The sequence below is a fragment of the Nycticebus coucang genome, chromosome X (assembly GCF_027406575.1).
Source record: "Nycticebus coucang isolate mNycCou1 chromosome X, mNycCou1.pri, whole genome shotgun sequence".
Lineage (NCBI taxonomy): Eukaryota > Metazoa > Chordata > Mammalia > Primates > Lorisidae > Nycticebus > Nycticebus coucang.
The window spans coordinates 79,177,840-79,249,478 of NC_069804.1; the positions used below are offsets into that span (position 1 = coordinate 79,177,840).

The 71,639-nt window shown below is 44.3% G+C and overlaps 1 protein-coding gene and 1 pseudogene across 4 annotated transcripts; one reads left to right on the plus strand and one right to left on the minus strand.

The window, feature by feature from the left end:
- Nucleotides 1–29,183: 29,183 nt before the first annotated feature.
- SLC7A3 (solute carrier family 7 member 3) lies at nt 29,184–35,270 on the minus strand. 4 transcript variants are annotated; one of them, XM_053579639.1, is made up of 12 exons: nt 35,079–35,270; nt 33,769–34,160; nt 32,424–32,582; nt 32,060–32,237; nt 31,744–31,856; nt 31,405–31,627; nt 31,105–31,244; nt 30,904–31,006; nt 30,500–30,660; nt 30,118–30,284; nt 29,659–29,767; nt 29,184–29,522 (listed from the first exon to the last, which is right to left on the minus strand). In XM_053579639.1, the coding sequence occupies exons 2-12, from the start codon at nt 34,136–34,138 to the stop codon at nt 29,392–29,394; spliced, it is 1,854 nt and encodes a 617-aa protein (XP_053435614.1). In that variant the 5' UTR covers nt 34,139–34,160; nt 35,079–35,270; the 3' UTR covers nt 29,184–29,391. The 4 variants fall into 4 exon arrangements, with proteins under 4 accessions (XP_053435614.1, XP_053435615.1, XP_053435613.1 ...); XM_053579640.1 differs by having other exon boundaries at nt 31,405–31,534; nt 32,412–32,582; XM_053579638.1 differs by having other exon boundaries at nt 32,412–32,582.
- Nucleotides 34,860–49,412, plus strand: LOC128576862 (splicing factor YJU2-like; annotated as a pseudogene).
- Nucleotides 49,413–71,639: the final 22,227 nt, after the last annotated feature.

Here is a 71,639-nt window from a genome sequence, read left to right on the forward strand (position 1 = left end):
CTTGAGATTCTGTCTCAAAAAAAAAAAAAAAGTTCAAAATGAGTCACCAATGTGGTATGAAAAAAAGAATTCATTCTTAACTATGTCATTATCTAAAGAGAAATGTGATAACTCCTAAATCTAAAGTTAAAAGTTATAGACCTACATCACTTAATGATGGGGTACCTTCTGAGAAATGTGTTATTAGATGATTTCGTCATTGAATGAACATCACAGAATGTACTTACACAAACCTAGATGGTATAGTCTACTACACACCTAGGCTATATGTCTATTGCTCCTAGGCTACAAACCTGTATAACATGCTACATTACAGAACCACTGGCAATTGTATCACAATGGTAATTATTTGGGTATCTAAACGTAGAAATGGTACAATAAAAATATGGTGTGGGGCGGCGCCTGTGGCTCAGCAGGTAGGGCGCCGGCCCCATATGCCGAGGGTGGCGGGTTCAAACCCAGCCCCAGCCAAACTGCAACAAAAAAATAGCCGGGCGTTGTGGCAGGCACCTGTAGTCCCAGCTACTTGGGAGGCTGAGTCAAGAGAATCGCCTAAGCCCAAGGATTTGGAGGTTGCTGTGAGCTGTGTGACACCACGGCACTCTACCGAGGGCGATAAGGTGAGACTCTGTCTCTACCAAAAAAATATATATATATGGTGTGAAAGATTTAAAATGATATACCTGCATAGGGCACTGCCATGAATAAAGCTTGCAGGATCAGAAGTTGTTCTAAGTGAGTCATTGAGTGGAGAGTGAATGTAGAACCTGAGGACATTACTACTGTAGACTACAAACAATGTACACTTAGGTATACTCAATTTACTTTTTTTTTTTTTTTTTGAGACAGAGCCTCAAGCTGTTGCCCTGGGTAAAGTGCCATAGCATCACAGCTCACAGCAACTTCCAACTCCTGGGCTCAAGCGATTCTCCTGCCTCTGCCTCCCAAGTAGCTGGGACTACAGGCGCCTGCCATAATGCCCAGCTATTTTTTGGTTGCAGCCGTCATTGTTGTTTGGCAGGCCAGGGCTGAATTCGAACCGGCCAGCTCAGGTGTATGTGGCTGGGGCCTTAGCTGCTTGAGCCACAGGCACCGAGCCAGGTATACTCAATTTATAACATAAAAAAATTCTTTCTTCATTAATAAATTAACCAGGAGGGGCGCAGTGGCTCATGCCCGTAATCCTAGCACTCTGGGAGGCCAAGGTGGGTGAACGGCTTGAGCTTACAGATCGGAGACCAGCGTGAGCAAAAACTAGACCCTAGGGCGGCGCCTGTGGCTCAGTCGGTAAGGCACAGGCCCCATATACCAAGGGTGGCGGGTTCAAACCCGGCCCCGGCCAAACTGCAACCAAAAAATAGCCGGGCGTTGTGGCGGGCGCCTGAAGTCCCAGCTACTCGGGAGGCTGAGGCAAGAGAATCGCTTAAGCCCAGGCGTTGGAGGTTGCTGTGAGCTGTGTGATGCCACGGCACTCTACCGAGGGCCATAAAGTGAGACTCTGTCTCTACAAAAAAAAAAAAAAAAAGAAAAACTAGACCCTGTCCCTACTAAAAATGAAAAAGTGAGGCAAGAGAATCATTTAAGCCCAAGAGTTTGAAGTTGCTGTGAGCTCTTCAGCACTCTACCAAGGAGGAAAAACTGAGACTCTGTCTCCAAAAAAAAGAAGAATGGGAGTGGGACACAAATATAAGAGTGTCCTTATCTAACAAAAGCAATTACTGTAACCTGCTTCTGTGTACCCTCTATGAATCCCCAACAATAAAAAAAAGAAGAAGAAATTAACCTTGCTGGGCACAGTGGCTCATGCCTATAATTCTAACACTTTGGGAGGTGGAGACAGGTGGACTGCTTCAGCTCAGGAGTTTGAGACCAACTTTAGCAAGAGTGAAACTCCATCTCTACTAAAAATAGAAAAACTAGCTGGGCATTGTGGTGGGTGCCTATAGTCCCAACTATTCAGGAGGCTGAGACAAGAGGATCACTTAAGCCCAAGAGTTTCAGGTTACTGTAAGCTATGATGCCACAGCACACTACCAAGGGTGATAAAGTGAGACTCTGTCTCAATAATAATAATAATTAATATTTTTATATATCTTAATTTTTTTTTTTTTTTTTTTAGTAGAGACAGAGTCTCACTGTACCGCCCTCGAGCAGAGTGCCGTGGCGTCACACCGCTCACAGCAACCTCTAACTCTCGGGCTTACGCGATTCTCTTGCCTCAGCCTCCCGAGCAGCTGGGACTACAAGCACCCACCACAAGGCCTGGCTATTTTTTGGTTGCAGTTTGGCCGGGGCTGGGTTTGAACCCACCACCCTCGGCATATGGGGCCGGCGCCCTACTCACTGAGCCATAGATGCCGCCCAACTTTTTCTTAAAAACTAAGACACAAACGCACACTTATTAGTATAGGCCTACACAGGCTCAAGATCACCAATATCACTGTCTTCCACCTTCACATCTTGTCCCACTGGAAGGTCTTCAAGGCAGTAACGCACATATAATAGACATCTTCCAGGATAACAGTGCCTTCTGGAATATCTCCTCAAAGACCTGCCTGACGTCATTTACAGTTAACTTTTCTTACGTAAGTAGGAGTATGCCCTAAAATAACAATATAATGTGCTGTAGTAAATATAATACATAAACCAACATAATGCATAGTTGTTTATTATGAAGTATTATGTACTATATATAAATGAATGTACTATACTTGTATACAGCTGGCAGCACAGTAGCTTTGTTTACACCAACAGCACCACAAACACATAATTAATTGTGCTACAATTTTATGATAACTATGACATCACTAAGCAATAGGAATTTTTTCAGCTCCATTAAAATCTCATAGTACCACTATTGCCTATGCCATTCTTCATTTACCATTATGTGGCACATGACTGTATTTTATGCTAATCATACCACGCCTAGATAATTATGTTCTGTTCTGGGTACCACATATTAAGAAATATCATGAAAAGAACAGAGCATGTTTACACAAAATGATAAGGAGTCTAGAAACCATATAAATATGAAGAACGACTAAACAAACCAAGAATACTCAATCCGAAAGAGAGATATGCCAGGGGACACGATAACATATCTTCAAATAGTTGAAGAACTGGCATACAGATGGGGGGCACACTTATTTGTATTCCTTCTTGGCTTTGAAATTGATTGAGATTGCTAGTACAAAAAGACTGTCAATTCTCCCCTAATAAGGAAGTGAACTAGAGCCACTGTGCTTCATTTTTACAAAACTGGACTAAAACAGTTATATGTACAGAAGAGAAAACTTAAATGGCCAATAAATCTATGAAAATACACCCAATTTTTGGCTCAGCGCCCGTAGCTCAGTGGTTAGGGCGCTGGCCACATGCACCGAGGCTGGTGGGTTCGAACCCAGCCCAGGCCTGCTAAACAACAACGACAAAAAATAAATAAATAAATAACTAGGTGTTATGGCGGGTGCCTATAGTCTCAGCTACTAGGGAGGCTGCGGCAAGAGAATTGCTTGAGCCCAAGAGTTTGAGGTTGCTGTGAGCTGTGACACCACGCACTCTACCAAGGGCGACATAGTGAGACTGTCGTGAAAAGAAAAAAAGAAAATACACCCAATTTTACCGGTTGACTACTTTATTGATTAGGGAAATGTATATCAAAACAACACCCATGTAAGATTATAACTAGCAGAGGGGTATATGGTAACTTTCTGCACTGTCTTTGCAACTTTACTATAAATTTAAAATTATTCCAGAATAAAATGTTAATTTAAAAAAAATACCCTCCAGACTTGCAAAATTTTACAAGTCTCATAATATCAAATATTAGCAAGGATATGGGGGAGGAGAAAGAGAAAAGAGTATAAATTGTTAAACTACTTTGGATAGCAATTTGGCAATATATATAAAGATAAAAATGCTCATAGCTTTTGACCTAGAAGTTCCATTTAGGGTATACTCCTAAATGTATACCCTAGAACTGCACTATCCAGTACAGTAGCCACTAGTCACATGTGACTATTTAACACCAGAAATGTGGGTGGTCCAAAATAAGACGTGCTTTAAATATAAGATATGCACCAGACTGGGAAAACTTTATATCTAAAATAGAATGTGAAATATTTCATTAATAATTTTTTTTCTTGGCTCGACACCTGTAGCTCAGGCGGCTAGGGTGCCAGCCACATACACCAGAGATGGCAGGTTCGCATCCAGCCCAGGCCAAAAAATGGCTGGGCATTGTGGCAAGCACCTGTAGTCCCAGCTACTTGGGAGGCTGAGGCAAGAGAATCACTTGGGCCCAGGAGTTTGAGGTTGCTGTGAGCTGTGACACCACAGCACTCTACCCAGGGCGACAGCTTGAGGCTCTACTCTGTCTCAAAAAAAATTATATATATTATATACATAATTTTATATATCTTTTCTTTTTTTCATTAATTTTTTTTTTGAGGCAGAGTCTCACTCTGTCCTCCTGAATAGAGTGCTGTGGTATCATCACAGTTCACAGAAATGGCTCAGCCTCCCAAGTATTGATTGCATGTTGAAATGATAACATTGTAGATATACTAAGGTAAATATATCATATCATTAAAATTAATTTAATCGGCTCGGAGACTGTAGCTCACTGGTTAGGGTGCTGACCACATACACCAGGTCTGGCAGGTTTGAACCTGGCCCAGGCCTGCTAAACAACAATGACAACTACAACAATAACAACAACAACAAAAATAGTCAGGCATTGTGATGGGTGCCTGTAGTCCCAGCTACGTGGGAGGCTGAGGCAAGAGAATCGCTTGAGTCGAAGAGTTTGAGGATGCTGTAAGCTGCGATGCAACAGCACTCTACCTAGGGTCACAAAGTGAAACTCTGTCTCAAAAAAAAATAATAAAAATAAATAAAATTAATTTAATCCATTTAAACTTTTTATAATGTGGCTACTAGAATATATAAAATTATTTATGTTGTTTGCACTATATTTCTTTTTTTCCTTTTTTTTTTTCCTGAGACAGTCTCACTTTCTTGTCCCCAGTACAGTGCTGTGCTATCACAGCTCACAGCAAACTCTTGGGCTCAAGTGATCCTCTTGCCTCAGCCTCCCAAATAGCTGGGACTACAGGCACCTGCCACAACACCCAACTATTTTTTAGAGATAGGGTCTCACTCTTGCTTAGGCTGGTCTCCAACTCCTGAGCTCAAGAGATCCACCCACCTTGACCACCTCCTTTTCTAATGAATAGCACTAACATATAGAGCCTTACTCACCAGTAGCTTAAGAAATAAATCAGGCCAAGCACAGTAGCTCATACCAGTAAGCCTAGCACTCTGAGAGGCAGAGGTGGGTGGATTGCTTGAGTTCAGTATTTAAGACCAGCCCGAGCAAGAGCAAGACCGTGTTTCTACTAAAAATAGAAAAACTAGCTGGAAGTAGTGGGATAAGCCTGTAGTTGCAGCTACTTGGGCGGCTCAGGCAAGAAGATTACTGAAACCCAAGATTTTGAAGTTGCTGTGAGCTATAACGCCAAAGTACTCTACCCAGGGTGACAAAGTGAGACTCTGTCCCAAATTAATTAATTAATTAATTAATTAAAGAAATCAATTGACCAGGTGCAGTGGCTCACATCTGTAATCCTAGCACTCTGGGAAGCCAAGATGGGAGAATCCCTTGAACTCAGGAGTTCCAGACAAGCCTGAGCAAGAGTGAGACTGCTATCTCTACTAAAAATAGAAAAATTAGCCAGGTGTTGCGGTGGGTGTCTATAGCCCCAGCTACTCTGGAGGCTTATTCAAGAGGATCACTTGAACCCAGGAGTTTGAGGTTGCAATGAGCTGGGCTGACACCATGGCATTCCAGCCTGAGCAACAGAGGGAGACTAGGTGTCAAGAAAATAAAAACAAAGGCTTGGCGCCTGTAGCTCAGTGGCTAGGGTGCTGGCCACATACATAAAGGTTGGTGGGTTGGAACCCGGCCCGGGCCTGCCAAGCAACAATGACAACTAGAACAACAACAGCAACAAAAATAATAATCAGGCATTGTGGCAGGTGCCTGTAGTCCCAGCTACTTGGGAGGCTGAGGCAAGAGAATCACTGCCCAAGAGTTTGAGATTGCTGTGAGCTGTGACAACACTTCACTCTACAGAGAGCCACATAGTGAGACTCTGTCTCAAAAATAAATAAAGAAAAGAAAAGAAAAAGAAATAAAGAAAAATCAATTTACTGGATCACACTCAGCATTTTCTTTTTTTGAGACGGAGTCTATGTCGCCCTCGGTAGAGTGCCATGGCATCACAGCTCACAGCAACCTCAAACTCTTGTGCTCAAGAGATTCTCTTGCTTCGGCCTCCCAAGCAGCTGGGACTACAGGAGCCCACCACAATGCCCAGCAATTTTTTTGCCACAGTTGTCACTGTTGTTTAGCTGACCACTGTTATTCGAACCCACCAGCCTGGGTGTATGTGACCAGCACCCTACCCACTGAGCTACAGACACCGCCAGAACTCAGCATTTTTTTAACGAAAAGAAATAGAATAGAAAGTATCATGTAGTGCACTGCAAGTAATAAGGGTAAAAACTGTTTCATTAAACTTTTGATATAGTGTGTACGTACTAGGATGAGAATATAAACATGTTTTCTTTACAGGTACCTGCCACAATGCCCAGCTATTTTTGTTTGTTTTTATCAGGCCAGAGCTGGGTTCGAACCCACCAGCCCCGAAGCATGTGGCCAGCGCCCTAACCACTGAGCTACGGGCACCCCCAAATATTTTAAATTCTAGATCATTCATTTCTGCTTCTGTATATTTAGCACTTTGTACTGAGGGTGACAAAGTGAGACTCTGCCTCAATAAAAAATAAAAATAAAAAGAGGCTCGGTCTCACTATTGCTCAGATTGCTATTGAACAAGCTGGTATACAACTTCCAGCCCTAAGATATCTTCCCACTTCCACCTCCCAAAGTGCTAAAATTACAGGAATAAGCCACCACAGCCAATCTTTGGTTCTTTAAAACAATGAAATATCTAAAGGTATAGGACAAACTGTTAAGATTTAACAAAACTCAGTGGTAGGTACACAAGTGTTCATTATATTATTCTGTGTACTTTTCTGTGAGATTCAAATGTTTACATACAAGGTTTCAAATACTATATACTTAAAAGTCATAATCACTATTCCATGTTTATACCTTTAAGATATACTCTAAATTAAAACTTAAGGTAAGTAGTAGTGGACTTCATTGTAGTTTTAAAATGACAAGCGTTAACAAAATATTGACCAAATTTTTTAAAAACATAGATTTGTTGCCACCTTGATTACAACATATTTCATTATTATATGAATGTGATTGTAACATCGGTCTAACCATTTCCCTCAGAAACAAAGCAAGTACCCTAAACTCTCCTATATCTGGCAAAGTTGAGGAATCTCGTGTTCTGGTGGATCAAATTGCTTTTGTTTATTAAGAGTTGCCATTGGGAGGCGCCTGTGGCTCAGTGGATGAGGTGCTGGCCCCATATACCCAGGGTGGCAGGTTCAAACCTGGCCCCGGCCAAACTGCAACAAAAAATAACCAGGTGTTGTGGCGGGCGCCTGTAGTCCCAGCTACTCGGGAGGCTGAGACAGGAGAATCGCCTAAGCCCAGGAGTTGGAGGTTGCTGTGAGCTGTGACGCCACTGCACTCTACCAAGGGTGACAAAGTGAAACTGTCTCTAAAAAAAAAGAAAGAAAGAAAGAAACCTGGAGCTATGGACACTCCATGGATAAAATTCAGAAACAAAATTTGGTAAATACTTGTTTGCCTCTTAAACAAGGCAGCAACAATTTGACTTTTTTTTTTTCTTTTACTGCTATGTACCTTTAAAGTCCATGGAACGAAAATCAACATCATCCATTTTTAAATCTCTGGCTTAGACCTATGAAACAAGAAAATATTTTAATACTGTATTCGTCCTCTGTCTTCCAGCTTCTCAACAAATTTCTTTCCAGGAAAAGAAATTTCGTTTCCTACTACTTGTTACCCAAAAGGAGATAAAACGGCTGAGCAAATCTAAAATCCCATTTTAAAAAGTAATTAATGAAGGGAGGGTCAAGATATCATGCTACTTAAAAGGAAACTGTAGGGTGGCGCCTGTGGCTCAAAGGGGTAGGGCGCCAGCCCTGGCCAAAGACTGCAAAAAAAAAAAAAAAAAAAAGGAGAATGGAGGAGATTCTCACTCCCAAATTTACCCAACAACGTGGGAAACAGAGCTGAGAGGTACCCTGTGATTGGTCAGGCTAGTACTCACTGCTTCCTCCTAATTGGTTCAAAATCTCCTCTCCCCTAGCACCATGCATTCGAAGCATCCAATCACTCACCGTCCTTTTTCCCATTCTCACAGAAAGCTAGTGCCTTCCACCTCCCACCCCCAACGGTCACCAACGGTCCCGCTTCAACCGAATTTTAATTATTCACATCTAAACTGCAATAACTACTATCGCCCACTTTCAGTGGCCCGGCATCGCTCCCTGTACTCCTCCATCTTCGTCAAAAAAAATGCTCTCTGCCCCTCTTCACCTTCAGTCAGCCTTAAGCAGCTCAATTCCAATAGTACTAAGTCACTCTAAAAAGTGTGGCCTAATGGCCATACTATTTATAAACCACCCAACTAACCTGTGCCTGAGGCCTCCTCTATCTAGCCCTTCCTACCTACTAAAACATTCACCTTAGCCAGACCGCCAATGCCACTATGTTCTCCACAAGGTCTTTCCACGGCGCCGGTCGAAGAAGCTCACTATGCTCAGAAGGCTCCTCCCCTATAGCTATGTAAACTCAGAAGGCTCCTCCCCCATGTTGACGCAATCAAATTGACCTTTTCCCAACGTGGGAGCCGAAGTCTATTTTTTTTTGAGACAAGGTCTCAAGCTGTAGCCCTGGGTAGAGTGCCGTAGGGTCATAGCTCACAGGCACCTCCAACCCTTGGGCTCAAGCGATCCTCTTGCCTCAGTTTTTCTATTTTAATACAGACGGGCCTCGCTTTTGCTCTGGCTGGTCTCAAACTCCTGCGCTTAAGGTATGCACCTGCCTGGGCCTCTCCGAGTGCTAGGATTACAGGCGTGAGCCACCACACCTGGCCTTGGAGCCAAAGTCTTGGGGCCCTGTCGGGACTTTATCCTGAGTGTGCAGTTTCCAAGAATTGCTGGGTGAGTTCAGGGTGAGAATTACATGATGGACTACTGCAAGCATACTACAGTTAATAGAGGAAAGAGTACAGATGGTCAGAACTATAGGAGAGAGGGCGGCGCCTGTGGCTCAGTCGGTAAGGCGCCAGCCCCATATACCGAGGGTGGCGGGTTCAAACCCGGCCCCGGCCGAACTGCAACCAAAAAAATAGCCGGGCGTTGTGGCGGGCGCCTGTAGTCCCAGCTACTCGGGAGGCTGAGGCAAGAGAATCACCTAAGCCCAGGAGTTGGAGGTTGCTGTGAGCTGTGTGAGGCCACGGCACTCTACCAAGGGCCATAAAGTGAGACTCTGTCTCTACAAAAAAAAAAAGAATTATAGGAGAGAGAAGAGCCAGACTTCACAAAATAAAGGAAAGGTGGGGGAAGGAATGTAAACAGTAATGACCACTGGCTATCCAAGAATGGCAAACATCAGAAGTATTAGAAGTTGAACAGACTGAAAAAGAAAAAAAAAAAAAACAGTTCTGAGACATGTTTCTGCTGCCCTGCCTTTGTCTAATCATTAGGAAACTACTTAATGACTCACATGCAGGCTCACAGCAAACTCTCTTATCCCACCAATCTCCAGCTAAATCTATATATGATGTTTTCAAGTAAGGGATTGCCCTCAATGGAAATCTCTACTCAGAGACAACAATGTTAAGAAATGATCCTCCTTAACACAAAATCAGAACGTTAATAAGCCTCCCATTTCTTCCTTCATACACTCCTCTTTTAAGCCTTGTGCACTTCAGTCAGGCCAGGTATAGAGCTGGCTAGCGGGGTGAAGAAGAGAGACCATAGTTCCTATTCCTGGGACCATTAACAGAGGTCCCTCCTGACCCTGAAAGTCTCAGAATCATTCATTATATTTCATGAAAAAGGTGAGGTTTCTAAAAATAATTTTTCTCTCTTCAGAATTTTCTGCATCTAGAGTACATAGTACAATGAAGAAAAGAAAAAATGAAAATACCGAAAGCATTGCTATTAATTCCTCTTCTTTTGCATCCTACAATTTGATATGTCTTCATTTCATAACCCTAGATTGCCAAATTGTAGAAAGAAGTCTGGTGAAAAGGGCAGTCTAGTATCCCAGTATCCCACAGTTGCCTGAATCTCAGAGCACCACACACTGTGTGTCTGCTTTTAGAATCCTACCACCTTAGTTTTCTCATCTGTTAAATGGTAATAAAAGCAGTTCAAGGCCTCTGGTTGAATGAAATAATGCTTATAAATCATCCAGAACAGCAAGTGACTGGCATGTAGTAGCACTTAACAAATGTTAATTTCCATTATCATCTCCCATTTCCTGATTGGCAAACTAAGGACTTCCTATTTCTTTTTTTTTTTTTTTTTTTGTAGAGACAGAGTCTCACTGTACCGCCCTCGGGTAGAGTGCCGTGGCATCATACGGCTCACAGCAACCTCTAACTCTTGGGCTTACGCGATTCTCTTGCCTCAGCCTCCCGAGCAGCTGGGACTACAGGCGCCCGCCACAACACCCGGCTATTTTTTTATCGCAGTTTGGCAGGGACTGGGTTTGAACCCACCACCCTCGGCATATGGGGCCAGCGCCCTACTCACTGAGCCACAGGCGCCACCCAGGACTTTCTATTTCTATCATCCCATGGAACCCCTGATTCTACCATAGCTGCTGCTGCTTCTTTTTTTTTTTTTTTTTTTTTTTTACTGTAACTCTGGGGAGAGTGCTGTGGTGTCATCATAGCTCACAGCAACCTCAAGCCTCTTGCTACAGCCTCCCAAGTAGTTGGGACTATAGGCACCTGCCACAATGCCTAGATACTTTTTCTATTTTTAATAGAGACAGGGTCTTGCTCTTGCTCAGGCTGGTCTGGAACTCCTGAGCTCAAGCAATCCACCTGCCTCAGCCTCCCAGAGTGCTGGGGTTACAGGCATGAGCCACTATGCCTGGTCTACCATAGCTTCTTTGTTCATGGATGAACAAGGAAATAATTAGACTTCAACTCTCAAGACTATAGGAGCTCTTCCATATACATCTTGGAATATCTTCCATATCATCTCCTAATGATAAATAATATCTGTAGTAAAATAGATATTATATTATCCAAGATTATATAAGGCATACAGGAATCACAAGACTCAGTTAATACTGACAGTAAATACAAGTCTAAAGTTTGGGTGTCAGTTCTACTGCACCCAATACCACTGCATTAAAATGGTCTGCAAATAAAGGTAAATACAGAAAAAGGGTGAAAACTCCAATGTTGCATGGGTAGTTTTGTTGTTGTTGTTGTTGTTGTTTTTCATTCATATGGCCTCCCTAGGCTCGGTGCAGGTAGTTCAAGCGGCTAGGGCACCAGCCACATACACCAAAGCTTGGGGGATTCCATTCCAGCCCAGGCCTGCCAAACAACAATGATAACTACAACCAAAAAAAAAAAGTCAGGCGTTGTGGCAGACGCCTATAGTCCCAGCTACTTGGGAGGCTGAGGCAAGAGAATCGCTTAGCCCAAGAATTTGAGGTTGCTGTGAGCTGTGATGCCACAGCACTCTACTGAGGGCAGGGGAAAAAAATGGCCTCCCTAGATGTTGCAGGTAAATGAGGACTAAAAGAAACAGTGGGGGAGGGTGGCGCCGGCCCCATATACCGAGGGTGGCGGGTTCAAACCCGGCATCGGCTGAACTGCAACCAAAAAATAGCTGGGCGTTGTGGCGGGCGCCTGTAGTCCCAGCTACTCGGGAGGCTGAGGCAAAAGAATCACTTAAGCCCAGGAATTGGAGGTTGCTGTGAGCTGTGTGATGCCATGGCACTCTACAGAGGGCCATAAAGTGAGACTCTGTCTCTACAAAAAAAAAAAAAAAAGAAGAAGAAAAAAGAAACAGGGGGGGAAGTAAAGGAGTGAGAAGAGCAGAAAATATTTTTAAAAAGTGGTTAGGCAAAAAAAAAAAAAAAGTGGTTATGCATTGAGGGGGGCAGAGGAAAAAAATGGCCTCCCTAGATGTTACAGGTAAATGAGGACTAAAAGAAACAGGGGGGGAAAGTAAAGGAGTTAGAAGAGCAGAAAAGATTTTTAAAAAGTGGTTACGCATTGAGGAGAATGTGCAAGAGTGACATTAAGACCAGGCACAGTAGCTCAAGCCTATAATCCTAGCACTCTGGGAGCCAAGGCAGGTGGATTGCTTGAACTCAAAGACCAGCCTGAGCAAGAGCAAGACCCTGTCTCTACTAAAAATAGAAAAAAAAAAAACAGTCAGATGTTATAGCAGGCACCTGTAGTCCCAGCTACTCGGCAAGCTGGAGCAAGAGAATCTCTTAAACCCAAGAGTTTGAGGTTGCTATGAGGTCTGACGACACAGCACTCTACCCAGGGCAACAGAGTAAGACTCTGTCTCAAAAAAACAAGAGTGGGACACCTGAAAAAAGATGGCAGCCTAGTAACAGCTTCTGTGCAACTAGGCGCAGTGAGAGTGGGAGAGAAGACGCCAGGCATCTCTGGCCAGTGGGTTTTGCCCAGAGGCTTCCCTTTGGTGACACAGGAAGCTGGTGAGAGACTCCTGGACCCCACAAGGAGGACAGAAGCGGTGGAAAACTGGCAAGTGGTAGGTAGGTGTGTTTGTTCATTCGGAGGCTGCCCGCAGCTGTGCCCATAGCAACAGCGAGTTTGCAAGCAGGAAAAGCTTTACCTATGAGCTGTTTTGGTTTTCTTGGACTTGGGCACTCGATTGAACTGCCTTAGGAAATCTTGGGCCGGTGTGTGCAGACAACTTTGGGCGTTGTCTGGGGCCATGGTCTGAGCTGCTGAGCTGGAAAGGAGCTAATATTGTTCAGCTGTGGGCTGCCTGCACAATTGCTGTGGGAGAGCTGCCCCTGTGTGTTGCAGCGCGGAGAAAAAAAAAAAAGAGTGAATAGTAAAATACTATTAACTGGCACTCAACATGTTGTGGATTATCTCCCCTTACTCTAAACAGTGGTTCTCAACCTTCCTAATGCCTCCTAATGTCGCGACCCTTTAATACAGTTCCTCATGTTGTGGTGACTCCCAATTATAAAATTATTTTTGTTGCTACTTCATAACTGTAATTTTGCTACTCTTATGAATTGTGATGTAAATATCTGATATGCAGGATGTATTTTCATTGTTACAAAGGGGTCTCGACCCACAGGTTGAGAACGACTGTTAGAATCTAACATAACCTGTAAGTTTTCTGTCTGACTCTTTTTTTTTTTTTTTTTGCAGTTTTTGGCCAGGGCTGGGCTTGAACCTGCCACCTCCAGCATATGGGGCCGGCGCCCTACTCCTTTGAGCCACAGGCGCCACCCTCTGTCTAACTCTTTACCAACGTATTACAGAAATGGTAAAATACTTAGTATTAATACACAAGTTAGTGCTCTAGTGAGCGCCTATTAAGATGCTCATTAATAGAGTGGATTAAAAGAGAGTAAGAAACCAAAAATGCAAAATGAGTTAATAAGATAACATTACACCCTGCTAAAAGAAGGAAAAGGCTTTCAGAATAAAAATGAAATTATAGTCAGGAAAATTTTAAATACAAAAGTATTAATGGAGTAAGGAAGAGGAGCTTGTTCTGCCATATATTAAAATTATTTGAAATAAAACTGTGGGGTAATAGTGCATGCAGATAAATGAACAGAATAGAGTCCAGAAACAGACCCAGATATATATAGGAAGTATTCAAATCAGTGAGGAAAAGAATTATTCTAGAAAAAGTGTTGAAACAACTGGCTAGCTATTCATAACAAAACAAAAAACTAGATCTGTACCCCACTTCATATACTAAAATAAATTCTAGATTAATCAAAGATTAAATCCAATCATAACATTTCTATAAGAAAATAAGGATGAATATTTTACAAACACGATGGCAAGATCCAAACATGACCTGGAGGCTCTGCGCCTGCAGCTCAGCAGCTACAGCGCCAGCCACATACATCAGAGCTGGCAGGTTTGAATCCATCCCGGGCCTGCCTAACAACAATGAGAACTAGAATCAAAAAATAGTCATGTGTTGTAGCAGGCATCTGTAGTCCCAGCTACTTGGGAGCCTGAGGCAGGAGAATCACTTAAGCCCAAGAGTTTGAGGTCGCTGTGAACTGTGATGCCATGGCACTCTATGGAGGGTGACATAGTGAGACACTGTCTCAAAAATACAAGAAAATAAAAATAAACATGACCTGGAAACCAGAATCCAAAAGAAAAAATAGTAAGTTTTACTACATAAAAAATAAAATCTGCCGTATGACACCATAAGGAAGGTTGAAAGAGGCTCAGCGCCTGTAGCTCAAGCATCTAAGGTGCCAGCCACATACACCAGAGCTGGCAGGTTTGAATCCAGCCTGGGCCTGCCAAACAACAATGACAACTATAACCAAAAAAATAGCTGGGTGTTGGGCGGCGCCTGTGGCTCAGTCGGTAGGGCGCCGGCCCCATATACTGAGGGTGGCAGGTTCAAACCCGGCCCCGGCTGAATTGCAACCAAAAAAATAGCCGGGCGTTGTGGCAAGCGCCTGTAGTCCCAGCTACTCGGGAGACTGAGGTAAGAGAATCACTTCAGCCCAGGAGTTGGAGGTTGCTGTGAGCTGTGTGATGCCACGGCACTCTACCCAGGGCCATAAAGTGGGACTCTGTCTCTACAAAAAAAAAAAAAAAATAGCAGGGTGTTGTGGTGGGCACCTGTAGTCCCAGATACTTGGGAGGCAGAGGCAGGAGAATGGCTTGAGCCCAGGAGTTGGAGGTTGCTGTGAACTGTGGTGCCACGGCACTCTACCCAGGGTGACAGCTTGAGGCTCTGTCTCAAAAAAAAAAAAAAAGAGAGAAAGAAAGAAAGAAAAGAAAAGAAAGAAAGAAAAATAGCTGGGCGTTGTGGCAGGTGCCTGTAGTTTCAGCTACTTGGGAGGCTGAGGCAAGAGAATCACTTAAGCCCAAGAGTTTGAGGTTGCTGTAAGCTATAACACCAGGGCACTCAACCCCAGGATGACTAGGTAAGACTCTGTCTCAAAGAAAGGGGGGGGGGGGCAGTGCGTGACTCAACGGAGTAGGGCACCAGCCCCATATGTCAGAGGTGGCAAGTTCAAACCCAGCCCCGGCCAAAAACTGCAAAAAAAAAAAAGCACTCTTGTACACTGTTGGTAGCAGCATAAATTATTGCAACTTTTCTGGAAGAAAAACAGTTTAGCAATATGTACTGAAATCTGAAGTGTCTGTACCCTGTCACCCAACAATTCCCCTTTTAGAAAATTTCCAAGCCAGGCAGGGTGGCTCACGCCTGTAATCCTTGCACTCTAGGAGGCTGAGCCATGGCGCTGTACCCAGGGTAACCAAGTGAGACTCTGTCTCCAAAAAAAAGGAAAAGAAAAGAAATTTTCCAAAAGAAAAGACAGATCAACAGGAACATTCACTGAAGTATTGTAAACCACTTAAATGTTCACCAGTAGCAGTGGACTAGTTGGTCATACAACTTATAGTACGTTAGTACCATATAGTGAAAAACATAGTCTCTAAAAATTTCATTGTGAAAGAAATCTATAGTTATAATACAGAAATGCCTATATTCTACTATTGAGGTTGTTTTGTTTTGTTTTGTTTTGAAACAGAGTCTCACTATGTCTCCCGGTAGAGGGCCCTGGCATCACAGCTCATAGCAACCTCAAACCCTTGGACTCAAGCCATTCTCTTGCCTCAGCCTCCCAAGTAAATGAGACTATAAGTGCCCACTACAATGCCCGGCTATTTTTAGTTTTTTTTATTTTTTTGAGATGCAGTCTCACTTTATCACCCTCAGTAGAGGGCCATGGCGTCACAGCTCACAGCAATCTCAAACTCCTGGGCACAAGATATTTGCTTGCCTCAGCTTCCCAAGTAGCTGGGACTACAGGTGCCACAGTGCCGGGCTATTTTTAGAGACAAGGTCTCGCTCTTGCTCAGGCTGGTCTGGAACCTGTGAGCTCAGGCAATCTACCCACCTCGGCTAGGATTACAGGCATAAGCCACCACACCCAACCCTCTACTGTTGAACTTTTGGGTTGTTTTTTTGTTTTTTTTTTTTTTTTTGAGACAGAGTCTTACTTTGTCACCCTCGGTAGAGTGCTTTGGCATTACAGCTCACAGCAACCTCCAACTCTTGGGCTTAGGCAATCCTCTTGCCTCAGCCTCCCCAGTAGCTGGGACTACAGGCGCCTGCCACAACACCTGGCTATTTTTTGTTGCAGTTTGGCCAGGGCTGGGTTCGAATCCACCACCCTTGGTATATGGGGCCAGCACCCTACCCACTGAGCCACAGGGGCCGCCCTACTGTTGAGTTTTAAAAAGAAAAAGTTTACAGAGAAGGTATACACTGAGGTAAAATTGCATGCATATTTGAACAAATTTGTCTGAAAGAATGTTTACCAAAATGTGCTGGCACAGTGGCTCATGCCTTACCTAAAAATAGAAAAACTAGGCTGGGAACCTGTAGCTCAGCAGCTAGGGCGCCAGCCACAAATACCAGGGCTGGTGGATGTGAACCTGGCCCAGGCCTACCAAACAACAGTGACAACTACAACAAAAAAATAGCCGGGCGTTTTGGTGGGCACCTGTAGTCCCAGCTACGCAGAAGGCTGAGGCAAGAGAATCACTTGAGCCCAGGAGTTTGAGGTTTCTGTGAGCTGTGACGCCATAGCACTCTACCGAGGGCAACATAGTGAGACTCTGTCTCAAAAAAAAAAAAAAAAAGAAATAAAGAAAGATAAAAACTAGCTGGATGTTGTGGTGGTCACCTGTAGTCCCAGCTACTTAGGAGGCTGAGGCAAGAGGATTGCCTGAGCCCAAGAAATTTAGGTTGCTGTGAGCTAGGCTGACGCCACAGTACTCTACCCAGGGTGACAGAGTGACAGTCTCAAAAAAATCCACAGGAAGGCCAGACACAGTGGCTGTCGCCTGTAATTCTAGCACTTTGGTAGGCCAAGGCAGGAGGATCCCTTGAGTTCAGGAGTTCCAGACCAACCTGAACAAAGGGAGACCCCATCTCTACTAAAAAACAAAAAATTAGCCAGGTGTGTTGGCACATGCTTGTAGTCCTAGGCTACTGGGGAGGCTGAGGCAGGGAAATAGTTTGAACCCAGGAGTCTGAGGCTGCTATGAGCTAGGCTGACACCATGACACTCTAGCCTGCACAATAGAGTGAGACTGTCTGAAAATAATAAAAATGATAATAACTATAAAAAAATAAAAATCCACAGAAAATGAAGGAATTTTTACTTAATGGGCATGTATTTTCTCAACAAGGTATGAGGCAGAGTCAGCAGCAGACAGTAGGAGGGAAAGATTTGAAGAATGTGAATAAGGTAAGAATGAGTTGTTTCAGAAAGCAGGAGAACTGAGACAATAGAAAGATTTTCAGCCATATTGAGAGCCTAGATGAGGTTGATTATCTTTTTTATTTTTTTGAAACACTCTTACTTGTTATGTTCTGGGTAGAGTGCCTTGGAATCATCATAGCTCACAGCAACCTCAAACTCTTGGGTTCAAGTGATTCTCTTACCTCAGCCTCCCAAGGAGGTAGGACTATTGGCTTGAGCCACCACACCTGACTAGTTCTTCTTCTTCTTTTTTTTTTTTTTTTTTTAAGACAGAGCCTCAAGCTGTTGCCCTGGGTAGAGTGCCATGGCATCACAGCCCACGGCAACCTCCAACTCCTGGGCTTAAGTGATTCTCTTGCCTCAACCTCCCAAGTAGCTGGGACTACAGACACCCGCCACAACAACTGGCTATTTTTTTGGTTGTAGTTGTCATTGTTGTTTGGCAGGCCCGGGCTGGATTCGAACCCACCAGCTCAGGTGTATGTAGCTGGCACCTTAGCCACTTGAGCTACAGGCAGCGAGCCTCTTCTATTTTTTTTTTTTTTTTGAGACAGAGTCTCACTATGTTGCCCTCGTTAGAGTGCCTAGGAATTACAGCTCACAGCAACCTCAAACTCTTGGGCTTAAGTGAGTCTCTTGCTTCAGCCTCCCCAGTAGCTGGGACTAAAGGCGCCTGCCACAATGCCTGGCTATTTTTTTTTTTTGCAGTTGTTTAGCTGGCCTGGGCCAGGTTCAAACCCGCCACCCTCGGTGTATGTGGCTGGCGCTGTAACTACTGTGCTACGGCGCCAAGCCAAGTTCTTCTATTTTTAATAGAGATGGGATCTTGCTCTTGTTCAGACTGGTCTCCAACTCCTGAGCTCAAGCAATCCATTCACCTCAGCCACCCAGAGTGCTAGGTTTACAGCCATGAGCCACCACCATGCCCATCCGGCTGAAGTTGATGATCTTTAACCTGCCCAGTTGTGCCATTGCTTCCAACAATCCTGAACTGCATAGGTTCAAGTATGGAGGGGATGAAGTGTTTGGATTCTTCTAGGGATGGATCGAGGAGAACTCTGGAGTATGGCCTAGAAATTCAAGGTACTTATCTGCAAAACAGTGATAATGATAATAAATTCAAGAATTTAAGTGGGGCAGTGCCCGTACCTCAGTGGTTAGGGCGCCAGCCACATGCGTGGAGGCTAGTGGGTACAAATCCGGCCCAGAAGGGCAGCATCTGTGGCTCAAAGGAGTGGGGCACTGGCCCCATATGCCGGAGGTGGCGGGTTCAAACCCAGCCACAGCCAAAAACGGCAAAAAAAAAAAAAAAAAAAATTCCGGCCCAGACTAGCTAAAAATAACAATGACAACTGCAACAACAACAAAAAAATAGCCAGGCACTGTGGAGGGTGCCTGTAGTCCCTGCTACTTGGGAGGCTGGGGCAAGAGGATCACCTAAGCCCAAGAGTTAGAAGTTGCTGTGAGCTGTTAACATCACGGCACTTTACCGAGGGTGACAAAGTGAGACTCTGTCTAAATAAATAAATAATCCATTCATCCGTTAATGGACTCTTAAGATGTTTCCATACGTTGACAGTTGTGAATAATGTTCCAATTAACATAGGAATGCAGACATCTCTTCAGCATACTGGTTTTGATTCTTTTGGGTATACTAAGTATATCCAGTAATGGGATTTCTGGATCATATGGTAATTCTATTTTTAATTGTTTGGAGAACCTCTATACCGTTTTCCAAAGTAGCTGTACTAATTTACAATACCACCAACAGTGTATAAGGATTCCTTTTCTTCACATCCTCACCAGCACTTATCTTTCATCTTTTTATTATATCCCATCTAACAGGAATGAGGTAATATCTCATCATGGTTTTAATTTACATGCCTAAATGCATTAAAGATATTGAGACATTTTTCATACTTCTCTAGGCTATTTGTCTTCTTTTTTTTTTCTTTGAGCCAGAGTCTCACTATGTCACCCTGGGTAGAGTGCTGTAGCATCACAGCTCACAGCAACCTCAAACTCTTGGGCTTAAGCCATTCTCTTGCCTCAGCTTCCCAAGTAGCTGGGACTACAGGCACCTGCCACAACGCCCGACTATTTTGTTGTTGTTGTTGTTGTTATTGTTGTTTGGCAGACCCGGGCCAAGTTCAAACCCACCAGTCCCAGTGTATGTGGCCGGTGCCCTAGCCACTGAGCTACAGGTGCCGAGCCTGTTTGTCTTCTTTTGAGAAATACCTATTCAAGTCCTTTGCCCATTTTTAATGGAGTTGTTTATTTTCTCATTAATGACTAGTTCATGTTCCTTGTATGTTTTGGATAATGACCCCTTATCAGATGTACACATAGCAAATATTTTCTCCCATTTTATAGGTTCTCTCTTCACCTGTTGATCGTTTCCTTTGCTTTGCAGAATCTTTTTAGGTTGACATAATTCTGTTTGTCTAATATTGCTTTGGTTGGGTGGCGCCTGTGGCTCAGTCGGTAAGGCACCGGCCCCATATACCAGAGGGTGGCGGGTTCAAACCCAGCCCCGGCCAAACTGCAACCAAAAAATAGCCGGGCGTTGCGGCGGGCGCCTATAGTCCCAGCTGCTCGGGAGGCTGAGGCAAGAGAATTGCCTAAGCCCAGGAGTTGGAGGTTGCTGTGAGCTGTGTAATGCCACAGCACTCTACCGAGGGCCATAAAGTGAGACTCTGTCTCTACAAAAAAAAAAATAAAATAAAATAAAAAAATATTGCTTTGGTTACCCATACTATTAGGTTAAAAAACATTGCCCAGATCAATAAAATGGAGCTTCTTTCCTATGTTTTCTTCTGGCAGTTCTACAGTTTCAGTCTTTAATTCACTTTGAGATGGCTTTTTTTATATGGTATGAAATAGGTAAGGTCTAATTTTTTTCGTCAGCATATGGATATCCAGATTTCTCAACATGGTTTTTGTTTGTTTGTTTGTTTGTTTTTGAGACAGAGCCTCAAGCTGTCGCCCTGGGTAGAGTGCTGTAGCATCACAGCTCACAGCAACCTCCAACTCCTGGGCTCAAGCAATTCTCTTGCCTTAGCCTCTAAAGCAGCTGGGACAGCAGGCGCCCGCCACAACGCTCGGCTATTTTATGGTTGCAGCCGTCATTGTTGTTTGGCGGGCCCGGGCTGGATTCGAACCCTCCAGCTCAGGTGTATGTGGCTGGCGCCTTAGCCGCTTGAGCCACAGGGGCCAAGCCAACACCATTTACTGAAGATACAGACCTTTCCTCATTGCGTGCTCTTGGTATGTTTGTTGAAAATCAGTTGACTAAAAAAAAAAAAAAAAAGAAAAAAGAAAATCAGTTGACTAGGGTGGCGCCTGTGGCTCAGTCAGTAACGCGCTGGCCCCATATACCAAGGGTGGCGGGTTCAAACCCGGTCCTGGCCGAACTGCAACAAAAAAATAGCCAGGTGTTGTGGCGGGCGCCTGTAGTCCCAGCTACTCAGGAGGCTGAGGCAAGAGAATCGCTTAAGCCCAGGAGTTGGAGGTTGCTGTGAGCTGTGTGATGGCAGGGCACTCTACCGAGGGCTATAAAGTGAGACTCTGTCTCTACAAAAAAAAAAAAAAAAGAAAGAAAATCAGTTGACTAGAGATATGTTCATTTATTTTGGGCTCTCTAGTCTATCTTATTGTTTGATGTGTCTATTTTTATGCCAGTGTCATTCTAAGGGCTTGGGGGTCTTTTTTGTTTTCTTTTTGAGACAGAGTCTCACATTGTCACCCTGGGTAGAGTGCTGTGTCTTCGTCATAGCTCACAGCCACCTCAAACTCTTGGGCTTAAGTTATCCTCTTGCTTCAGCCTCCTGAGTAGCTGGGACTACAGGTGCCTGCCAAGATGCCTGGCTAGTTTTTCTATTTTTAGTAGAGACAGGGTCTCGCTCTTTCTCAGGCTGGTCTTGAAATTCTGAACTTGTGGGCTTGGTGCCAGTAGCTCAGTAAGTAGGGTGCCTGCCACATACATCAAGGCTGGCGGTTCCAGCCTGGCCAAGACCTGCTAAACAATCACAACTATAACAAAAAAAAAAAATAGCCAGGCATTGTGGTGGGTGCCTGTAATCCCAGGTACTTCAGAGGCGGAGGCAAGAGAATCACTTAAGCCCAAGAGTTTGAGGTTGCTGTGAGCTGTGATGCCACAGCACTCTACCCAGGGCGACATTGTGAGACTATGTCTCAAAAAAAAAAAAAATTCTGAACTCAAGCAATTCACCCATCTCAGTCTCCCCAAGTGCTAGAAATTACAGTGCTAAGTCCATTGGACCATGCTGTTTTAATTACTGCTTTAGTTTGGATGTTTGTCCCCTCCAAAACTCATATTGAATTTTTATCCTCAGCATTGGAGATGAGGCTTAGTGAGAGGTATTTGGGTCATAGGGACAGATCACTCATAAAGGGTTAATGCGCTTCCTGGAGAAGGGAGAATGAATTCTCTATTTCTTCTAATAGAGAAGGTTGTTAAAAACAGCCTGACCCCTCTCCCGACCTCTCTTGCTTTCCCTGTTGCCCCTGACCTCCTCACATGCTGTCTTCCTTTCACTTTCCTTCAGGAGTGGAAGCAGCCTGAAGCTTTTACTAGATGCTCAATCTTGAACTTTTCCAGGCATCAGAATTGTGACTCAAATAAACATTTTTTCTTTATAAATTACCCAGTCTCAGGTATTCCATTATAACAACACAAAACAGACTGAGACAATTACTATAGCTTTGTAATATATTTTGTAATCCAGTAGTGTGATGCCTCCAGCTTTGTTCTTTTTGGTCAGGATTACTGTGGCTATTTGGAATTTTTTTATGGAGAACTTGATGTTTAAATTAGTAATTTCAGAGGCTTATATTCTGACAAGATCTAGGGTAGGAGTATGTAAACAGGTAGCTGAAGTGGAATTCTTTGAACCAAATCACATATTCTAAAACCCATCCACATACCAGTACTACTTCCGTGTTTTTGTTTTGTTTTGTTTTGTTTTGTTTTGTTTTGTTTGAGACAGAGTCTCACTTTGTCACCCTTGGTAGAGTGCCATGGCATCATAGCTCACAGCAACCTTAAACTCCTGGGCTTAAGTGAGTTTCTTGCCTCAGCCTCCCAAGTAGCTAGGACTACAGGCCCCCACCACAATGCCTGGCTATTTTTTTAGAGATAAGGTCTCACTCTGGCTCAGACTGGTCTCAAACCTGTGAGGTAAGGCAATCCACTTGCCTCAGCCTCCCAAGTGCTGGGATTACAGGGTGAGCCACCACGCCTGGCCCAGTACTACTACATTTGAGAGAGTCTCACATCTCACTCTGTCATCCTGGGGTAGAGTGCTGTAGTATCACAGCTCACAGCAACCTCAAACTCTTGGGCTCAAGTGATACTCCTATCTCAGCCTCCCTGAGTAGCTGGAACTTACAGGTACCCACCACAACATCCAGATATTTTTTTTTAAAGAATATTTTTTAGAGACGGGGTCTCTCACTTTTGCTCAGGCTGGTCTGGAACTCCCAAGGTCAGGCAATCTACCCCACTTGGCCTACTACAGTGCTAGGATTACAGGTACGAGCCACCTCGCCTGGCCTCCTGCCTTATTTTTCCACTTCACTCCTTCAAAATCCTAGGCTTTGAGCAAGTTGAATTATAAGCTTCCCCATCTTTTGCCTTTGTGCACAGGTTCCTTCCTCCTGGGATGTTCTCACCTTTATTTGTGAAATTATCTACTCTTTAAGCCTCAGCTTAAAAGCTTTGACTTCTATGAAGTCTTCCCAGAACTCCATCACATGAATTCTCATGATACTTTCATACATTCCTCTCTTAGGACACTTACTATTTCCTAGTTTGCACTTTTTTTTTTTTTTTTTTTTTTTTGAGACAGAGTCTCACTCACGCAGGCTAGAGTGCTGTGTGGTGTCAGCTTAGCTCACAGCAACCCCAAACTCCTGGGTTTAAGCAATCCTCCTGTCTCAGCCTCCTGAGTAGTTGGACTACAGGTGCCTGCCATGACGCCCAGGTATTTTTTGTTGTTCTTGTGGCAGTTGTCATTGTTGTTTTAGCTGGCCCAGGCCGGGTTTAGGCTTGGCGCCCGTAGCTCAGAGGTTAGGGTGCCAGCCACATACACCGGGGCTGACGGGTTCAAACCTGGCCAAGGCCTGCTAAAACAACAAAGACAACAACAAAAAATAGCCAGGAATTGTGGCAGGCACCTGTAGTCCCAGCTACTTGAGAGGCTGAGGCAAGAAAATCGCTTAAGCCCAAGAGTTTGAGGTTGCTGTGAGCTGTAACGCCACAGCACTCTACTGAGGGCGACATAGTAAGACCCTGTCTCAAAAAAAAAAGAAAGAAAATAAAATAAAATAAAAAATAAATGCTACTCGAACTAATAGTTTCTTATGTATTTTTCCTGGAAAAAAAGTATAAATACTCTTTTGTTCTCTCACAAATATTCTGTACCTTGGGATTTCATTTCATTTGGTTTTGTACTTAACAGAATATCTTGGAGATCTTTCATATTACTTAATTGGCACAAACAAGTCTATCCTATTTTTTAATGGCTGCATAAGTATTCTTCTGAATTAATATGTATATAACTTATATATTAAGTATTCTTACAAATTAATATATGTAACTTATTGGGGGGAGCCTGTGGCTCAGTGGGTAGGGTGCCAGCCCCATATACTGAGGGTGGTGGGTTCAAACGCGGCCCCAGCCAAAATGTAATAAAAAATAGCCGGGCACAGGGTGGCGCCTGTGGCTCAGTGAGTAGGGCGCCGGCCCCATATGCCGAGGGTGGCGGGTTCAAACCCAGCCCCGGCCAAACTGCAACAAAAAAATAGCCGGGTGTTGTGGCGGGCGCCTGTAGTCCCAGCTGCTCGGTAGGCTGAGGCAAGAGAATCGCGTAAGCCCAAGAGTTAGAGGTTGCTGTGAGCCGTGTGATGCCACGGCACTCTACCCGAGGGCGGTACAGTGAGACTCTGTCTCTACAAAAAAAAAAAAAAATAGCCGGGCATTGTGGCGGGCGCCTGTAGTTCCAGATACTCAGGAGTCTGAGGCAAGAGAATTGCCTAAGCCCAGGAGTTGGAGGTTGCTGTGAGCTGTGTGATGCCACAGCACTTTACCAAGAATAAAAAAGTTAGACTCTGTCTCTCAAAAAAACAAATAAATAAATTATATATATGTATATAATATATATATTAAAGTATATATATATACACACACACTGTGGCTATTATATATTATATATTTATAATATAAATATATTATACTGTGGCTATATATATAACTTATTTAACTAGTTTCTTGCTGACACATATTAGATAGCTTCCAAGTTTTATGCTATTATTAAAAATGTTAGAGTAGGGTGGCACCTGTGGCTCAGAGGGTAGGGCGCCGGCCCTATATGCCAAGGGTGGCGGGTTCAAACCCAGCCCCGGCCAAACTGCAACAAAAAACAAAATAGCCAGGCGTTGTGGTTGGCACCTGTAGTCCCAGCTACTTGGGAGGCTGAGTCAAGAGAATCGCCTAAGCCCAAGGATTTGGAGGTTGCTGTGAGCTGTGTGATGCCACGGCACTCTACCGAGGGCGATCAGGTGAGACTCTGTCTCTACCAAAAAAAAAAAAAAATGTTAGAGTAAACATCTTTATACACATGTAAATTTTTAAGATTTCTGTAAGTGGAATCGTAAGCTAAAAAGAAGTGCTATTCTATTTTTTTTTTTTTTTGAGACAGAGTGTCAAGCTGTCACCCTGGGTAGAGTGCCGTGGCTTCATATCTCACAGCAACCTCCATCTCTTGAGCTCACGTGATCCTCTTGCTTCAGTTTTTGTTTTTTTTTTTTTAAGACAGAATCTCACTATGTCCTCACTAGAGTGCTGTGCTGTCACAGCTCACAGCAACCTCAAACTCTTGGGCTTAAGGGATTCTCTTGCCTCAGCCTCCCAAGTAGCTGGGACTACAGGTGCCTGCCACAATGCCCGGCTATTTTTGTTTTTCTTGTTGTTGCAGTTGTCATTGTTGTTTAACAGGCCTGTGCCAGGTTCCAATCCCCCAGCCTTGGTGTATGTGGCCGGCTCACTAACCACTGAGCTACAGGCAATGAGCCATTTTTTCTATTTTTAGTAGAGATGGAGTCTCGATTTTTGCTCAAGCTGGTCTAAAACTCGTGAGCTTAAGCAATCCACCAGCCTCGGTCTCCCAGAGTGCTAGGGTTATAGGCATGAGCCACCACGCCCAGCCTGTTATTTTAATTCTTATCATCAAATTGCCCTCCACAAAATTTATAAGAATGATTAACTGAGCATTGTGGCAGTGCCTGGTGCCTGTAGTCCCAGCTACTCCACAGGCTGAGGCAGGAGGATCACTTGAACCCAGGAGTTCGAGGTTGCTGTGAAGTAGGCTGACACCACGCAGCCCTCTAGCCTGGCCAACAGAATGAGACTCTTGTCTCGAAAAAAAAAAATATATAGCTCCATCATGCATGAGACTGCCTGTTTATCCTCACTTTTGCCAATGTTCAGTTGTTTTAATTTGTGCTGCTAGTCTGAAAGTAAAAACTAAGATGAAATTGGCTGAGTGCTTTGGATCACCCCTGTAATTCTAGCACTCCAGGAGATCGAGGCAGGTGGATTGCCCTGAGCTCACAGGTTTAAGATGAGCCTGAGCAAGAGACACCCCCTAAAAAAATAACCAAGCATTGTGGTGGGTGCCTGTAGTTCCAGCTACTTTGGAGACTGAAGCAAGAGAATCATTTGAGCCCAAGAGTTGGAGGTTGCTGTGAGCTATGATGCCACAGCACACTACCAACGGTGACAAAGTGAGACTGTCTCAAAAAAAAAAAATAATAATAAAAAAAAAATGACAAAAAAGAAAAATAAAACAGGATCACATGATTTTGATTTGCAATTCTTTAATGAGTGATGTTGAGCATTTCTTTTATATTTGTTGTTTTATAGTTTTTCTGAAAACTATTTACACCCTTTACTCATTTTTCTATCAGGTTGTTCATCTCTTTCTTATCAATTTGTAAGACCTCTTTATAGATAAAGGAAATTTGTGGTGCAAAATGTTTCTTTTAATTTAGTTTATTTTGTCCCAAAACAATCTTTAGCCCCACATCTCTTCTATCACCCTGTCCTCTGAGTTATTGATCCCTGAATCTAACTTAATGACATTGCATGCAGAGTAACTTGAATAAGTACTTGATAAATGGTTGCTTATTAGGCTGGGCATATTGGCTCAGGCCTCTAACCCTTGCACTCAGGGAAGGTGAGGCGAGTGTATTGCTTGAGCTCAAAAGTTTAAGACCAGCCTGACAAGAGCAAGACCCTGTATCTAAAAAAGAAAAAAATAGGCATTGTGGAGGGCACCTGTAGTCCCAACTGCTCAGGAGGCTGAGGCAAGAGAATTGATTAAACCCAAGAGTATGAGGTTGCTTTGAGGTATGACTCCATGGCATCTACCCAGGACAACAAAGTGAAACTTGTCAAAAGAAAAAGTTGGAGACCAGCCTGAGCAAGAGGAGACCCCATCTCTACAAAAAAAAAAAAAAAAAAAAAGGAAAAACTTTCCTGGCATGGTGGCACAGGTCTGTGGTACCAGCTACTTGGAAGGCTGAGGCAAGAGGATCACTTGAGCCCAAGAGTTTGAGGTTGCTGTGAGCTATGTTGATACCACAGCGCTCTAGCCTGGGCAACAGAGACTATCTCAGATAAAAAATGGTTGCTATTATCTCCCTTGTCTAGCTTTCCCCCTCTTCCAAGCCATCCTCCTTGCTGCTGCCTAACAAATCCAACCATTCCCCTGCTTGGAATCCTTCAGTGACTCCCCACCCCTTCCCTCCACACAAAAACCATTTATAGGATAACATCTGAATTCCTTAGTAGGGTATACAAGGCCATGCATATGGTCTCTTCTTTCACAACCCCATAGCATGGTTACCCTCAAGCCACGTTAAACTTATATGCCATGCCCCAAATACAGTCTGACTTGTCATCCTTCCATGGTTTCCTGCACTGTTCACTAATAGTCAAACCCTCCCCTCAGTCCACTTCATAAACATGTACTGCAGACTCAGGTCAGCTGTGTCCTTGTGTTTCCACAGCACTCAGCACTGCCCTGACAGAAATCACATTGTTTTGTAGTTATGTTTATTTGCCTGTCTCCCCTACTAGAGTGTGACTTCCTTGAGGACAGAAATTGTTTTGCTCATGTTGGTATCCCCAGCACCTATCACAGGAGTTTGCATTGTATAGGACCACACATATTTATTTGCTGAATAAATGAATGGTTCTTGATCTGGGCAGAGCTCTGACCTCTGTTCCTCTACTACTTCCATAGCAATTAATAGTCATACATATAAACAATCCTTTACTAACCCCCACTGTCAAATGCCTACCCCTCTTTCTAGCAGTACCAAACATGCCAGCCAAAATTTGTTGCCCAAGCATCTGAGACTAATCCAACTAGCAGGGGTGAAATAGAAAACAGTGGTCTCTTGGCCGGCTCCATATACCGAGGGTGGTGGGTTCAAACCCGGCCCGGGCTGAACTGCAACCAAAAAATAGCTGGGCGTTGTGGCGGGCGCCTGTAGTCCCAGCTACTCGGGAGGCTAAGGCAAGAGAATCGCTTAAGCCCAGGAGTTGGAGGTTGCTGTGAGCTGTGTGATGCCATGGCACTCTACTGAGGGCCATAAAGTGAGACTCTGTCTCTACAAAAAAAAAAAAAAAAACAGAACAGTGGTCTCAGTGTAGGCCCAAACCAATGCCAGTGTTGAGATCAGAGTCTAATTCCCATGAACAAGTACTGGTGTCTACTTATCAAGAAACTCTTGGGGGGGGGGCGGCGCCTGTGGCTCAGTGAGTAGGGCGCCGGCCCCATATGCCGAGGGTGGCGGGTTCAAACCCAGCCCCGGCCAAACTGCAACAAAAAAATAGCCGGGCGTTGTGGCGGGCGCCTGTAGTCCCAGCTACTCGGGAGGCTGAGGCAAGAGAATTGCGTAAGCTCAAGAGTTAGAGGTTGCTGTGAGCCGTGTGACACCACAGCACTCTACCAAGGGTGGTACAGTGAGACTCTGTCTCTACAAAAAAAAAAAAAGAAACTCTTAGGGGCTGGGAGCAGTGGCTCATGCCTGTAATCCCAGCATTCTGGGAGACTCTTGATCTCACAAGTTCTTAAGACCAGCTTGAGGAAGAGGGAGATGCCATCTCTAAAAAGTAATATAGATAAATAGATAGATCTGAGTGTTGTGGCTGGCACCTGTAGTCCCAGCTACTTGGGAGGCTCAGACAAGAGAATTGCTTGAACCCAAGAGTTTGAGGTTGCTATGAGCTATGACACCATGGAACTCTACCCAGGGTAAAAAGAGTATGACTCATCTCAAAAAAAAAAAAAAAAAGAAAGAAAGAAACTAACTTTTAGTGTAGAGGGGAAAATCTATCTCAAGATCATTACTTTAAGTGTAACTGGACTTGATGGCTACTTCCACCACCCTACTCAAACCCTGATTTAACAAGAAGCACATGTAGCCATAAAAGATACTTTTGTGGTAACAGGAGAAAAAACAAGATACTTCTCTGAGGCTCTACATCATCTCTAGCAAGCAAAAAACAGGACACAGTTCTGTTTTTAAAACTTTCTTTTAATCATAATTTTTAAAAGCCAGTTAGAAGCTACAGAGGGCCTTTAAGAGTAGACAAGTAAAAAATAAAGTAGGCCTAAAACAGCAAAGACATGTCCTGTACTCCACAATAAATAGAGAGCTCTATTAGTATCCCCATACCAATATCACATGGGAGGACTAGCTTTCCCTGGAATCAAAAGTACTCTCCATTATTTTGTGGGGGGACCATACAGGATTCAGCTGTGATGTCATCAAATTGAGTGGGCACAGAGATTGCTGAGATCAAGTTCTATATTTTTGGCCCTAGACTTGGAGGAGAGTTGACCACTCTTAACCTCTTCCTGGCTGTGCTGGATTCCATAGCCAAAGTAGATAAAAAACCCTAGAGGGGAAAGGTAGCTGTGAGGTGAGGAAGTAGTGATTTGCAAAGGCTTAATAGATCTCCTACTTGAGACCAAGAGGGAAAGGAGTTGGCCTAGGATAATCAAGAGGCCCACTCTTCCCAAGTGGATACCTACCAATCAGCATCCAGACCCCAAATCGGGCCCAGGTACCAGCTGTCATCTGCATCATAAGGTAAATATTCACAAAGATGCTCATTAGTGGGAGGAGAGGCACAGCAGGCACCTGAAAACAAAGTAGTCTTCTTTGTACATACCACAGGGTGACATAAAAAGAGACCAGTATCCTGCACAGGCCAGCAAAGGGAGAATCCAACCTCTAACTCATGCACTGCATTTCAGTAGCCCCTCATTTAAGACACCTCATATGGGGCTAAAGAATACAAGAGTTCAGGGAAATGGAACCAGAAAAGAACTAAAGAGGATCAGAAAAGAAGTCTTTGGCCTTGGTACCTCCTACGTCTTTCCCTTCCCTTTTATGTCTGATTAAAGAATACTTATAAGCTTTATTAAACCTCAAGGTATCTGGAGCCTATTCTTCCAAGATGGGTTGATAGGAAAAAAGAGGTCATTTACCTTAAAGTGAAGAGGAGTGGAGCTCTGTGGCTGTCTCCATATGACCCAAGTGATTCCAGTAATGAGCATCAGGAGCAACACAACCACTGTAATCCACACTGGGTCTCCAGAAGCCAGTGGAATTTGCCACTGGGTCAGCACCAGGCAAAGAACAGTCAATAGTAGAGCTTCAAAGGTTCAAGTTGAGAGACATCAAAACTAATTCTTGAAGCCAACATGTTAGGTACCCCATCCCAAGGAGGGTCACCCTCTCTCTAGTTCTTCCTCAGCCACCAAGGAGGGTCACCCTCTCCCTAGTTCTTCCTCAGCCACCAAATACCACATGCTTCTACCCCATCATGCTGACCTCAGAGCTACCCCAGATAAAAATTCCACTGCTCACCAAGCAGTGAGGCACAAACATAGACAACTTGGCCAGAAAGTGGAGTGGGAATAGAGTTGAGCGGGCAAAATAGTCCCTGTAGGGTCAGCTTCCCTGCTTCAGATATCTTCTCCTGCAACTCCACTTCCTCTTCAATTTTCATCTCCTTCTGAGGCTGATACCTGAGGCAAGAGTAAGCAGGCAGTGTTAAAAAACAACCGTTAACCACTTTGCCATCTTCTCCCAAGCAGCCTAACATTCCTCATCACCATTAAGGGTAGAAACTCCTTTTGGAAGGGAGGGATACCCAAATTCCTCAAGGAAAGTCAGGATGATGAAGGCAGAGGAGGAAAGAGCAGATCCCTATCATTCCTCATCCAAGGCTAAAAACCCAAATCACAGTATGCAGAGGGAGGGAGTCTCACCTGAGGATTAGAACACAAATGGATACCAGGGAGTAAGCAAGCAGGGTCCCAATTGACATAAGGTCCACAAGATCAGTGAGTTCAAAGAGGAATGCCATGAATGCTAATTGATAAGGAGAAAAAAACCAGAAATAAGAGAAGGGAATAGCAAAGTTAAAGGAGCTGGTGAAACAGCTAGGGGAAGGAGAAAGGATTTCTCACCTGCAATAATGCCAGAGACTACAGTGGCAATGATGGGTGTGTGTGTGCCAGTGTGGACTCGGGCAAGAACATGGAACAGGAGACCATCTTCTGCCATCGCGTAGATCACCCGGGGCATGGGGAACATAGAGCCCAAGAGGCTGGAAAGGAGAACAGCGTGGCTGGGATCTGTCTTCCCAAGCCTATGTTTAAGGAGTCTAGTCTTCACCTTTCCCTCATAGCCATTTCAAGGGATATTCTGTTACCAAATACTTTAAGGAGAGACTCTGGCAGCAGAGGAAAACAAAATTTAACACTGACCTGGTAGAAAGAGCACAGAGGGAGCCAACAGCCACAACATAGCGGGCAGGGGACCATCCACTATAGAGAAATGCCTCAGGCAAAGGGCTCTCAGGCTGAAGCTGGTAGTAAGGCATCATGAGGGTGAGTGCTGAAGAGACACCAAAATACGCCAAAAAGCAGACGAAGAGTGAGATCACAATACCCAGAGGGATGGCACGCTGGGGATTCTTAGCCTCTTCCCCTGCAAGAAAGGGGCACAAAGTTCTGCATCAGGGAGGCAGGCCCACTCTACCACCCCCAATCTGCATGCAGCTTGAGCACATGTGCCCAAGCCCAACAGAATGGAATGACTGTTACCAGTGGTAGCAATACAGTCGAAACCAACAAATGCATAGAAGCAGGTAGCTGCTCCACGGAGAATCCCCTGGAAGCCAAAAGGCACAAATCCTCCAGATCCTAGAAGTCCAAAGCTAAAGTGAAAGAAGGGATAGAGAAGGTAAAGGTGTGTTTAAAGCAAACTGCATTTTCTCTAATGCCAAAATACTTAGCTACTATCTTCAAGGCCCAGCCTCCCATTCTTCCACACCCCCATCCAGACAGAATCCTTCACCACAGACTCCCCTCTTCCCCATGGTGCTCCCAGCTCTACAGTTCCTAAGATTGACTCTCTAACCTAGAAGTGTCATTGAGTCCAGCCATAGCCAATTTGTAGTCTTCTTCTGTGAGCTTCCAGTTGTGCAGGTCCCCCTTAATGAATCCAGAGATGATGATAAAACCAAGAACTAAAAGGTTCACCCCTGTGAACACTTTGGTAACCAGGGCCGACTCACTAGCCCCCAAGGCTAGCAATCCTGTGAGAAAAAAATGCATTCAGGAACCTGAGAAAGCTCTACATTCTTTCCTGGCTCCTCTTCTTCCCTACCATTAGCACCTTCCTTAAGCCCTTCTCAAGCCTAGCCCCCATCCTCATTCCTTGCCCCAGGGCCCAGCCTCCCCCCAGCCTCACCACCATCTTTATACCCTACCCCTAGTCTCACCAGTGAGCAGCAACACAAGGCCCATAGCAAAGAAGTCTGGATATTCTGCTAGGACTTGGGGCACATGGAGTGAGATGGTCCCTTTCAGAGTCTGAGAGATGTGGTTCCCAATCAAGTTGTCAAAAGCAGAGCTCCAGGCCCGGGCCACACTGGCTGTACCTGGCTCAGCAGAAGGAGAAATATGGGGTCAAGGGCAGCACCTGTGGCTCAGTGGGTAGGGCGCCGGCCCCATATACTGAGGGTGGCAAGTTCAAACCCGGTCCCAGCGAAACTGCAACAAAAAATAGCCAGGCGTTGTGGAGGGCACCTGTAGTCCCAGCTACTTTGGAAGCTGAGGCAAGAGAATCCCTTAAGCCCGCAAGAGAATCCCTTAAGCCCAAGAGTTGGAGGTTGCTGTGAGCTGGGATGCCGTAGAACTCTACTGAGGGCGATAAAGTGAGACTCTGTCTCAAAAAAAAAAAAAGAAAAGAAAAGAAATATGGGGTCAAGCTCCCTCCTTCCCTCACACCAGTCTCACACAAATCCCTGTCATTTTCACCTATTCTTACTTTTTTTTTTTTTAGAGACAGTTTCACTCTATTGCCCTCAGTAGAGTGCTGTGGCATCACAGCTCACAGCAACCTCCAATTCCTGGGCTTAGGTGATTCTCTTGCCTCAGCCTCCCGAGTAGCTGGGACTACAGGTGCTCACCACAACGCCCGGCTATTTTTTTTTTTGTTGCAGTTTGGTCAGGGCTGGGTTTGAACCAGACACCCTCAGTACATGGGGCCGGCACTCTACTCACTGAGTCACGGGCACTGCCCTATTCTTAAGAACCAAAACCATTCTAGCTGGGCGTTGTGGCGGGCGCCTGTAGTCCCAGCTACTCGGGAGGCTGAGGCAAGAGAATCGCTTAAGCCCAGGAGTTGGAGGTTGCTGTGAGCTGTGTGATGCCATGGCACTCTACCGAGGGCCATAAAGTGAGACTCGTCTCTACAAAAAAAAAAAAAAAAGAACCAAAACCATTCACTTAATTAAGGAAACCAGGACAGGGCAGTGCCTGTGGCTCAAAGGGGTAGGGCGCCAGCCCCATACGCTGGAGGCGATGGGTTCAAACCCAGCCCTGGCCAAAACCTACTAAAAAAAAAAAAAAGAAAGAAAAACAGGACAAAGGTGAGTAGAATGAACAATTTCTCCACACCTTCAACCCTCCCAGATCCCCCAACAAACAACCACATTTAGGGATATTGAGGTCCTGTGAATAATAAAGAATACTTCAGCTTCACCTTCCACCCAGATTCCTGACCCAAATCCCCTTTGCTGGCGGTATAGTTCCTCCTTTACCACCACAACCCCCCAGTCTCACCTATGACATAGGAGAGGATGAGGTTCCAGCCAGTGGTGAAGGCCCAGAGTTCACCCACAGTGACATAACTGTAGAGATATGCGGAACCAGATCGGGGAACCCGAGCACCAAACTCCGCATAGCACAGCCCAGCCAACACAGAAGACAGGGCAGCCACCAAAAAGCAGATCACAATGGACGGTCCTGCTTTATCTTTGGCCACCTCGCCAGCCAGGACATACACTCCTGCGCCCAATGTGCTGCCCACACCTAGGGCCACTAAATCCAGAGTGCTCAGGCATCTGGCAAGGCGAGTCTCAGCCATGCCTGGCTCCAGTGTACGTCTGCGTACCAGCTTTTGACCAAATCTGCGAAGTGCTCGCCACAGCATTCTAGCTGGAATTGAAGAGGATCTGGTGAAAAACAAGACAAACGCCCTTCAACAGGGCTCATTATCTCTAAAGGTGAATTACAAGACCCACTCCACCAAGCAAAACTATGGGGAGTGGAGAGGAGAATATCAAAGGGACAAAGGCAAGTCACCTTATCTCTAACCTCAGTTTCTTCATATACAAGTAGAAATTATAAAATCTCACAAAGTTTTTGGAACTACTAATTTCAAAAAAGGCATGTGAAAGCCTCCTAAAGTATAGTGGCCAGCACTTAATAAGTGTCTGTGGCCAGGAACCCATAGGGTTTATCCTAAGTCCCAACCCAGGAACCCTGAAACCTAGTTTGTCTGTTCCCTGGTTGGTGGCTTCTCAGGAATAAAACAGAACTCAACCCAGGTTCTCTCCCCCAGGGCTTCAAACAGACATGGCCCCCACACAGCCCCGAGGGAGAGGGGATCGACGTTGGCTGCAGATCAAAAGTGAGCACCATTCAATCCACCCCTCCACACCATGCCCTCACCGCTCTACTGGTGCTGCCTTTGCCCAGGGGAGTAAGCAAATATTTCCCCACTTCCTCCAGCCCTGCTAAGCTGACCTGCAAGCATCAACAGTGAGGCGGGGCTTCAACATCTAAAGATTAGAAGATGCGCCCCGAGAGGGGCCTCAGGGAAGCTGGAGAAATTTGCACCCTCCTCACCGCAGAAGGGGGGGTTACGCCCAATGCCCCCTGACTCAGCTCCCAGAGGTTTATGCCCCCATCTAGAAAAGGTCTGGGGCTGGGGTGGAAATGGGCTCTGTGCCTCCGGGGGCGGGGGTCGCGCCAGCAACAGGTCACGGCCGCCTAGATGCAACTGCGTGCTATGGTTGCCAGAGAATCCTAGGTATGCCCGGACCCTCGCCGTCCCCCCTCCGACACACGTGTCGGCCCCGAATGCTTACCAGAGAGCTGTTGCAAGCCTAGGGAGTCAAGAATCTCGGAACGGATTCGGAGACTCTGACTTAAGCCGAGTTAGGTTGGAGCTGCTGAGTTCAGCTACTCAGGCTTCAAAGCTGCGGCTTGGGGTCGTTGCGCGCCAAGCGCCCCTTATATACACAGAGAGGCGGAGCCGGTAACGTCATGGGATTCCACCCCCAATCCACCTCCCTACACACAATACCCCCAGCACACACACACTCCTCGGCTTTGCAAAAGGCTTTGCGTGGTCCCCGAGACTGTTTCCCACCCTCAACAGCAAGCCCCGCGTGGCAGAGAGCGAGAAAAGGGGAAGGGCAGCCTTTTCCCGTTTGCTTTGCTGGTCGTCAGAGCAGGACAATAAGAAGCATTTTTCCCTATTAGAATCAATGATTCTGGGCGGGAATTGGGGATGGATAGGCCTGGGAGGTGATATGGGGTGTGTTCAGAGGGAAAGTGTGTGTGTGTGTGTGTGTGTGTGTGTGTGTGTGTGTGTGTGTGTGTGTGTTTTGAGTGGTGGAGGAAACAGTATAAGGAGTCTCCACCTCACTCTTGCTCGTTTTTCCTTAGCTATCTTTCAATACACATCTGACCCCAACCCCTCAACTTTCATCCTCACTTGTGGGTGTTTCTAACGCAGGCAACAAGAGAAAAGAAAATGGTTTCAAACCACCTGTGTATAGACAATTAATCTCATAGATTTCTGGGCCCCAGTTTATCCCTAGTGTATCTCCAGCTGCCTATAAATATTAAACTATTAAATATGAAATTCTGACAATACTGAAATTTGGAGAAAGAGATTAATTCCATTTTACTGATGAATAAAATGAGACTCAGAGACACTACTTCCCTGACTCCAAACCCTTATTATTGTTTACCACCTTACCGATTAAAGCAGACCTGCTGAGTTTCCATGCCTGCCTCTGGTAGGTACCACAACTCATTCAAATGCACAGGAAGAGGGGTGTGGCTACAAGCAAAGCCAAAATGAGAGGGAGGCCAGCACTTTTACACTAGGAGTTACTGGGAAACAAAAGAGCCCACGATTCTAAGAATGGTCACAATGGGTCAGATCTGTAATCCATCTAGCCCAGCCAGTTCTTACTCATAAAGGAGCAGCAAAGATTGTGAAAGTGTGCTTCTCTTCCACCAAGACATCTTGGAAGTTAAGGATAGACTCAAATATCCTTGCTTCCTTCAATGATCCATTATGAATATGTTACCCATGAATCTAAAATCAAAATCCTTTTTAAAGTACAGTAATTAGTATTTTCAGCTAGCTGCGGCTCCATTTAGGCATTCGTTAAGTGAACACTGTTTATGTAGAGTAGCTAGGTATAGCGATGAAGAGACTACAGAGGACATACAAAATAAAATCCTTGTCCTCCTAGACTTAATAATGTAATTAGGGAAAGAAAATACACATAATACATCTGAAACCTTATTACATAGAGGTTAGGAGTGGGGTTTTTGGAATTAAACCTCAGTTAAATTCACAGTTCAGCTACTGTGGCATTGAGCAAATTGCCTAACATCTCTGAACTTCACTTTCTGTATATAATGTACATATTTCACAGGGCTGTTATGATGCTTACATGAAATTATGAAGTCAAGTCTTCTGGCCCAGCACATGGAAAGTATTCAATAAAAACTTAATACATATTCAGAATAACATATTAGTATGTATAATAATGATTGATTGCCTAGATTTGGTGATAGGTTGGATTATGAGATGAATTATAAATCACAACATCTGCCGAACACAGTGGCTCACACCTGTAATCTTACAACTTGTGGGAGGCTTAGGCGGGTAGGTAGATTGCTTGAGCCCAAGAATTCCAGACAAGACTGAGCCAGAGTGAGACCCTGTCTCTACTAAAAATAGAAAAACTAGCCAGGTGTTGTGGCAGGTGCCTGCAATCCCAGCTACTTGGGAGGCTGAGGCAAGAGGATCTCTTGAGCCCAGGAGTTTAATGTTGCTGTGAACTATGATGAAGTGACAGCACTCTACCCAGGGTGACAAAATGAGACTTTGTCTCAAAAAAAATGTATAAATCACAACATCACAGACATGCAATGCAAATGCCATAAAATTCACCTTTTTTTATCTTCTTTTCCCCATCTCCACCTTAACAAGAGAACTCTGCAAATTCACCTTTTTTTTAAAGAGACAAGCTCCTTGCTTTGTAACCCAGGCTGGAGTGCAGTGGCTTACGAGCTCACTGTAGCCTTGAACTCTAGACTCAAGTAACCCTCCTACATCAACCTCCCAAGTGCTGGGACTCCAGGCACGCCACCACATCTGGCTATTTATTATTATTTGTATTATTCTGTAGAGATGAGGTCTGTGTTGCTCAGACTGGTCTAGAACTCCTGACCTTAATCATCCCATCTCAGCCTCTCAAATCGCTGGAATTATAGGCATATGCCACTGAACCCAGCTTCACTCTTTTTTTTTTTTTTGTAGAGACAGAGTCTCACTTTATGGCCCTCGGTAGAGTGCCGTGGCCTCACACAGCTCACAGCAACCTCCAACTCCTGGGCTTAAGCGATTCTCTTGCCTCAGCCTCCCGAGTAGCTGGGACTAGCTTCACTCTTTTAAAGTATACAATTCAGTAAGGTTTAATATAGTCACAGAGTTGTGCATCCATCACTACAATCAATTGTAAAACATTTTCATCATCCCAAAAAGAAACCCTGTACTCATTCCCAGTCACTCTTCATTTCCTCCCAACCCCCTCAGCCCTAGAGAACCACAAATCTACTTTCAGCCTCTATAAATTTACCTAAATGTTGGTCAAAAGGTACAAACTTTCAGTTATGTAGAATGAATAAGTTCTAGAGATCTAATGTACAGCATGGTGACTACTGTTAACAATACTGTATTATACTTGATAAAGATAATGATACAGTATATACTTGAAATTTGCTATCAGCCCATAGGAAATGTTCTCATCACCTCAAAAAATGATAACTATGTGAGGCAATGGATATGTTAATTGACCTGATTGTGGCAACTATTTCCCAAGGTATACACATATCAAAACATCACAGCAGGGCATAGTGGCTCCTGCTTAGCCAGGTAATCCTAGCACTCTGGAGGCCCAGGCCAGCCGGAGCAAGAACAACACCCCATCTCTACTAAAACAAATAGAAAAATTAGCCAGGCATTGTGATGTGGGCCTATAGTCTCAGCTACTTGGGAGGTTGAGGCAGTATCGCTTGAGCCCAGGAGTTTGGGGTTGCACTGAGCTATGATGATGCCACTGCACTCTACCCCAGGTGACAGATTGAGACCTTTTTTCAAAAGAAAAAAAAAATCAGGTTGTATACCTTAAATATATACAATTTTTATTTGACAACAAAGAAAGAAAATGACCATTTTGCACTCACCAAAGCAATAACTGATTCAGGCAAAGATAATCAATGGGTAATCTTCAGAGTTGGGAAAGGGAATATTTACATGATCTCAAAGTATCACCTCACAGATTACATTTTAATTATAAAGAGAAAGGCCTTGTATTAGTTTTTTTATTTCTGCCATAACAAATTACTACAAAATTAGCAGTTTAAAACAACACAGATTTATTATCCCACATTTTATTTAATTGATTGATTTTTTTTTTTTTTTTTTAAATCCCACACTTCAGGTCAGAAGTCTGGCACTGTGTGACAGGATTCCTTGCTCAGAGTCTCACTGGGCTAAAATCAATCAAAGTATTTTAGGTATGTGTTGCTTTTTAGATGCTCTGGGGAAGATTCTGCTTCAAGTTTCATTCCAGTTGTTGGCAGAATTCACTTCCATGTAGTTAAAAGACTGAAGTCACTGTTTCCTTCACTACATGGTCTTCTTCATCATCAAGCCACGATACATCAAATCCTCCTGCTTTGAACCTCTCTGATTGCCCTTCTACCTTTTTTCCCCCAGATTAAAATGAGGGTCCACATGATTAGGTTACATAGTTTGCTTTTTGTTTTGTTTTGATTTTGAGACAGAGTCTCATTTGGTCACCCTTAGTAGAGTGCTCTGGTGTCACAGCTCATAGCAACCTCAAACTCTTGGGCTCAAGCAAGTCTCTTGCCTCAGCTTCCCAAGTAGCTGAGACTACAAGCACCTACCACAACACCCAGCCATTTTTAGAGATGAGGTCTGGCTCTTGCTTAGGCTGGTCTCCACAACCCATGAGTTCAGGAGATCTACCTACCTTGGCCTCCCAGAGTGCTAGAATTACAGGCGGGAGCCAACCCACCTGACCTCATAGTTTGCTTTTGTAAGGTTAAAGTCTGAATTGTAGTTGTGCCCGTCACTAGGAAGTGTGCCATATACCAGTGCTATATACATGTTGGGTGGGAACTTACCCACAATCTTTCCCCCTCCTCGTCTACTTTTTTTTTTTTTTTTTTTTGTAGAGACAGAGTTCTACTTTATCACCCTCAGTAGAGTGCCGTGGCATCACACAGCTCACAGCAACCTCCAACTCCTGGGCCTAGGCGATTCTCCTGCCTCAGCCTCCCGGGTAGCTGGGACTACAGGCGCCCGCCACAATGCCCGGCTATCTCGTCTACTTTTAAGGACTCATGTGATTGCATTGGGCCTACCATATAATCCAAGGCAATCTTCCTACCTGAGAGCCACTGATTGGTAACCTAAATTACCTCTCCAAAGTTCCTTTTTCCATGTAACAATACATATTCATGATGTAGCAACAGGGGAAGAAGGTGATGGGTACCAAAATTCTGCCTATAGGGTGGTGCCTGTGGCTCAGTGAGTAAGGCACTGGCCCCATATACCGAGGGTGGTGGGTTCGAACCCAACCCTGGCCAAACTGCAGTAAAAACATAGCCAGGCATTGTGGCAGGCGCCTGTAGTCTCAGCTACTTGGGAGGCTGAGGCAAGAGAATCACCTAAGCCCAAGAGCTGGAGGTTGCTGTGAGCTGTGATGGCACAGCACTCTACCGAAGGTGACAAAATGAGAATCTGTCTCAAAAAAAAATAAGATAAAATAAAAAATTCTGCCTATAATAGTACATTTACAATGGAGAGATGTAGTAGAAATCACCTTAACCAAGTGATTGAATTTAGAATCACAAATAATGGGGCACACTAACATTATATGCCTCCAGATGTGTTGTAATGGGAAGTACATATCATCCATGACATATTTTTGCCTAAAATGTTTAACCTGATATTTGTCACAAGGAAACAATCAGAAAAATCCAGATCATAAGATATTCTACAAGACACAAGACAACTAGTCAAAACTCCTAGTTTTTGTTTTTGTTTTTGTTTTTTGAGACAGAGCCTCAAGCTGTCACCCTGGGTAGAGTGCCATGGCATCACAGCTCACAGCAACCTCCAACTTCTGGGCTCAAGCGATTCTCCTGCCTCTGCCTCCCAAGTAGCTGGGACCACAGGCCCCTGCCACAACACCCGGCTATTTTTTGGTTGTAGCCATTGTTGTTCGGCGGGCCCGGGCTGGATTCGAACCCGCCAGCTCAGGTGTATGCGGCTGGCACCTTAGCCACTTGACCCACAGGCGCCAAGCCCTAGTTTTCTTGAAAGACAAAAAAAAAAGTTAGAGGAACTATTCTAGATTAAAGGAGACTAAAGAGACATGACAGCATAAAGTACATGTTCCTTGGTTGGAACTTGGATTAGAATTTATTTATTTTTATTTTTATTTTTATTTTTTTGAAACAGAGTCTCACTTTGTTGCCCTGGATAGAGTGCCATATTATCATAGCCCACAGCAACGTCTAACTCTTGGGCTCAAGCCATTCTGTTCCATCAGCCTCTCTAATATCTAAGATTACAAGTGCTTGCCATAACAGCCAGCTAATTTTTCTATATTTTAGAAGAGACAGGGTCTCACTCTTGTTCAGGAGGGTCTGGAACTCCTGAACTCAAGTGATCCACCAGCCTCAGCCTCCCAGAGTGCACCCAGTCTGATGGTTTCCTTTTTTTAACTAAAAACTAAATTCAGAACTAGCCATGTTAGGCCAGAAACGGTGGCTCATGCCGATAGTCCCAGCACTTGAGATGCTGAGGCAGTGAATTGCCTGACCTCATGGGTTCAAGAGCAGCTTGAGCCAGAGTGAGACCTCATCTCTAAAAATAGCCCGGCGTTCTGGCTGGTGCCTGTAGTCCCAGCTACTTGGGAGGCTGAAGCAAGAGGATTGCTTGAGCCCAAGAATTCGAGGTTGCTGTGAGCTATGACACCATAGCACTCTACCACGGGCAAGAAAGTGAGACTCTGTGTCAAAAAAAAAGAAAAAGAGAATTAGCCATGTTGTGGCAGATGCTCGGATTACAGGCCTGAGCCCTCAAGCCAGCTGACATACTTTATTCTTTAAATGGCTGTCTAGTGTTGCACATATGGATGGCCCATAATTTATTTAACCCATCCTCTATTTATGCAAGTTCATGTGGGACTTGCTTCTTTTAGAAAGTACTCCAGCCTGATGTGGTGGCTCACACCTATAATTCTAGCACTCTGGGAGGCAGAGGTCGGTGGATTGCTTGAGCTCAGGAGTTCAAGATCAGCCTGAACAAGAGTGAGACTCCATGGGCGGCGCCTGTGGCTCAAGGAGTAGGGCGCCGGTCCCATATGCCAGAGGTGGCGGGTTCAAAGCTAGCCCCGGCCAAAAATCCAAAAAAAAAAAAAAAAGAGTGAGACTCCATCTCTACTAAAAATAGAAAAACTAGCTGGCAGGTGCTGGTAGGCCCAGCTACTTGGGAGGCTGAGGCAAAAGGATTCTCAAGCCCGAGAGTTTGAGGTTGCTGTGAGCTATGACACCAAGGCACTCAACCCAGGGCAACAGAGTAAGACTCTGTCTCAAAAAAAAGAAAGAAAGAAAGTACTCCGGGGCGGCGCCTGTGGCTCAGTCGGTAAGGCGCCGGCCCCATATACCGAGGGTAGCGGGTTCAAACCCGGCCCCGACCAAACTGCAACCAAAAAATAGCCGGGTGTTGTGGCGGGCGCCTATAGTCCCAGCTACTCAGGAGGCTGAGGCAAGAGAATCGCTTAAGCCCAGGAGTTGGAGGTTGCTGTGAGCTGTGTGAGGCCACGGCACTCTACCAAGGGCCATAAAGTGAGACTCTGTCTCTACAAAAAAAAAAAAGGAAGAAAGAAAGTACTCCAAGCAGTTTATCTTTCAAAATGAAATAATCATTGTACAATCAGTTCTGCTATAGTAATGTTTGTTTTGAAAATATGAATTTGTGGCGGTGCCTGTGGCTCAACGGAGTAGGGCACCAGCCCCATATGCTGGAGGTGGCGGGTACAGGCCCAGCTCCAGCCAGAAAATGCAAAAAAAAAAAAAAAGAGGGTGGCGCCTGTGGCTCAAGGGGTAGGGCGCCGGTCCCATATGCCGGAGGTGGCAGGTTCAAACCCAGCCCCGGCCAAAAACCAAAGAAAACATGAATTTGTTCCAAGGCAATTAATACATCAGGCAATAACTGGAGCAGAATGCAAATTTTGCCTCTGCTTATGGGCAATATACAAATGCAGAGTGTCCATGCATGGATGCCATATGTCTAGATAAACCAAACCATGTAATCATACACACAGTGAACACATGCATACATTGCAGACAACTAGCTACATCAGTTCACCATGTGTTATGAGCTATATCCATCCACATCTAGTGCTATTACTTTCTTTTCTTTTCTTTTTTTTTTTTTTTTTGAGACAGGTCTCACGATGTCACCCTCAGTAGAATGCCATGGCATCACAGCTCACAGCAACCTCAAACTCTTGGACTTAAGCAAATCTCTTGCCTCAGCCTCCCAAGAAGCTGGGACTATAGGCGCCCACCACAACGCCCAGCTATTTTTTGGTTGCAATTTGGCCGGGCCAGGTTTGAATCTGCCACCCTTGGTATATGGGGCCGGTGCCCCACCCACTGAGCAACAGGTGCCACCCAAGTTTTTGTTTTTTTAACCACGAGTGACAGAGATCCAACTTAAAGTAGTATATATTTGTATATGAACTTCTTATAGTTTGGATGTTTGTCCTACAAACCTCATTTTGAAATTCGTTCCCCAATGTTGGAGATAGAACCTGAAGTATTTGGGTCATGAAGGTAGATCCCTCATGAATAGGCTAATGCCCTCCCTCAGGGAGAAGTCTTACTCTATTCCTACAGAGAGATGGTTGTTAAAAACGGCCTGGCACCTCACCATCCCTTGCTTTCTTTCTCACCATGTGATCTATGTGTACACTGGTGGCTCCCCTTTGCCTTCTGCCACTAGTAGAAGCAGCTTGAGGCCCTCACCAGATGCTCAACCTTTTTTGTTTGTTTTGAGACTCCAGCTCTGTTACTCAGGCTAGAGCATCATAGTTCACTGCAACCTCCAACGCCTGGGCTCGTGCAGTTCTCCACAAAATCCTCATACTACATCAGCCTCCTGAATAGCTGGGATTACAGGTGCACAGTCACACTGCCTGGCTAATTTCCATATTTTTTATAGAGATGGGGTTTTACTATGTTGCCCAGGCTCGTCTCAAATTCCTGACATCAAACAATCCTCTTGCCTTGACCTCACAAAATACTGGGATTTCAGTTGTGAGCTACTATGCCCTGCCCAGATGCCTAATCTTGAACTTTTCCAGGCATCAGAATTGTTGAGTCAAATAAACCATTTTTCTTTATAAATTAACCAGCCTCAGGTATTCCTTTATAAGCAACACTAAACAGACTAAGATAGGGCTCATGTAACTGGGAAGTGAAGGAAAGCTCTTACTTGAGTAACAGAGTTCAAACAATGTTACCAAGACTCCCTTTCTCTAGGTCAGTGGTTCTCAACCTTCCTAATGCCACGGCGCTTTAATACAGGTTGGGAACCACTGCCTAGGTCCTGTTCCTCTCTACTTATCACAGCTTGTGATATATATATGGTATATCCTTACAGCTTGTGATCCAAAAGAAGGATTCTCTAGACCCCATTGTCTTTGTCCATGTATCAGATTTCATATGATGACCCTGGTTGGCCCTGCTTAAGACCCATGCCCCACTCAGGGTTTTGAGATACACGAATGGGTAAGTCTGGGTCATGTGCCCACTTTGTGCACTCAGGAGTATGGTGGAACTCTTATGCATAGTCCCAGTGCTTATAGTTATATGTGACAGAGAGGGGCAGGTCTCCACAGGTCAGAGCAAATAGATGTCTGCTCTTAGGAAGTGTATCTCTCTTTTTTTCTCTTTCTGCCTCTTCACTACAGCTCTCTAGTGAAAAATTGACTAATCTGACTAATGGCTTTAAGTGAATGTGCTGAGTATGTGTGGCTCAGCTCTTTCTGGTTCCCACTTTTGAAGCCATCCTGCCTGCAGAAAGGATGCATTCTTTCTTGTTTGCTCTCTGTGGGGGTGGCCTAGTTTGCCCAGCTAGATGAGTGAGCCTCTATAATACAGAGCGGAGAGTAAAAGGCCCACTTGACAACAGATCTGAAGCCATATCCACCAACACTTTCATCAGTAAGAATGCTGACATTTTGACCTCCATTTACTTGTCTCCTATACCTTATTTCTCAATTGGTTCAAAACTATAAAAGGAGAAAAGGCGCCTGTAGTCCCAGCTGCTCGGGAGGCTGAGACAAGAGAATCGCCTAAGCCCAAGAGTTAAGAGGTTGCTGTGAGCTGTGTGACGCCACGGCACTCTACCCGAGGGCAGTACAGTGAGACTGTCTCTACAAAAAAAAAAAAAAAAAAAAGGAGAAAAGGAAGGCATTATGTATGGACTCCTCAAAACCTTACCACCCTGCCTCCCTCAAACCTTGTTATAACACTGGCACTTTACACATCTACCCCCTGACATGAAGTAAAAAAGAAAAACACAAAAAAATTAACATTCACAACGTCTCATCTCAAATACTGCTTCTGTGAACCCATCCCTGACTTCTCTCACTGCCTATGTAGTGTTAATCTCTTGTTTCTCTGTTTATATGTCTCATACAGCACTTTTTAGATTAAAGAATAATTGTGTTAATGTATCTGTTGCCCTGCTAGGAAGACTTTTCAAATGTAGAGAGATCATTCTATTCCTCTTCCAACCCCAGCACTTGGTATCTTACTAAGTGCTGGTCTTTATGAGGAAAAAAAAAAATTCTTTGTTTCTTTGTTTATTAGGGTTTTTTCTTTTTTTTTTTGCTTGTTTGTGTCTTTGTTTCTTTCTTTCTTTTTTTCTTCAGACAGAGTCTCACTTTGTTGCCCTCAGTAGAGTGGTAGAGTGTTGTAGTGTCACAGCTCACAGCAACCTCAAATCCTTGGGCTTAAGCGATTCTCTTGCTTCAGCCTCCCAGGTAGCTGGGACTACAGGTGCCCATCACAACACCCAGCTATTTTGTTGTTGTTGTAGCTGTCATTGTTGTTTGAGGCCTGGGTGAACCCACCAGCCCCATTGTATGTGGCCAGATAGTCCCTTTTTTTTTTTTTTTTTTAGAGACAGAGTCTCACTGTACCGCCCTGGGTAGAGTGTCGTGGCGTCACACGGCTCACAGCAACCTCTAACTCTTGGGCTTACGCGATTCTCTTGCCTCAGCCTCCCGAGCAGCTGGGACTACAGGCGCCTGCCACAACGCCCGGCTATTTTTTTGTTGCAGTTCGGCCGGGGCTGGGTTTGAACCCGCCACCCTCGGTATATGGGGCCGGAGCCCTACTCACTGAGCCACAGGCGCCACCCCAGATAGTCCCTTTTTAATTGCCATTTATATAAAACTTTCTCAGAAAATTTTTAGAAGTTTACTTAGATTCCATCCATTATTTTCTTATCTATTTATTAGCCTTTTAATAAATTCAATATTAGGAATGCTAATACTCTAATAAAAACCATGTTACCCTTCACTTAGATTATACCCTTAATTATAGATTCTGCAAGTTTGGCTCATGAACAGGAGCCAGTATGATCTTAGGACATGTAAATAAAAGTCACCTGAGGGTAGGTAGTAGAGTTGGATGACGCAACTCCTTCTGAAGAAGTGGCCAAAGTGTTCAATCTTCAGAGATCAGAGCTATAAGGAAAAAGCAAGCCCCTAAAAGATAGCAATCTGAAGGCACAAATATACTAATGTGTAGGACATAGAGTTTGTTATAAAGATTACCTGGAAATAGTCACCATGGTAGCTGTGTGCTCATAGGGTGAGACGTAATGCCGTAATAGAGTAAAGATGGCAGACCATAGCAATGTGAGATTCCTGCGTTGGCATTGTATAGTCTGGTCCCATAAAAAGACAAAGACAGCAGTCTATTATACATGATATGGGCACTTTAATTTTGGTATCTTCTCAGGATGAGAATTTACAATTAGATGACAAAGGAGGGGCGAGATAAATGGTTCTAGAAGGGTATTTTAGGGTAGTAGATGGGGTGTTATAGTAGTATAGAATCTAATTCCCAGGTTTTCAGATTTTAAAAAAGTTCTTTTTAATCATTTTACTCAAAGGAGATCCAATCAACATAACTAGTTCCTCTAAAGCAGTCGTTCTTAACCTGTGGGTCGCAACCCCTTTGGACTGTATTAAAGGTTCACAGCATTAGGAAGGTTGAGAACCACTGCTCTAATGCATGACTTACAACAAAGTGCCACTTATAATTAAACAATTGAGGCCAGGCTTGATGGCTCACGCCTGTAATCCTAGCACTCTAGGAGGCCGAAGTGGGTGGATTGCTTAAGCTCACAGGTTTGAGACCAGCCTAAGCAAGAGTGAGACCCCATCTCTAAAAATAGCCGGGCATTGTTGCGGGCACCTGCAGTCCCAGCTACCTGGGAGGCTAAGGCAAGAGAATCACTTGAGCCCAAGAGATTGAGGTTTTTGTGAGCTATGAGGCCACGGCACTCTACCAAGGGTAACAAAGTGAGACTCTGTCTCAAAAAAAAAAAAAAGAAAGAAAGAAAGAAAAGAAACTTTGGCTCAGTGAGTAGGGCGCCAGCCCCATATGCCGAGGGTGGCGGGTTCAAACCCAGCCCTGGCCAAACTGCAACCAAAAAATAGCCGGGTGTTGTGGCGGGCGCCTGTAGTCCCAGCTGCTCGGGAGGCTGAGGCAAGAGAATCACGTAAGCCCAAGAGTTAGAGGTTGCTGTGAGCCGTGTGATGCCACGGCACTCTACCTGAGGGCGGTACAGTGAGACTCTGTCTCTACAAAAAAAAAAAAAAGAAAGAAAAGAAACAATTGATACTAATTATTCTGCCATATTTGTCTCTTCTTATCTTTCACTCTTATAAGTAAATCAGTTTAGTCATAGAATTATGGGAAAAGGAAGTACATTTTAAAAAATTTAACTCTTACTGGATTTTTCTCATTATAGAACACATGTTCACTGTAAACAATTTGGAAAATATATTTATGCATAAGGAAGAAAAATCTTAAAAATCATTCATAACTTCTGAACCCTAAAAATACACTCTGGGAGGCCATGGTGGGTGTATTGCTTGAGTTCAGGAGTTTGAGACCAGCCTGAACAAGAGTGAGACCTTGTCTCTACTAAAAATAGAGAAACTAGCCAGGCATAGTGGTGGGCTCCTGTAATCTCACCTACCTGGGAGGCTCAGGCAAGAGGATTTCTCAAGCCCAAGAGTTTAAGATTACTGTGAGCTATGACTCAAGGCCACTCTATCCAGGGCGACAGAGTGAGACTCTGTTTCAAAAATAAATAAATAAATAAACAAACCCTAAGAAATACATTGGCAATATTCTAGAGTGTTTTCTTCTAGTCTTTTTCTGTGTATGTTTATACTATTAGGGTCATACTAAATATTATTTTTACTCATATTGTAAAATTTTCCCCTTGCTATATGGCCTGAATTGTGCTCTTCCAATGTTTGTATATTGAAGCCCTAATTCCCAGTACCTCAGAATGTCGCTGTGTTTTGATATTGGGTCTTTTTTTTTTTTTTTTTGTAGAGACAGAGTCTCACTTTATGGCCCTCGGTAGAGTGCCGTGGCCTCACACAGCTCACAGCAACCTCCAACTCCTGGGCTTAAGCGATTCTCTTGCCTCAGCCTCCCGAGTAGGATATTGGGTCTTTTTTATTTTATTTTATTTTTGCAGTTTTTGGCCAGAGCTGGGTTTGAATTCGCCACCTCTGGCATATGGGGCCGGGGCCCCACTCCTTTGAGCCATAGGCACCGCCCAAGATTGGGTCTTTTTTAAAGAGATGACTAAAATGAGGCCATTAAGGTTAGCTCTGTTCTAATCTACTTGGTGTCCTTATAAGAGGAAATTTAAACATACAAAGAGATAACAGGGCACATGCACAGAGAGAATAGACCATGTGAGGACGCTATAAGAAGGTAATCACAAGGAGTCTTTCGATAATTACCGCCACTAGTTCTCTGGTGCTTGTAAGGCAATTAGAAGGCAAAGATGTCCGAGGGAAAAGTATTAAAAAATACTACCCACTGGATTTTGACCCATCAAAGATCCCCAAACTGAAGCTCCCCAAAGACCGGCAGTACGTGGTGCGGTTGATGGCACCCTTCAACATGAGGTGCAAGACATGTGGAGAGTACATCTATAAGGGAAAGAATTTCAATGCTCGGAAGGAGACAGTGCAGAATGAAGTCTATCTGGGCCTGCCAGATAGACTTCTGCTTTTATGTTAAGTGCACCAGCTGCCTGGCAGAGATCATGTTCAAGACAGACCCATAAAACACAGACTACACCATGGAGCATGGGGCCACATGGAATTTCCAGGCTGAGAATCTCCTAGAGGAGAAGGAGAAGAGGATACAGAAAGAAAGGGAGGACGAGGAGTTCAACAACCCCATGAAGGTGCTGGAGAACCGCACCAAGGACTCCAAGCTGGAGATGGAGGTGCTAGAGAACCTGCAGGAGCTCAAGGACCTGAACCAGGGCTAGGCCCACGTAGACTTTGAGGCCATGCTGCAGCAGTACCGCCTGTCCGAGGAAGAGTGGCAAAAGCAGGAGCAGGAGGAAGATGAGAAGGAGATAGCGGCCTTGTTGGAGGAAGCTAGAAAAAGAAAGAGGACTCCGACTCTGAGGATGATGCTGCTCCTCCCCGCCCAGGCTTGCCCTGTGGCCCAGTCCCACTGCTATCCTGGATGAGGCTTCAAAGGCCAAGAGGAGGGTGGAGAGCTGAGAGCAGAGCATCAGCAGTCTGGGCAGGCTTCAGGTGTCTGGCCTGGTGGTGGTGAAGAAGACAAAGGCAGGTGCAGATCAAAACACTGGGCAGGGCCAGGTGACACCAGGCAACCTGCAGAGCAGTAAGGTAGCTGACCCTACGCCCTTACCACCTGCCACCTCCTCCCTGAGCAAGCTGGGTATGTATCTGGACAGTGATGACAGCAATGGCAGCAACTAAATCAGGTCAAAGATCACAAGACCAGTTTCAGCCCATCAGAGGCCAGTGTTGCTGGTAGTCAGGGCAGGTAGCCTTGGCACCGACCAGATCCACAAGGGATAAGCAGCAGCTTGGCAGAGACAGCAAGCTCTTCAGCCAGGACTCAGTTTCCCTCCTACTCACACCAGCCCTGCAGCACCTCAGGGACCCCTGCCCCTTATGCCCCACCTGGCCTTGTGCTGAGGGCTGGGGCATGCCTCGAGCATCTCTCTTCTTCCTATATGATTTCAAGGTCCTCTCTGGGACACTGCTGGACATCTCCGTCACATTTTGGGTATGTGGGTACACCCACCCACCCCCAGCAGACTCCATCCCTTCCCTCCATGGAACTGTCTAGAACCAATAAAAGGAATCTGCCTAAAACAAACAAACAAACAAAAAAAGAAGAAGGTAGTCACCTCACCTCAAGCAATCCACCGGGCCTCAGGCCTCTCAGAATGCAAGATTTACAGGCGTGAGCTACTGTGCCACTGAGCTCTTTTGTGTAGCAAACCATTACATATTTGAGTATTGTCTGTGGCCCTTTTCTCATTTGCCTCTTTTTAGATTCATCTTATCCAATAGTTCAATAGCTCTGGCTTCTTTAGTCAATGCTCATGTGACAAAGTTTCCCACAAACTTCACATCTTAGTTGCCTGAACCTGAATTTGCACTATAGTTTGTGGTGGCCCTCCTCAGATTTGGAGCTCCAGGTGAGGTGTATGCTTCCAGAGCCCCTGACCCCCATGAAATATAGTGGAATCACAATAATCTAGCACTCCTATTACTATAACTAGGTGGTTTTCACTCCCATTCTCTGTAGATGCTCTTTGAAACCTTCCCTTATTCGGGAGGCTGAGGCAAGAGAATCGCTTAAGCCCAGGAGTTGGAGGTTGCTGTGAGCTGTGTGAGGCCACGGCACTCTACCGAGGGCCATAAAGTGAGACTCTGTCTCTACAAAAAAAAAAAAAAAAAGAAAGAAAATAACTGAAGAAATAAGCTATGTATATACAAGTAATTGTGCCTATATATATTATTTTTCTTTTTTTTAGAGAAAGGGTGCATTTCTTATATGTCATCTTACATCTCTTTTTACTTAACAATCTCTCTTTTGAATATATGCCATATATACATGAATATACATATACATATATGTGTGTATATATATACATATATATATAAACCTAAAGAACTCCCTCATCTAAAAAAAAAATACGTATATCTTTAAAACAAAACACTTTGTGGTATAATTCATATTCCATACAATTCACCTATTTATATGTACAATTTACTAATTTTAGTATATTCACAGAGTTATGGGACTATCACAAAAATCAATTTTACTGTGTTTTTATTTTTATTATTTTGAGACAGAGTCTCACTCTCTTGCCCAAACTAGAGTGCCATGGCATCAGCCTAACTCAAGTAATTTCAAACCCCTGGGTTCCAGATATCCTCCTGCCTCAGCCTCCCAGTATAGGTAGGTACTCACCACAACACCTGGCTAATTTTTCTATTTTTAGTAGAGACGGGGTCTCACTCTTGCTCAGGCTAGTCTCAAACTCCTGAGTTCAAGCAATCCACCTATATTGGCCTCCCAGAGTGCTAGGATTATAGGCTTGATCCACCACACCAGGCCCCTTGATAGTATTGAAGAAGAAAAATTTTAATTTTGATGATGTCCAATTTATCTATTTAATTCTTTGCTCTCATTTGTGGTGTCAAATTTACGAATACATTGCCAAATCCAAGATCATAGAAATTCATATTTGTATTTTCTTATAAAAGCTTTATATTTTAGTGCTTACATTTAGGTTTTTGATCCATTTTGCAGTTTTTTTTTTTTTTTTGCTAAGGCCAGGTTTGAACCCGCCACCCTGGTATATGGGCCCGACGCCCTATTGCTTGAGCCACAGGCGCCACCCAATTTTTGATCCATTTTAAATTATTATTATTCTTTTTTTTTTCTTTTTTTTTTTTTGTAGAGACAGAGTCTCCCTTTATGGCCCTCGGTAGAGTGCCGTGGCCTCACACAGCTCACAGCAACCTCCAACTCCTGGGCTTAGGCGATTCTCTTGCCTCAGCCTCCCAAGTAGCTGGGACTACAGGCGCCCGCCACAACGCCCAGCTATTTTTTTGGTTGCAGTTTGGCCGGGGCCGGGCCTGAACCCGCCACCCTCGATATATGGGGCCGGTGCCTTACCAACTGAGCCACAGGCGCCGCCCAAATTATTATTATTATTATTTTTTTTTTTTTTTTAATTTGGCCGGGGCTGGGTTTGAACCCGCCACCTCCGGCATATGGGACCAGCGCCCTACCCGCTGAGCCACAGGTGCCGCCCTATTATTATTATTTTTGAGACAGAGTCTCACTTTATCAGCTTCAGTAGGTAGAGTGCTGTGGCATCACAGCTCACAGCAACCTCCAACACCTGGGCTTAGGCGATTCTCTTGCCTCAGCCTCCTGAGTAGCTGGGACTACAGGCGCCTGCCACAATGCCCGGCTATTTTTTTGTTGCAGTTTGGCTGGAGCCGGGTTCAAACCCACCACCCTTGGTATATGCGGCCGGTTCCCTAACCACTGGGCCACAGGCACCGCCATTGAATTAATTTTTTATAAATATTCAGAGCCCCAAATTCATTCGTTTGTATGTGGTTATCTATCTAGTCGCTCCAACACCATTTGTTGAAAAGATTATTCTTTCTCCCATTGCACTGCTTTGGTGCCCTTGTCAAAAATCAATTGACTCTAACTGTGAGGGATTATTTCTGGATTCTCAGTTCTACTCCATGGATCTGTCTGTCTGTGCTTGTGCCAGTATCACACTGTCTTGACACTTCAGCTTTGTAGTAGGTTTTGAAATTGGCAAGTGTGAGCCTTCAGACTTTGTTCTTAATTTTCATTTTTCTTTTTTTCTTGAGACTGAGTCTCACTATGTTGCCCTTAGTAGAGTGCCGTGGTGTCACAGTTCACAGCAAACTCAAACTCTTGGGCTTAAGTGATTCTCTTGCCTCAGCCTCCCAAATAACTGGGACTACAGGCACCCAGCTATTTTTTTTGTCATTGTAGTTGTCATTGTTGTTTAGCTGGCCCCAGGCCAGGTTTGTACCTGCCAGCTCTGGTGTATGTGGCCTGCGCCCTAACCACTGAGCGCACCAAGCATCTTTTTTGTTTGTTTTGTTTTGTTTAGCAGGCCCGGGCCAAGATTGAACCCACCAGTCCCAGAGCATGTGGCCTGCACCCTAACCACTGAGCAATGGGCACCGAGCCTTTTTCTTTCTTTCTTTTTTTTTTTGTAGAGACAAGAGTCTCACTTTATGGCCCTCAGTAGAGTGCCGTGGCATCATACAGCTCACAGCAACCTCCAACTTCTGGGCTTAAGCGATTCTCTTGCCTCAGCCTCCCGAGTAGCTGGGACTACAGGCGCCCGCCACAACGCCCGGCTATTTTTTGGTTGCAGTTTGGCCGGAGCCGGGTTTGAACCCTCGGTATATGGGGCCAGCACCCTACCAACTGAGCCACAGGCGCCGCCCCGAGCCTTTGTTCTTAATTTTCAAGATTACTTTGACTATTCTGGATCCCTTGAATTTCCACATAAATTTTAGGATCACCTTGTCATTTCCAGAAGCTAGGTGGAATTTTGATGGTTATTTCCTTACATCTGTAGACCAATTTGAGGAGTATTGCCATCTTAACAAAATCAAGTCTTCTGATTTGTGAACATATGTCTTTCCATTTATTTAGGTTTTTAATTTCTTTCAACAATTTTTTTTTTGAGACAGTTTCACTTTGTTACCCTTGGTAGAGTGCTATGGCATCATAGCTCACAGCAACCTCAAAGTCGTGGGCTTAAGCGATTCTCTTGCCTCAGCCTCCCAAGTAGCTGGGACTACAGGCTCCTGCCACAATGCCCAGCTATTTTTAAAGACGAGGTCTTTGTCTGGCTCAGGCTGGTCTGAAACCTGTGAGCTCAGGCAATCTACCTGCCTCAGCCTCCCAAAGTGCTAGGATTACAGGTGTGAGCCACCTCAACCAGCCCTGCTTGTGATTTTCTATGTGCAAAATCATGTCACCTGCAAATAGAGACAGTTTACTTTCTTTCTCAATCAATGTGCCTTATATTTCATTTTCTTGCCCAATTGCCCTAGATAGAATTTTTAATACGTTATGGAGTAGAAGTGGCAAGAGTGGATGTCCTTGTGTTTTTCCCTATCATGAGAGAAAAGCGTTCAACTTTTGGCCATCAAATATGTTAGTCGTGAGTTTTTAATAGTTCCTGAGCACTGCTTCTCTCTCTGTGGTACATCTCTGAGCCTCTGCTCCAGACTGGAATGGGGACTGTGACGTGTTTCTCTTGGAGTATCACACCTGTTTTATAAGCAGAGAACTGAGGGGGCCAGTAGCCTCTGGTCTTAGTGTGGGACCTCTGTTCTATAAGCTAGCTAGGACAAGAGTCATCAGGGTGCAGTATTTTCCTCTTGCTGTACTTAGGTAGATCTTCCATCCTAAGAGTGTGGGGTTAGGTGGGGGAAGGGAGCCCTCTGGGAATTTAGCCTCTCCAGTTGGAGCTGGGGGTGGTTGTGAAATGTAGGAGGTCTGCTCTTCCTGGGGGGATACCATAGCCTTTGGGATCTAGGAGAGGAAGTCTTGTGGTCACATCTGCCTGGAATGGAGCTTTCATTATGCTGAATTGGGGTGGGGGAGGGTCTTGGTCATTGCTCAAGTGTCATAGACTTTTGTTCATTTTACTGGGATTTAGTAGTTTTTCTTGAATAAATGTTTCTTAATTTGCTCTATGCTCTTAGGACAATTTCCAGAAACTTTAAATAGTTCTGGGTGTGCTTAATTAATTTTCACTAGTTATGAAGTTTCACTCGAGAGTGGGTCTGTGGAGCTCCTCACACTGCTATTTGGAAATGGGACCTCCCACATTTAAAAAATAACTACACTGTATTCCATTGAAAAGACCACTATTTAACATACTGATTGACATTTAAATCATTTAAAATACTTTGCCATTGACAACAGTTCTGCCCCCAGCACGATGGCTTATGCCTGTAAATCCTAGCACTCTGGGAGGTCAAGGCAGGTGGATTGCTTGAGCTCTGGAGTTCCAGACCTGCCTGAGCAAAGTGAGATCCCGTCTGTCTCTACCAAAAACAGAAAAACTAACCAGGTATTGTGGTGGGTGCCTGTAGTCCCAGCTACTCGGGAGACTGAGGCGAGAGCATCACTTGAGCCCAGGAGTTTGAGATTGCTGTGAACTATGACACCAGGGCACTCTTCCCAGGGTGACAGAGTGAGATTCTGTCTCAAAAAAAAAAGAAAGAAAGAAAAAAGAAAACAGTGCTGCCATTAACAAGCATTTATATATGCTGGCATATCTGTAAGATGAGTTTCTATTGCTGGGGTCAAATGTTATGAATGTAAATAACTTTGACAAATGTTGCCAAGTTACCCTCTATTGAGGGCTTCTATCATCAATATCTAATGGATTATCCATTTCCTCATACTTGGGCCATCAAACTTTGGTTTTTACTTACTTTATGTGAAAAATGATTTTAAATATAGTTTTAATTTTTTTTAAGAGAGAAAGTCTCACTCTGTGTTCTGGGTAGAGTGCCGTGGCATCATCATAGCTCACAGTAACCTCAGTCTCTTAGGCTGAAGCGATCTTCATGCCTCAGCCTCCTGAGTAGCTGGGACTGCAGGTGCCCACCACAATGCCAGGTTAATTTTTTTTTTTTTTTTAATAGAGACGGGGTCTAACTCTTGCTCAGGCTGGTCTTGAACCGAGCTCAAGCAATCCACCTGCCTCAGCCTGCCAGAGTGCTAGGATTACAGGCGTGAGCCACAGCGACTAGCCTGTATTTTTCTTTTCCTATTAAAAGTGAAATTAGGGATGTTTTCATAAGCTTATGAACCCTGCATTTCTATTTTTTTTTCTTTCTTTCTTTCTTTTTTTTTTTTTTGAGATAATCTCTCTCTGGATAGACTGTCGTGGTGTCATAGCTCAACAACTTCAAACTCTTGGAGCCCTGAGTTTCTTTTACTGGGTACTATTGAGATGGTGGGCAAGAGGGAGATTCAGCCCACTAGCACTGATACTCCCCCTCTTTCCCAAACACTGAGGAAAGTAGAAACAAGAAGGATGAGGTAATGGGGCAAAGATTAGTAAAAACAGGATGAGGCCTCTTTGGTGATGCCACTGGCACCTTAAGGTCCTGCTGACTCCCTTGTTCTAAAAAAAATATTTTTTTTTGCTGAACTAGTTGACCAGTAACTGTTATTAACCATAAGTGCCATAAATTTGCTTCTGTACATACCAGTTGTATTGTTTTTTAGCCTGCATAAGTCACCCTATAAAAACTCTGTCCCTAAGCTGGTCATCACTGCTCTTCTGATCTTAGAAGGCAGTCAGGCTGTTCAGTCTTAAAAAAGGCTCCTAATTGGCTTTTTCAATTTGCCTGGTGGTCTCATCTCCTATACCATGACACTATTTGTTGATGGAAAATAAACCATATCCTGTAAAATAACTTAAAGGGGTTTATTCTGAGCCAAATTTGAGGACCATGACCCAGAGCCACACCCTAGAATCATCAAGTAAGTGGACTCACGGTGGTGGAGTTACAGTTTGGATCTGTACATTTTAGGGAGACAGGAATCACGGGGAGGTCATAAATCAATACGTGGAAAACACATACTGGTTTGGCCCCAAAAGGTGGGACATCTGGAATCAGGAGCTTACAGGTGATGCATGGGTTTAAAGATTCTTTGCCAGAAAGACCAGGAGTCAGTGAAAAAGAATGCTTAAGATAAAGGGTCTGTTTATTAAAGACAAAAGTACCTGACAGACTCAGGTGGTTTGTTGTGTATTTGGAGGGCCTTCAGGTAGGTCTTGCATAGCCTTAGGCTTGTTAGTGAATCACAAAGAGCAACTCTAAGAAGGGGAGGGGACATGATGAGGCAGATCTGATCTCCTTTCTCCTGGCTAGCAGCTCAGTTTTAGGGATCCCCTTGGCCAAGAGGAGGCCTAGTTAGTCGCTGGGGAAGGAGCCTTAAGATTTTATTTTCGGGGGTGGCACCTGTGGCTCAAAGGAGTAGGGCGCTGGCCCCATATGTCGGAGGTGGTGGGTTCAAACCCAGCCCTGGCCAAAAACTGAAAAAAAAAAAAAAAAAGATTTTATTTTCGTTCACATATTTGTATCTTTTCTGTCTCTTAAAATTTTATTGCTATGTAGAAGCTTTTTGTAAATTGGGGAAAATTACCCCTTTGCATATGAATTGCAAATTATTTCATTCACTATGTCCTTTTTTTGTTTTTTAAGACAGAGTCTCACTATGTCACCCTCGATAGAGTGCTATAGCATCACAGCTCACAGCAACCTCAAACTCTTGGGCTTAAGTGATTCTCTTGCCTCAGCCTCCCAAGTAGCTGAGACTACAGGTGCCCGCCACAATGCCTGGCTATTGTTTTGTTGTAGTTGTCATTGTTGTTTAGCAGGTCTGGACCAGGGTCGAACTGCCAGCCCCAGTGTATGTGGCCACCGCCCTAACCACTGAGCTATGGGTGCTGAGCCTCCTTTTTTTCTTTTTTCTTTTTGAGACAGAGTCTTACTTTGTCACCCTCGGTAGAGTGCTGTGGCGTTACAGTTCATGGCAACCTCCAAGTCCTGGGCTTAGGCGATTCTCTTGCCTCAGCCTCCCAAGTAGCTGGGACTAGAGGCACCTACCACAAGGTTCAGCTATTTTTTTGTTGTTGCAGTTTGGCTGGGGCTGGGTTTTAACCTGCCACCCTCGGTATATGGGGCCGGTGCCCTGCCCACTGAGCCACAGGCACCAACCTGTTTTTTTTTTTTTTATTTTACATTTTACCATTTAGAATTTATTTTATTTTTATATAGTCAAATTTACAAATATTTTCCTTTTTTTTATTTTGAGACAGAGCCTTAAGCTGTCACCCTAGGTAGAGTGCCATGGCATCATAGCTCACAGCAACCTCCAACTCGGGCCCAAGCAATCCTCTTGCCTTAGTTTTTTTATTTTTATTTTTAGTAGAGTCTGGGGGGGGTCTCGTTTTTTTGCTCAGGCTGCTCTTGAACTCATGAGCTCAAGCAGTCCACCCACCTCAGCCTCCTGGAGTGCTAGGATTACAGGAGTGAGCCACCGTGCCCAGCCTATAATCTTTTTTTTTTTTGAAACAGAGTTTCATTCAGTTGCCCCAGAGTGCAGTAATGTCATAGCTCAGAGCAACCACAAACTCTTGGACTCAAGCAATCTTGCTGCCTCAGCCTCTCAAGTAGCTGGGACTACAGGCCCCTGGCACAATACCTGGCTAGGGTTTTTTTTATTATTATTTTTAGTAGAGATGGGTCTCCCTCTTGCTCAGGCTGGTCTCAAACTCCTGAGCTCAGGTGATCCATCTGCCTCGGGTCTGGCCTAAGTTTTATATTTAATTTTTTTGTCAATCAGGAATTTATTTTGGTGTAGGCCAGGAATGAGTGATATTTTCTTCATCTCTGTGTCTCCAGTGCCTAACACAGTCACTGGTCCATTGTAGGTTGTCTGTAAATATTTGAATGAACAGTATAGATACTTTTTTTTTTTTTTTTTTTAATTTGGCCGGGGCTGGGTCTGAACCCGCCACCTCCGGCATATGGGACCGGCGCCCTATCCGCTGAGCCACAGTCACCACCCCAGTATAGATACTTTTATTCTCTTATCATATTTAGTACCTGCCTTACTGTGGCATAACATATCCTAAGGAGACCCCTTCCAGTGAGTGACATCTTGTATAATCCCCTCCTCTTGAGTGCTGACAGAACCTGTGACTTGCTTCTAATTCATAGAATAAGGCAAAGTGATGGGATGTCATTCTCATCATTACATTGGGTTATATAAAACTCTATCTCAGCAGAATGGAGGGAGAGAAACTCCTGCAAGACTTGAAGAAGTAAATTGCTATACTATAAACTGCCTATGGAAAGGGCCATTTGGCTGGGAACTGCTGGCAGTCTCTAGGAGATATAACCACAAGTAACTGAATTGTGTCATCAACTACATGAACTTGGAAGAGCAACTGACTTCCAGCTAAGAATCCAGTCCTGGCCTACACCTTGATTTTAGCCTGGTGGGACCCTGAGCAGGAGACCTAGCTAATCTGTGCTGGGATTATTTTAAAACGCTAATTTGGCCAGGACAATCTCAGGAGTTTGAGATCAGCCTGAGCAAGAGTGAGAACCTGTCTCTAGAAAAATAGAAAAATTAGTTGGGCATAGTGGCCAGCACCTGTAGTCCCAGCTGCATGGGAGGCTGAAGCAAGAGGATGGCTTGTCGGGCGGCGCCTGTGGCTCAGTCGGTAAGGCGCCGGTCCCATATACAGAGGGTGGCGGGTTCAAACCCGGCCCCGGCCAAACTGCAACCAAAAAATAGCCGGGCATTGTGGCGGGCGCCTGTAGTCCCAGCTACTCGGGAGGCTGAGGCAAGAGAATCGCTTAAGCCCAGGAGTTGGAGGTTGCTGTGAGCTGTGTGTGGCCACAGCACTCTACCGAGGGACATAAAGTGAGACTCTGTCTCTACAAAAAAAAAAAAAAAAAGAGGATGGCTTGTCAGCTATGATTTAACAATAAAAAAAAAAAGAGGATGGCTTGAGCACAGGAGCTTAAGATTGCAATGAGCTATGATGACACCATTGCATTCTAGCCCTGGTGACAGAGCAAGACGCTGTCTCAAAAAAAAAAGGAGGGCAGAATTAGAAGAACATGTAGCTTTAACATTCTGTGATTTGTCATCTCAAATAGATGATGAAAATTCACCAGTTGTTGAAAGAACATTGTGTGAGGACTAAAAACAGACTACCAGTGGATTGAAAAGTGAATGGAACCTGGCTCTGTGCCAGCCACATACACTGAGGCTGGCAGGTTCAAGCTGAGCCTGGGCCAGCTAAACAACAATGACAACTACAACAAGAAAATAGCCAGGCATTGTGGCGGGCATCTGTAGTCCCAGATACTTGGGAGGCTGAGGCAAGAGAATTGCTTGACTCCAAGAGTTTGAGGTTGCTACAAGCTGTGATGGAACAGCACTCTACCAAGGGCGACATAGTGAGACTCTGTCTCAAAAAAAAGAAGAAGAAGAAGTGGATGGAAGAGAAGGAAAGAAAGCGAGTAAACACAGATTGCTCTTCTGAGAAGCTGGGGCTTTGAAGGAAAGGAGAAAATTAGCTTTATTTTTTTTTATTTTTTATTTTTTTTGGTTTTTGGCCGGGGCTGGGTTTGAACCTGCCACCTCTGGCATATGGGACCGGCGCCCTACTCCTTGAGCCACAGGCGCCACCCTAGAAAATTAGCTTTAAAAATGCAAAATTCAGGAAGAACACAATGATAATATCTAACAGCATATTTCATTGATTCAAAGATGTACATTTCTTCATGTTTTTAAAATGTCTGAAATTGGGATGCATGTTAAAATTAATAGAATCTCACAATTGCTGTCAGCATAGAAGTTGTGAAGTTGTCATTGCCTGACACCTTCTGGTAAGAGCAAAAAAGCATCAGCACCAAATTTGCAGAAAGGGTGGGTGTCAGCAACTTTGAAGAAAACAATCTTAGGCAGGGTGAGGTGGCTCTTACCTGTAATCCCAGTACTCTGGGAGGCCGAGGCAGGCAGATTGCTTGGGCTCAGGAGTTCGAGACCAGCCTGAGCAAGAGCCAGACCCTGTCTCTAAAAAATAGCTGGGTGTTGTGGCGGGTGCCCATAGTCCCAGCTACTTGGGAGGCTGAGGCAAGAGAATCACTTAAGGCCAAGAGTTTGAGGTTGCTGTGAGCTATGACACCATAGTACTCTCCCTAGGGCAACAAATGAGACTGTCTCAAAAAAAAAAAAAAAGAAGAAAGAAAGAAAAAAGAAAAAGAAAAGAAAACAATAGTGATATATATTTTTTCCCCCGGAAATCATCAATGTTGTGAAACGCAAAAAGAATAAACCCAGAACATGTACAGAGGAGTGAAATAACAAACATAAAGATGTTTTAGAAATACTTTAACCAATTTATTTATTTCATTTCATTGTTCTTTCTACTGTGTGCACAAGAGTGAGATATGATGAAAATCCATTTCATATTTATTTATTTACTTTTTTTGCAGTTTTTGGCTGGGGCCGGGTTTGAACCCGCCACCTCCGGTTTATGGGGCCAGTGCCCTACTCCTTGAGCCACAGGTGCTGCCCTCATATTTTTTATTTTTGCAAACAGTCTTATTTTGTCAACCTTGGTAGAGTGCTGTGGCATCATGGCTTGCAGCAGCCTCAAACTCTTTTGAGCTTAAGCAATCCTCTTGCCTCAGCCTCCCAAGTAGCTAGAACTACAGGCGCCTGCCACAATGCCTGGCTACTTTTAGAGACAGGGTCTTGCTCTTGCTCAGGCTGGTCTCAAACTCCTGAGCTCAACCAATCTACCCTCCTTGGCCTCCCAGAGTGCTAGGTTTACAGACATGAGCCATTGTGTCCAGCCAATAATTATAAATTTAAATGTTAATTGTCAGCCGGGTGCAGTGGCTCATGCCTGTAGTCCCAGCACTCTAGAAGGCCAAGGTGGATGGATTGCCTGACCTCAGGAGTTCTAAACCAGCTTGAGCAAAAAGGAGACCCTGTCTCTAAAAAAAAAATAGCCAGGCAATGTGGTGGTGCCAGTAGTCCCAGCTACTCTGGAGGCTGAGGTGAGAGGATTGCTTGAGCTCAAGACTTTGAGGTTGCTGCAAGCTACGATGCCAGGGCACTCTACCCAGGGTGACTAAATGAGACTCTTTCAAAAAAAATGGTAAATTGTCTCGTGTTACAATTTAATTGGCAATATTTTGTTCTTTCTCAGTGGTGCGTAAAATGCAGGTGCATCTTATAGTCAATGATATTTCAGATTAGATGGAATACAGTAATTCTACATCTTGAATAGTATCAGAGTAACATCCCAGCAGCAGCAAAAATGCTAATTTATTAGGCATTAATGTATTATATTCATCAGCAAACATTTACTGAGCATTTACTACATGCTGGATATAAAATGGTCAAGGAGACAGACATAGTGCTCATTCTCATTGAGTTGAATTACCGCATAGGACAGAAGTTCCCAAACCGGTCCCTCAGAATCAGCTCCTCCCAATACTCCAAGAAGATCAGGCTTGGTGGTTCATACCTATAATCCTAGCAACTCTGGAGGCCGAGGTGGGAGAATCCCTGAGCTCAGGACTTTTATTTTTTTATTTTTTATTTTTGTAGAGACAGAGTCTCACTTTTATCGCCCTCAGTAGAGTGCTGTGGCGTCTCAGCTCACACCAACCTCCAACTCCAGGGCTTAGGCAATTCTCTTGCCTCAGCCTCCTGAGTAGCTGGGACTACAGGCACCTGCCACAATGCCCAACTGTTTTTTTGTTGTGGTTTGGCCAGGGCCAGGTTTGAACCCACCACCCTCGGTATATGGGGCCAGCGCCCTACCCACTGAGCCACAGGCGCCGCCCTGAGCTCAGGACCTAGAGACCAGCCTGAACAAGAGGGAGACCCTGTCTTACTAAAAATAGGGGAAAAGTAGCCAGGTATGGTGGCACAGTCCTGTAGTCCCAGCTACTTAGGTGAGGCAGGAGCATCACTTGAGCCCAGGAGTTTGAGGTTGCTGTGAGGTATGATGAAGCCACTGCACTCTACCCAGAGTGAGATTGTTACAAAAAAAGAAGAAGAAGGAAAAAGAAATACTGGCTCAGCACTCATAGCTCAGGGAGTAGGGCGCCGGCCACATACACCGAATCTGGCAGGTTCGAGCCCGGCCGGGCCTGCTAAACAACAATGACAACTGCAACCAAAAAAAAAAAATAAATAGCTGGGTGTTGTGGTGGGCACCTATAGTCCCAGTTACTTGGGAGGCTGAGGCAAGAGAATCGCTTAAGCCCAAGAGTTTGAGGTTGCTCTGAGCTGTGACGCCATAGCACTGTACAGAGGGCGACATAGTAAGACACTGTCTCAAAAAAAAAAAAAAAAAAAAGGCCAGGTGTTGTGGCAGGCGCCTGTAGTCCCAGCTACTTGGCAAGCTGAGGCAAGAGAATCGCCTTAGCCCAGGAACTGGAGGTTGCTGTGAGTTGTGACAGCACTCTACCAAGGGTGATAAAGTGAAACTCTCTACAAAAAAAAAAAAAAGGAAAGAAAAGAAAAAGAAATACAATCTCTATAATATTCTGAAAAATTTTTTAAATTTTACAAAAACAGGCCGGGCTCAGTGGCTCACACCTGTAATCCCAGCAATCTGGGAGGTTGAGGAGGGTGGATTACCTGGGCCCACAGGTTGGAGACCAGCCTGAGCAATACCTTGCCTCTAAAAATAGCCAGGCGTTGTGTCTGGTGCCTTTAGTCCTGACTACTTGGGAGGCTGAGGCAAGAGAACGGCTTGAGCCAAGAGTTTGAGGTTGCTGTGAGCTACGATGCCACAGCACTCTACTAAGGGTGACAAAGTAAGACTCTGTCTCAAAAAAAAATACAAATTGAAACAATGAGAGAACAGATTTTTGCCCATCTGATGGGTAAAGATGGAAAAAGAGTATAATGATAAACAGTGTTGTGAAGATGTAGGGGAGATGATACTCCCATTAATTGCTTTGAGTGTGAAGTGTATCAGTGTTGTGTTTTGTTTTGTTTTGTTTTTGAGTCCTCTGAACATTTATTACAACAGATCACCAGCAGCAACAGGGGCAGGGGACAGAGAAACCAAGTGTATCAGTGTTTTGTTTTGTTTTTTTTTCATCACCCTTGGTAGAATGCCATGTCATCACATAGCTCACAGCAACCTCCAAGTCCTGGGCTGAGGCGATTCTCCTGCCTCAGCCTCCCGTGCATCAGTGTTTTTTTTGTTTTTTTTTTTCTAGAGAAAGAGTCTCACTTTGTTGCCCTTGGTAGAGTGCCGGGGCATCACAGCTCACAGCAACCTCCAGCTCTTGGGTTTAGGTGATTCTTTTGCCTCAGCCTCCCGAGTAGCTGGGACTATAGGCGCCTGCCACAACGCCTGGCTATTTTTTTTGTTGTTGCAATTTGGCAGGACTGGGTTTGAACCTGCTACCCTCGGTATATGGGGCTGGCACCTTACTCACTGAGCCACAAGTGCCGCCTGTGTATCAGTGTTTTAAGAGAGTGGTTAGACAGTATTTGCCAGTTTTAGTTCTATGAATTTATCCCACAGAAATACTTGCCCAGGTGCCCAAAAGTTTATGTACAAAGAATGTCCATTGAATTATTGCTCGAATAGTGAAAAACTGGAAAGAACTCAAATGTCCATTACTTGGGCATTTAATACACTATATTATATCCACATAAAGGTCTACCTTGAAGCCATTATAAAGATAAGAGAGTTCTAATTGAAGGTATCTCACTAAAGATATGTGCTTATCTCCCTCTCTTTTGACATCCCATTAAAATGGTAATACAGAAATAATCCCTGAACGTGGGCTTAACAAATTTCTGGAAGATTGGAAGTGTGTCAACTGATGAAATAGAACAAGCCAATGTGCCTGGCAGAATCCCAGAATCCCAGAAAGGCTCTTGTTTCAGAGTTGGCAAGTACTCAAGGTCAAAATAAGAAGGAAGTCTGAAGACTAGGGGGGTGAATTGAAAGCCTGTCTATGAAACAAATGTTCCCTGTGGCTTCCCACAATCCCCCCACCCATCAGAGCCATATGAAAGAAAGAAAGAGAGAGAAAAAGAGGGAGAGAGAGGGAGGGAGGAAGGGAGAAAGAAAGGAAGGAAAAAGGAAACTGGGGGCAGTGCCCATAGCTCAGTGGGTAGGGCACCGACCACATACACCGAGGCTGGCAGGTTCGAACCTGGCCCAGGCCAGGTAAAACAACAATGACAACTGCAACAACAACAACAAAAAAAATAGCTGGGCTTCGTGGTGGGTACCTGTAGTCCCAGCTACTAAGGAGGCTGAGACAAGAGAATTGCTTAAGCCCAAGAGTTTGAAGTTGCTGTGAGCTGTGATGCTACAGCACTCTAGCTAGGGTGACAGCTTGAGACTCTGTCTCAAAAAAAAAAGAAAGAAAGAAAGGAAGAATGAAGAAAGAAAGAAAGAAAGAAGAAACTAGAGGACTTTATGGAAATAGAATAAACTACCTGAAGAAAACTAAAGGGTAGTGTAGGTCCTGGTGCCCCAGAACAAATGAAAGTTCTTCTTAATCTGGCATTTGGGGTTCTCCAGTCTAAAGGCAGCTTCCCTAACCCAAGTCTAAAGAGAAGGTAACTGATCACAAGCCCTGACCACAGGGCACTTCTCCACAGATGTTTTAGTTAGATTCTCTATTCAGAAGAAAGACCAGTGAGACGAGGGTTATATGTACACAAAGTAGAGGAATCTGTAACAACTACATATTCATTCATTTTAAAATATGAATAGACAATCATGGACTACCAGAGGTGAAAAGATCACTTGAGTCCAGGAGTTCCAAGTCAAAACTGGGTAATATAATGAGACTTCATCTCTAAAAAAATAATATTAATATTTTTTATTTTATTTTATTTTTTAGAGACAGAGTCTCATTCAGTTGCCCTGGGGTTGAGTGCCATGGCATCATAGTTCACAGCAACTTTAAACTCTTGGGCTAAAGAGATCCTCTTGTCTCGGCCTCCCAAGTACCTGGAACTAAAGGTGCTCACCACAGCACCTGGATAGTTTTTCTATTTTTAGTGGACATGGGGTCTTGCTGTTGCTCAGGCTGGTCTCAAACTCCAGACCTCAAGCAATCTACCTCAGCCTCCCAGAGTGCTAGGATTATAGGCATGAGCCATGGCATCCTTTCTAATCCCTCCATAAAACAGAGAAAATGAGACAACAAAACCAAAATCCATGGACAATATCTATAACAAAGCTAGGTAAACAAGATATCCCCCGTAAGTGAAATATGATGTAGTACAAACTACTAATAGCTATAAGAATGTGTGGTATTAGCAGTTGTACAAAAGGAAACAGGGAGGTAGAGGGGCATCTGACATATCAGAGAATCCCCAAGTAGCCAAGGTTACTCACTGGAAAACTTAAAGGGCCAATCTGAGGACAGTAGCTGAAACTGGAAGAGATTTTTCATATTCTAATAACAGATAAGACCTAAAGAGGTTGGAACAATCTGGATCTGGAGCAGTGTAGGCCCCATGAATGCTCAAAACTAGGCAACTGGCTCGGCGCCTGTGGCTTAAGCGGCTAAGGTGCCAGCCACATAAACCTGAGCTGGCGGGTTCGAATCCAGCCAGGGCCCGCCAAACAACAACGATGGTTGCAACCAAAAAAATAGCCAGGCATTGTGGCGGGCGCCTGTAGTCCCAGCTACTTGGGAGGCAGAGGCAGGAGAATCGCTTGAGCCCAGGAGATGGAGGTTGCTGTGAGCTGTGATGCTATGGCATTCTACCCAGGGCAACAGCTTGAGGCTCTGTCTCAAAAAAAAAAAAAAAAAAAAAAAAAAACTAGGCAATTAAAGCTCAATTCCAGGACAAAGTCTCATACTGAGGAGAAACTGCCAAGAATAGAATCCGAACTAAGCAGCACAGCAAGAGAAAGAAGGTCTGGATGAAAGTGGGGGAGAGAAAAGCACCAGCATATCTGAAAAGAAAGTTGCTACATTTTTGAAAACCTTACAAATGGCTTGGTACCCATAGCTCGGTGGTTAGAGCACCAGCCATATACACCGGAGCTTTGGGTGGGTTCGAACCTGGCCCAGGCCTGTTAAACAACAATGACAACTACAACCAAAAAATAGCTGAGAAGTTGTGATGGGCGCCTGTAGTCCCAGCTACTTGGGAGGCTGAGGCAAGAGAATCACTCAAGCCCAAGAGTTTGAGGTTGCTGTGAGCTATGACGCCATAGCACTGTACAGAGAGCAACATAGTGAGACTCTGTCTCAAAAAAAAAAAAAAAGAAAGAAAGAAAAACACACAAAAGCAACAGAAGAGGGAGCTAAAAGCCATGAAATTGTATTCTGAATCTAGCCTTCTAAAATTAAAAAAAAAAACAAATCTCACAAAAACAGCAACAGAAAGGATTAAGGTTGCATTTATAAGACAAAAGAGATTAAGGAGAATGATATCCCTTCACAACGGAAACATGGGAGAAATATATGAATACAAAACATGAAAACTATAACTTGAAGACACTAAGAAAATGATACAAGACATGAAAGAACAACATAAATCAAATAGAAAAACTCAAAAATAGGCATTAGAAACTAAGGAAAAAAAAAAAACAAAAACCAGAGGCTGGGCATGGTGGCTCATGCCTATAATCCTAGCACTCTGGGAGACCAAGGTGAGTGGATCACTTGAGCTCAGGAGTTTGAGACCAGCCTGAACAAGAGCAGGACGGACCCCGTCTCTACTAATAATAGCAGAGTGTGGTGACTGGCACCTGTAGTCCCAGCTACTCGGGTGGCTGAGGCAAGAGAATTGCTTGAGCCCAAGAGTTTGAGGTTGCTGTGATCTATGACACCACAGAACTCTACCCAGAGCAACAGAGTGAGACTCTGTCTCAAGAAAAAAGGAAAAGAAAAAAAAAAAAAGGAAATCAGAAATAAATTCTAAACTAGAAGGAGCTCAAGAGCAAATAAACCCAATGCATAATACCTTAAGAGAAATAGAAAGAAATATATATATATATATTATTTGTAGAGACAGAGTCTCATTTTATCGCCCTCGGTAGAGTGCCATTGCATCACACAGCTCACAGAAACCTCCAACTCTTGGGCTTAGGCGATTCTCCTGCCTCAGCTTCCTGAGTAGCTGGGACCACAGGCGCCCGCCACAATGCCTGGCTATTTTTTGTTGCAGTTTGGCCGGGGCCGGGTTTGAACCCACCACCTTTGGTATATGGGGCTGGTGCCCTACCCACTGAGCCACAGGTGCCACCCAGAAGGAAATATTTTTTTTTTGTGTGTGTGTTTTTTTTTGGCCGGGGCTGGGTTTGAACCCGCCACCTCCGGCATATGGGACCAGCGCCCTACTCCTTGAGCCACAGGCGCCGCCCCAGAAGGAAATATTTTTAAACCAAAAAAAGAGAGAGAGAGAGAGAAAAGAGAGATAAAAAGATTAGAGAAAAATTGATAAATGTAGAAGATAGTGAAAGAAAATCAAACCCACATAGAAGAAAACCAAAGCAAAGAACAGAACAAATAATAAAGACTATAAGAAATTTTTTCTGAAATAACTTTTAATAAAAATTCGAGACCAGCACAGTGGCTCATGCCTGTCATCCTAGCACTCTGGGAGGCTGAGGTGGGTGGATCACCTGAGCTCAGGAATCTGAGACCAGTTTGAGCAAGAGTGAGACCCTGTCTCTACTAAAAATAGAAAAACTAGCCAGGCATTGTGGCGGGCACCATAGTCCCAGCTACTTGGGAGATGGAGGCAGGAGGATTGCTTGAATCCGAGAGTTTGAGGTTGCTATGAGCTGTGACACCATGGCACTCTGCCCAGGGCAACTGAGTGACATTCTGTCTCAAAAACAAAACATACGCATGGAAGAAAATGTAAGCCAAAGACTTTTATATCCAGCCAAACTAATTGCTATGGGCTAAACTGTGTCCTCCCCACCAAATTCATTTGTTGAAGCCATAACTCCCAGACCTTAGAATGAGACTGTATTTGGGGATGGGGCCTTTAAAAGAGGTGACTAAAATGAACTATTTGGGTATACTCTAATACAACCTGACTGGTGTCTTTATAAGAAGAGGAAATTTGGCCAAGTACAGTGACTCACATTTGTTTTTTTTTTTTATATATATATACAGTTTAATGTATTTTTTTTTTTTTTTTTTGTAGAGACAGAGTCTCACTTTATGGCCCTCGGTGGAGTGCGGTGGCCTCACACAGCTCACAGCAACCTCCAACTCCTGGGCTTAGGCGATTCTCTTGCCTCAGCCTCCCGAGTAGTTGGGACTACAGGCGCCCGCCACAACGTCCGGCTATTTTTTGGTTGCAGTTTGGCCGGGGCCGGGCTTGAACCCACCACCCTCGGTATATGGAGCCGGCGCCCTACCGACTGAGCCACAGGCGCCGCCCCAGTTTAATGTATTTTAATAGCAAACTTACAGGAACAGCACAGAAGACAGACAACATTAAAAACATGTACTTGCATGTAGGACAACTCAGTTAGAAAAGTATAGTGAATGGATGGAATCTACTGTATGATAAAAATGCTACAAACACCATTTAGTTGCCATCAATAAGAAATTTACTTGTTTTAAAAAAGTCCAAATGCTGGTATTGTCCAGTAAAATTTAACAGGTTTATTTATAATTGTTATAAAGTTGAACTGCTGAAACTTGTTCACTGTAACATTTTGACTTGCATTAATGCTGCACATCTCCGCATTTTATATTAAAAATTCACACACAAATGAAAATGGAAAAACTGCCAATACCTGATTTCTGTCCCCTATTTTTCCAGTCACAATCATATACTTAAGTATCTTTTGACCCCATGGGGGGGGGAAAATCTAATGTTCAGAACTACCAATAACAGGATGAAGAGAATTTTTTTTTTTTTGATAATGAAATGTTTTCCCATCATAGTGGACTCTTAAGCACGTTCTCCACGTATGCGGCCGTGCTAGCTGGATGTCTTGTGGCATAATCGTTACATGTTTGACATGGATAGCACACAGGTTGGTGTCTTCAAAAAGGCCAACCAGATAGGCCTCGCTTGCCTCCTGCAAAGCACCAATAGCTGCGCTCTGGAAGTGCAGATCTGTCTTAAAGTCCTGAGCAATTTCTCGCACCAGATGCTGGAAAGGAAGTTTGCGAATCAGAAGTTCGGTGGACTTCTGATAACGTCTTATTTCACGTAGTGCCACAGTACCAGGCCTGTAACGATGAGGTTTCTTCACCCCTCCAGTAGAGGGCGCACTCTTGCGAGCTGCTTTTGTAGCCAGTTGCTTCCTGGGTGCTTTACCACCGGTGGATTTGCGGGCAGTCTGCTTTGTGCGAGCTATGGTATAAAGACCTCCTTACTTACCCACCCCTTCAGCTGGAGCTTGGCGAGCTAGAGGCGGCGCTGGCGTTAGACAGCGACTGCGGCGCCGCGGCGGCTGCGAACACCGTGACTCACATTTGTAATCCTAGCACTCTTGAGAGTCTGAGCTCAGGAGTCCCAGACCAGACTGAGCAAAAGAGAGACCCTATCTCCGCTAAAAAACTAGAAAAACTAGCCAGGTGTTGTGGTGGGTGCCTGTAGTCCCAGCTACTTAGGAGGTTGAAGCAGGAGGATCACTTGAACCTGAGTTTGAGGTTGCTGTGAGCTATGATGATGCCACTGCATTCTACCTGGGGTGATGAAGCAAGACTCTGTCTCAAAAAAAAAAAAAGAAAGGAAATTTTCACACAAAAAAACCCAGAGAAAACAGAGAAAAGACCATGTGATGGTACAGCAAGAAGGCAGCCATCTGCAAGCCAAGGGGAGAATTCTCAGAGAAACCAGTAATGCCGAACACCTTGATCTTGGACTTCTAGCTTCCAGAGCTGTGAGAAAATACATTTCTGTTCTCTGTAATCCGGTCTGTAATAATTTTTATGGCACCCCTAACAAGTTAATATACCAACCTTCAAGGATAGAGGCTATAAACTATTATCAACATGCAATCACTCAAGAATTTTAGCTCTTCTGAACCTTTCATAAACAATTTGTTAGGGAACAAACTCCAGAAAACCAAAATAAGTAGAAAGACAATGACATAATGACTGTTGATGAGCATTAAATAAATTAAATAAACAAACAAACAAACACAAATACTTGTAGAACTAAGTAAGAGTCAATGAAGGTTCCACATGAGAGAGTATAGTATGTAACAGCTAAATATGGGGGGAAGTTGAGAGAGGATATACAAAAAACCTCTTAAATTATTTTTGTAACCATATTGCTATTCTGAGACTGTTGCGTATGTTATGGGGAATAAAGCAAATGAGTAATTATGGGGTATTTGGCTGGTTGTGGTGGCTCACATCAGTAATCATAGCACGCTGGGAGGCCAAGGCAGGAGGATTGCTTGAGCTCAGGAGTTCAGGACCAGCCTGAGCAAAAGGGAGACCCCATCTATACAAAAAATATAAAAATTAGCCAGACGTTGTGGTACATGCCTAGAGTCCCAGCTACTTGGGAGGATCACTTGAGCCCAGGAGTTTGAGTTTGCAGCGAGTTATGAAGATGCCACTGCACTCTAACTAGGGCGACAGAGCAAGATTGTCTCCAGGCAGCGCCAGCCCCATATGCCAGAGGTGGCAGGTTCAAACCCAGCCCTGGCCAAAAACTGCAAAAAAAAAAAAAAAAAAAGACTGTCTCCAAAAATCCCCCAAAAACAAAACCCCAAATAATAATAATAGTAATGATATGATATTTGAATTCTAGTATCCCTTACATCCTTGGGAACCAAGATTCTCAAGTGTGTAAGAAAGGATAATCAGATGTAAGATAGTTGAGGAAAACCCTGCAGACCTGAATTTGAATTGAAAGTATCAGTATGAACTCATAGGGCATTTTTTTCCTTAAAAGGTTTAGAAACAATGACCAACCCCAGTAGCCATTCCCAATAAAAGAAACCAAGGCATTGTGGAGAAGTGGCTGATTCCAGACCTGGGACAGGAAATGTACACGATGACCCTGATGTATCAAATATGTTTAAGTCCATGAGTTCATAATGATTCTGTTTTTAAAATTGTAGAAATTGGCCAGGTGCAGTAGCTTAGGCCTATAATCCTAACACTCTGGGAGGCTGAGGCGGGAGGATCCCGCAAGCTCAAGAGTTACAGCTGAGCCTGAGCAAGAGTAAGACCTTGTCTGTATTAAATATACACAGAAAAGGCAGTGCCCATAGCTCAGTGAGTAGGGCACCGGTCACATACACCTAGGCTGGTGGGTTCGAACCTGACCCGGGCCAGCTAAATCAACCATGACAACTGCAACAAAAATGTAGTGGGGCGTTGTGGTGGGCACCTGTAGTCCCAGATACTTGGCAGGCTGAGGCAAGAGAATCACTTGATCCCGAGAGTTTGAGGTTGCCGTGAGCTATGACGCCACAGTACTCTACCCAGGGCAACAGTTTGAGACTCTGTCTCAAAAAAATAATAATTAAAATACACAAAAAATTAGCCTGGCATTGTGGTGAGCACCTGTAGTCCCAGCTACTCAGGAGGCTGAAGCAGGAGGAT

Coding starts and splice junctions, on each gene's coding strand:
- SLC7A3 (XM_053579638.1), bottom strand. CDS start 34,138: ATGCTGTGGCGAGCACTTCGCAGATTTGGTCAAAAGCTGGTACGCAGA. Junction 31,857..32,059: donor GGACTCAATGACACTTCTAG/GTTAGAGAGTCA, acceptor CTTTCACTTTAG/CTTTGGACTTCTAGGATCTG. Junction 30,285..30,499: donor TGTTTGTGCCTCACTGCTTG/GTGAGCAGTGGA, acceptor GAACCTTTGAAG/CTCTACTATTGACTGTTCTT.